The sequence below is a fragment of the Triticum urartu genome, chromosome 7A (assembly GCF_056163025.1).
Source record: "Triticum urartu cultivar PI428250 chromosome 7A, HENAU_Tu73, whole genome shotgun sequence".
NCBI classification, from domain to species: Eukaryota; Viridiplantae; Streptophyta; class Magnoliopsida; order Poales; family Poaceae; genus Triticum; species Triticum urartu.
The window spans coordinates 738,502,836-738,574,924 of record NC_141879.1 but is presented as its reverse complement, the minus strand read 5'-3'; the positions used below and the strand labels follow the sequence as shown (position 1 = coordinate 738,574,924).

General features: G+C 46.1%; 3 protein-coding genes across 3 annotated transcripts; 1 reads left to right on the top strand and 2 right to left on the bottom strand.

Moving 5' to 3' along the window:
• Window positions 1-10,770: 10,770 nt before the first annotated feature.
• On the bottom strand, window positions 10,771-13,424 carry LOC147962518 (protein DETOXIFICATION 16-like). The gene is made up of 8 exons (XM_087538005.1): window positions 13,060-13,424; window positions 12,418-12,962; window positions 12,225-12,311; window positions 12,062-12,118; window positions 11,744-11,982; window positions 11,525-11,643; window positions 11,309-11,395; window positions 10,771-11,212 (listed from the first exon to the last, which is right to left on the bottom strand). The coding sequence occupies exons 1-8, from the start codon at window positions 13,276-13,278 to the stop codon at window positions 11,153-11,155; spliced, it is 1,413 nt and encodes a 470-aa protein (XP_087394131.1). The 5' UTR covers window positions 13,279-13,424; the 3' UTR covers window positions 10,771-11,152.
• An 8,670-nt stretch (window positions 13,425-22,094) lies between these two features.
• LOC147962517 (uncharacterized) lies at window positions 22,095-33,711 on the bottom strand. Its single transcript, XM_087538008.1, has 4 exons — window positions 33,422-33,711; window positions 32,982-33,162; window positions 22,831-23,028; window positions 22,095-22,361 (listed from the first exon to the last, which is right to left on the bottom strand). Exons 1-4 carry the CDS (start codon window positions 33,709-33,711, stop codon window positions 22,095-22,097), a joined length of 936 nt encoding a protein of 311 aa, XP_087394134.1.
• A 17,390-nt stretch (window positions 33,712-51,101) lies between these two features.
• Window positions 51,102-51,608, top strand: LOC147962516 (uncharacterized). The gene is given in 1 exon segment (XM_087538010.1): window positions 51,102-51,608. A coding segment is annotated over 1 exon segment (507 nt).
• The last annotated feature ends 20,481 nt before the right edge of the window (window positions 51,609-72,089 follow it).

The window sequence follows — 72,089 nt, the reverse complement described above, 5'->3', positions numbered from 1 at the left end:
GGAAGAATGCGACCATCGGCGGTTGGAGGAAGCGCCGGAGGAGCCGCCGGTGGCTCGCCACGGAAAGGCTTGAGCAGCCCCACATGGAACACGTCGTGGATGCGGGCGCGGGCTGGAAGCTGAAGACGATAGGCCACCTTCCCAATGCGCTCCACGACAGGGAAGGGCCCGGCGTAGCGAGGGCCAAGCTTGCGCTTCGCGCGCGGGTCCAGTGACTGCGTAGAGCGGTGGAGAAGACGTAGCCACACCCAGTCACCCACTGCGAACTCCGCCTCGCGATGATGATGGTTGTAGTAGTGCTTGGCCGTCTGCTGGGCCCGAAGGAGACGCTGACGAACCTCAGCCAGTATCTCATCACGGGTGCGGATAAGGTCACCCGCAACCGCCGTCCGAGCCGTCTCCGGGTTGACCGGAAGTATAGGCGGGGGTGGTCAAGCATAGACCACCTCAAATGGCGTCGCGCGCAGGGCGGAGTGATAAGAAGTGTTGTAGCAGTACTCCACCCAAGAGAGCCAGTCCACCCAAGCGCGAGGCCGATCACCTGTCACACAACGCAAATACATGGCAATGACCTTGTTAACCACCTCAGACTGACCGTCCGTCTGAGGATGGAACGCCGTACTCAGGCGGAGCTGGACACCCGCCATCCTGAAGAGGTCGCGCCAGACATGGCTCGTGAAGACTGGGTCCCGATCACTGACGATCAAAGTCGGGAACCCGTGTAGACGGACGATGCCGTCGAAGAAGGCCCGGGCCACGGACGCCACCATGTACGGATGGCCGAGCGCGATGAAGTGGGCGTACTTAGAGAAGCGATCGACCACCGTGAGGATGACCGACTTGCCCCCCACCTTGGGAAGGCCCTCGATGAAGTCCAAGGAGATATCCGCCCAAACCTGAGACGGCACCTCCAAGGGCTGAAGGAGCCCCGCCGGCCTCAGGGTCTCTGTCTTGTTGCGCTGGCAAGTCTGACAAGACCGAACCCAGTCGCGGACCAGGGCACGATCGCCAGGGATGTAGAAGTCGGCGCGAAGACGATGGAGGGTTTTCTGCACACCCTCATGGCCCGCCGAGTGGGCGAGCTGCAACACCTGGTGACGGAGATCATCATGCGCCGGAACAAAGATCCGGCGCCCATGGAGGAGCAGTCCGTTAGAGCAGCGCCAGGGCTCCTCCAAGTCGCCGGCCGCGAGCTGCTGCTGAAGAAGTGCGACATCATCTGCCGTCGCAGTGGCGCGTCGAATGTCGGCGAAGAGACCGAACGATGGCCCGGAGCGGATGCACAGGGCCGTCCCAGCGGACGCGTCGGCGGGTGGCGCGAGGTCGGAATCGCGACGGAGCAGCGCGTCGGCCACGGTGTTAAGACGGCCCGGCCAATACTCGACGGAGAAGTCAAAGCCGAAGAGCTTGCTGATCCACTGGTGCTGCGGAACGGTTGACAGCCGTTGATCCAGCAAGAACTTCAGGCTGTAGTGGTCCGTGTGAATGTGGAAGGTCCGCCCCCACAAGTATGGCCGCCAATGACGCACGGCCTGGACGAGGCCAATGAGCTCCCGCTCGTAAGCTGCCAACTTAAGATGGCGCGGAGCGAAAGGCCGGCTAAAGAAAGCGAGGGGCCCATCGCCCTGATGAAGTACGGCGCCGAACCCGGCGCCCGAGGCGTCACAGTCCACCACGAACGGGCGGTCGAAGTCGGGCATCTGGAGGACGGGGCCCGTCGTGAGGGCCCCCTTGAGGGTCTCGAACGCCGTCGTCGCCTCGTCGTCCCAGGCGAAGGCATCGCGGCGAAGCAACCGCGTGAGGGACGCCGCGATGAGTCCGAACTCCCGGATAAATTTCCGGTAGTAGCCGGTGAGTCCGAGGAAACCGCGGAGAGCCCGCGGCGAGTGAGGCGTCGGCCAGGCGAAGACGGCCGCCACCTTATCGGCGTCCATAGCCACCCCGTCGGCCGAGATGACATGGCCGAGGTAGGCGACAGTAGGCGTCCCAAACGAGCACTTCGAGCGCTTAAGGTGGATGTGGTGCGCCCGAAGCTCGTTGAAGACGATGGCGACGTGCTGGAGATGTTCGGCCCAGGTGGCGCTGTAGATAAGAATGTCATCAAAGAAAACAAGCACAAACCGCCATAAGTAGGGTCGAAGGACGTCGTTCATCAGGGCCTGGAACGTCGCCGGGGCGTTGGCGAGGCCGAAAGGCATCACCAAGAACTCGAAGTGGCCATGGTGGGTGCGAAACACCGTCTTGGCGATGTCGCCCGGATGCATGCGCACCTGATGATAGCCCGACCGGAGATCGAGCTTGGTGAAGAAGCGTGCCCCATGGAGCTCATCCAAGAGCTCGTCGACCACCGGTATAGGGAACTTGTCCTTGAGCGTGAGTGCGTTGAGGGCGCGATAGTCGATGCAGAAGCGCCATGTGCCGTCTGACTTACGAACGAGGAGCACGGGCGCCGTGAAGGGCGACGTGGAGATCCGGATGATGCCTGCGGCGAGCATCACGGCACACTGGCGCTCCAACTCATCCTTCTGCAGCTGGGGGTAGCGGTAGGGCCGCACCGCCACCGGAGTGGAGCCAGGTACGAGGTGAATATGATGGTCGTACACCCAGGCAGGCGGAAGACCCCGCGGATCGTCGAAGAGGTCGCTGTGCTGCTGCAGAAGAGGATCCAGCAGGGGGTGCTCGGCCTCCGAGGATGCGGCAGCCAGCTGGAGGCGTGGCACGGCCGGCGCGGCGCCCCCAAGGCCCTCCCACCGGATGCGGCGGCCCTGCCGCCAGAATGTCATCGTGAGCGCGTCGAAATCCCACAGGATGGGGCCGAGGGTCCGGAGAAAGTCCACCCCGAGAATAAAGTCGAAGCAGCCCAGATCGATCCCTGCACAGGTAATGGAAAAGTATTCGCCGCCGATGGAGATGGGAACGTCGCGGGCTAGCCCATGGCACCGGAGGCGATCGCCGTTCTCCACTGTGATCCGCAGGCGCCCCCCGCCCGTTGTCGGGAGGGCTAGCCGATGCATGGTCGACTCGGGCAGAAAGTTGTGTGTGGAGCCCGTATCCAGCAGGGCCACCAGTCGCTCGCCATGGATCGTCACGGGCAGCAGCATGGTCCGCTCGCCCCGGATGCCGGCCAGGGCGTGAAGGGAGACGACGCACGGCGTCGCCGCGGGATCCGCGGCCGCGTCCTCGGTCGCCGCAGGCGGAGGTAACGTGTCGGGCAAGTCGTCCTCCTCGGTGTAGTCGACCGTCTCTAAATAAAAGAGGCGGGGGCAGACATGGGTCGGCGTGTAGGGCTCATCGCAGTTGAAGCAGAGACCCTGACGGCGACGCTCCTGCTGCTCGACCGGTGACAACCGACGGAAGGGCCGTGTGGCGGCCGGGGGTGTGGCCGTCGCGGCTGGGAGAGGCTGACCCGGGGCTGAGGAAGTCGGCGCTGGCCGACTGGGCTGGCGGCCGCTCCGTCCGAGTGGCTGCTGCAGTTCCTGGGCCCACTGCTCGAAGGCCCAGGTGTAGTACATGGCCGTCTGGAGGTCGGGGGGATCCCGGAGCTCGACGTCCACACGGATATGGTCCGGCAGACCGCCCACAAAGAGCTCGGCGCGCTGTGTCGCGGAGACGCCCGGCGCGTGGCACGCCAGGGCCTGGAAGCGGTCGGCGTAGTCCTGCACCGTAGATGTGAACGGTAAACGGCCGAGGGCCGCCAGTCGGCTCCCGCGGATAGGAGGCCCAAAACGGAGGAGACAGAGCTCCCGAAAGCGCTCCCAAGGTGGCATGCCACCCTCATCCTGCTCGAGGGCGTAGTACCAGGTCTGCGCTGCGCCTCGAAGATGATAGGACGCGAGCCAGGTACGATCCGAAGCGAGCGTCCGCTGCCCTCGAAAGAACTGCTCGCACTGGTTGAGCCAGTTGAGGGGGTCCTCCGTGCCCTCGTAGGTGGCGAAGTCCAGTTTGGCGAAGCGAGGGGGTGTCGGCCCGCCATGCCCGGGGGCGGCCGCAGTCGCCGGTGGCGCATATGCTGGTTCGGGAAGCACCGGGTCGTAGTTCGCCGAGCTGGAGGGGTGATCAAACCGCAGGGAGGGCGTCGGATGTTCCGGCACCGTGGAGTAGACCGGGCCCGGAGACGAGCCGGACACCCAAGTGGGGATCGGCGATGGTGACGGTGGAAACTGCACCTGGTGCAGGGGCCGACCCGTAGCCCTAGGTGCGGGTGGTGGTGCTGTCGATGGCGGCGGCGCCTAGTGGAGCTGCTGCACCGGCGCCTGCATCGTGGGGGCCGGCGGTGGCGCCGGAAGAAGCTGCTGGGTCGGGCCCCCCAGCAGCGCGGTGGAGGTCGGCCACGCTGGCCACGGCTGTCCCACAGCCGAGTAGTGCGGCAGCAGCAGCGGCGGCTGGGACGCCCCTCCGTAGGGCGCCTGGAAGGCCGGGGCGGGCCACTGCAGCGGCGGCGGCCCGTAGGCGGTGGTGACGGCGCTCTGTGGCGGGGGCTGGTTCCCGGCGAGGTAGAGGGTAATACCCCTGACCGCCTGGACAAGCTCCCGTAGGGTGGCCGACACCTCCTCGGGCGAGAGGAGCGGAGGCGGGTCCGCCGTGGTGGTGATGGGCGCTGGCGCGGTGGCGGTGGTGGTGCTGGATGCGATCTCCGTCATCAGCGTGGAAGTGGCCGGCGGCAGCGAGAGAGGGGCGGAGGTGGATGGTAGCGGCGGCAGTGATGGAGTTTGTGACATGATCGGCCTGGTGTCTTTGGATACCAAATTGGTAGGACTAGGGTTCCTACCGGCGCTACTGCGTAGGTTGTAGGGGCAAGGAGGGAGTGGACGCGGCGAGGAACGGGCGCGCCGGCGGCAGGGCGCCATCGCGGCTAGGGTTGAGGGCGGCGGCGGCTTGGCTGCGGCGGCTAGGGTTTCCGGCTCCTCTAGGAGCCGGGCAACAAAAGATAATAATAGTCTTTATTGCTTGCTCTCAAAACGATGTCTTACATGAGTATTTATAACTTTAGCCTAAGATAACTTTTCTAAGATAACTTGCCTAAGATAACTTGTGAGCCAAGCCCCTAATACTAATGCCCGGTGGGCCTCTTCCTAGTATAGACCAAGCCGGTCATAACACTTGAACAACTGCAACTATCCTGATCTCACAACGATGTGCCAATTCAGTTGTTGTAGCAGAGTATTTATCTAATACTCATCTGTATATATCTTCTTAAATCTAATAAGTGAATGGATGTTCATGAAGTGATGTTGAACTATCAAGATATGAACTTATTTCTTGGTCTACTACGACAGGTGATTATGTGGAGCTTGTGAAGGAAATAGATAAACCAAGAAGCTTGGCGATTGTCTATCGGTGACAACATGGTATACATCTAACTTTACAAGGAGCATGTGATTATTTATGGTTATATAGTGCTAAGATTTTACTGGTTTCATCTTGCATGTTTGTTCCATCATTACTTTATTATTTTTTGCGGGAAATGGCTAATATGACTTCAGTCAGATCCAGCTAAAACAAATCTAATTTTGAAGCTGAGTAAAATAGAGATGAGTAAGGTGTCACTTACCTATCATTCATCAAGTGGTGCTCAGATGGTAACTTGATAAGTTACACTGCATATAGTGCAAATATTCTGTACTTTCCCTCCAATATGGAGGTATGAACAAGGTTGTGAATATTAACAACACATCTGAATCACCTAAGTGATCAAAGTCATGTCCTTCTATTTTTACCCTTCTCATGCTCATAGAGCACAGAAGAGGGGTTGTTGGCTTTGGTAGCTTGATTTTATTCCGGTGTGCACAAATTTACCATGGGAACTAGGCGCAACAATGTTAAGCAAATTAGAAAAAACAAGTATCCTTCTGTGAACTATATAATAATTTTGAGAGCTTGTATTCATTTTAGTTTTGAGAGTCCAGTTTTTGCTATTGTGGATATTGCCAGTTCCAATTGGCAAAAACTTCTTGTATCATTATTACTATGCAAATTTGGATCCTGTAATTTGCATTCCTAATCTTTTTAATTAGTGTTTTTAGTGATGAACATTTTAAGGGTGTCAGTGTTGATATGTGCCATAAAACACACAAGATTCTTTTAGGCTCTTTCTTTAATGATGTTTGCTCCTCTTTTGTACTTCCGATGGTTATGGCAGGAAGTCTCCGTATTGCACATCTCAAGCCTCTGCCAAATATTCTAATCATTTTTATTTTTTTGGAGTTGTAGATGATTGTATTTTCTTTTAATTTCTGTTGTAGCATACACATCGTGGCAAGCTGACATTGACAAGAAGAAACCAGAAGCCTCAAGTTCCTGAAGTTCAAGGCAAAAAAAGAACCTACTAGACTTAATGAGCGCAGCCAATGGAATTCTTGAGTTTTTTGTGTGCCATTCAAAAAGATGCGGCTTTAGGACATATTCAGTAGCCTTGGAGCTTGTACATTGGCATGAGGTCTCATTAGTTACAGGGGATTCAATGGCGCACAGCCTTGGAGCTTGTACGTTGGCATGAGACCTCATAAGTTACATGGAATCAGTGATGCACATTCAAGATCAGAGTTTTTTTAGGGAATGATCAGAGAGTTAGTGAGTATGAGGAAACATGCTTTTGTTAGAGTTGTTCAGGATGGTGGGGGATTCTTTTTAAAATTAAACTATCTGCTCCTACTAATAGACATTGCTCCTCTCAAGTTTACAAAAATAATATTTTTTGTTTGCAATGGAATATGAATGTATTTTCTTTAGGATGCAATACTTGTTTTCCGTGATGTAATACATGGATATACTTGATTCCATTGTGTGAGCATGCCTAGTCTAGGTCTTGAACCCTGGTTGTTTGTTTCCACCACAAGGAATGTAATCATCTAAGCTATACTTAGTTCGCATGAGGTGCACCGTCTTGATGCAATACTAAAGTTTCAATCGTAAACAAAACTCTGTAAAATAAACTGAGCATACCGTAGTTTAGTAACCTCAAAAACCGCCTAATATTTGGATAATTTACTAAAAGAATCTTTTCATAACAATTAAATTATTCAAAACAGATGTATAGGCATATCATCTGAACCATAGGATTGACACATGTCTTAGAGATTCTTAGAAATCTATCGCGATAGAAGGTAGTTGTCTCGTGACGAGAAATCGTTCACATATACTAACTGTTGAATCACAATGCAAGTAGTTTAAGGACTTGTGCCAATAAAATATTTTTAGGGTTGATAGTTGGTATATGCAACTAATTTTCAAAATTGACAATATCAAATGGTATTTTGAAGTTCCTCAATAATAATATTGCATAGTAGTACATAATTTTTTAATATACACGTTGCGTGTAAAATAAGATTGCCAAACAATTGCTGTAAAGACCAATACTTCTACCAACATTGGACATTAATGTCCTAAACTATTTAGACAGTGAATCTGTCATTTTATTGGAAAGATAAAGAAAGTTGCAAGACCTTGGTGCCATTTGAGAAGCCGTGCCATGCATGAACACATGAGCTTGAGGATGAGATCATCAATGTGTGCATTATGAAAAAAGATGCTCTCTGTGTTAGACACGAACATGAAAGTACGAGGTAGCAAAACAAAAAAGAAACAAAAAAAACTCCTATCAAGGTACACACATACACTGAACAGGACCACCATAGCATCGATACATGTGATTGATGGTGAGGATGACGGGGTGAGGTCCGTGACAAAAATACAAGATCGACTTTGATCCTATCTTATCGTTGCTTTGCGCTAGGAATTACCAAGTCCGCTTGATCCATCCTCGTTAACATCGGCGACTGCTACAACAGTCACAAGCAGGCAAGGTACTAGACAAGCATAATTAAGGGATAAACATCAATCAAGGAGATAGCTGATCGTGCATACTTTTTTTAGTTTGTTGATTGATTGTACATTCTGGTCTGGTACTGGTCAGACCATTTTCCTGCGACACACGGATGCACAACTTGCGCTTGTCCTCTTCCGTTAACTAAATAATTTGCCAATTACATAAGATTCGTGTTCAGTAGCGTGTCTCGAGTGTTGCACCATTTCTTCACTTTCTTGTCCCTTTTGCCTTTTGTCCATGCGTGTGATGGTGATGTTTTCTATTCCCAACGTCTTATACTTTTTTACAGAGGTAGTAGTATTTTACTAAACTAATCAAGATCTGAAACTGAACTATGAGCGAAGAGCCGGTGTAGAAAACCACACTTGAGGTCGAGGAGGGTAGGTGACAGTCAATGTGAACACCGATGGATGGAGCTTGCTAGAAATAAAATACGGTTATTAACTTTTGAAGGAAGAAAACCAGAGTGAGTGACATGCATTGACTCAAAGTCAAACAATAAAAATGTCTGGACATTAAAGAACAAAATTGCGCACAAATAATTCAACAATCAACAAGTGAAACAACACAATAGTTAAAACATGATCATAGACAAATAATTCAACAACTGAAAGATAGCCATAAATCGAATGAATCAAAATTTTTTGTTCCACGTGTTGATGTTGGAAAAAGATGCCAGGTATATAGAAACATCAAGTACGACGTAGCCAAAAAAAGGAGAAAACTCAAATCTAGGTGCACACCCTGGACTGGACCGCCATGGCAGGAATACATGTGATGGACGGTGATGATGAGAATATGTAACAAATATAAGATCAGTATTTGATCATATCCTACCGCTGCTTTGTGTTAGGCCTATTTAACTAGGGAGGAGCCCCAATTGAGCCTACTTAAATTAATTACTCCATTTTATTGAGAATGGGGGCACCCGACAAGAAGTTGCATTGCCAAGTCAGCTCAATCTGACCTTGTTGGATGGTAGTGCTAGGTGCAACCATCACAAGAAAGCAAGTTGGCCTGGAGTATAAATAAGAAAGAAAAGAACATTAAGGTCATCATGGATATACATGACTTGTCAACCACTTTCTTGTGATGAGTAACCACCTAGGATCAAGTCCTCACAGACCTGACCATACGGTGTATGTGGTAAACAACCTCAAAACAAACAATTTCAACAAAAAAAAAGTCCTCACAGACCTAAACTTGGATTCCTATTATTTCAAAATCAAGAAAATGTTGTATAGCACTTTCCTACAACTTTTGTTTCAATAATAATAATGGTAAATTACCAAACTAAAAATTATTTGATATTACTAGATTTTTCATGAAATATTTTATAATATATAGTCTTTTACGTGGAATAAAATTATGTTTAAATATCTAATGATATAACTTTAAAGACCATACAAATGTCCTAAACTATTTAAGTTGTGAATCTATCATTATACAGAAAAAGAACAAGTTCCATGGACTTTTGTGTCATTTGAGAAGACAACATATGCATGATTATAAGATGCATGCTGTAAAAGGTTGTTCTCTCAGTTAGATTTAAACATCAATATATTCCACAGAAGTTCATAAACATGAAATACAAGGTAGAAAAATCACATTGCAAGGTCACAAGGTGCATGTGTTGCACTAGACCATAGTGGTGGTGAGATTTGTAAGACAAGAGTTTGATTTCATTCTATCATTGCTTTGTACTTGGCATATTTAATTGGCGAGGTACTCCCTCTCTAAACTAATATAAGAATGTGTAGATCATGCTAATTAAATTAGTCACTATATATATTTCATCAAGGATGGGATTCACCCAAGAAGTTTCCAATTAACTCCGCTGAATCTACAACGGTGCTAGCCGCAAGAGTAATTATTCCCTTTGTTTCAAATTATGTCACATCTTAGGTTTGGATAAGACAAGCCTTTAACCAAAAATACATTAATATATGGCTTTTGTGATAAGTAATCATAGTTACAAATTTTGGCACTTTTTAATATGAATCTAATGACATTAATTTTACATCACATAAAGGCACATAAATGTAATGACCATTTTGTGATAGTGTACCCAGTCAATTGGAGTGCAATTTTCTACCCCCAAGACTACCATGTAAGTTAATCCGTCTACAGCCATAACTCTAAATTGGATGAAATTTGAATAGTGCTAACATGAATATGTTTAATTTAGGTGATTCTTTTATATTATTCTAGGCAGTTCAAAAGTTTGGCAGAAAGATTGAGATTTTGAATTGATAGAAACTTCAATGGCTAGTTTCACTTGCACGGTAACTGTAATGACCGGAAACTTGAACCATATACTCACATGAATACACTTGTCTTTATGTATTCTTCAGGGGCTTATGTATAGTTTGAAATTTTGGTCCAACTATTAGTTTCAATTGACATAAACTACAGGTTCAAGTTTCTCGCAAACTGTAACTCAGAATGAGATGAAACTTGAAAAGTATAATCACAATAATATGGTTCCATTTATGTATATTTTTCATATTTCACGGGTGTTCAATTTTTTCCAAAATCCTAATTTGAAGATTTTAGCTACAATCTGCCTGGATTTGTAGAAATTTGACAACATTTTATAAACAAACTCTAAAACATAGGACGGTAATATTTGGCAACATTGGAACATGATATTCAGATGCAAATAAAGTTCACGTGAACACTTAGCAAAAGAACAGAGAAACAAAGGGTTTTGGTAAAAATGGTTATTGCAGGTGACATTAGAGAGAGGAGAGAGGAGAGATATGGCAAGGATTAAACGGTAATTGTAGGTGTGAGATTATAGAGAGAAACTTGTAAGAATTAAAATAGGACATTTATTCAAATGGACAAATTTAAATGGGTCATATTACATATGTCAAAGTAAATAAGCAAAGTAACACGGGGCATTTTATAAAATAAACCTAAAAGGTAGGCCCTATTCTCTTGAAAGAGTATCTCTCTCCTTCAAGCTGAACAAAAAAGAAACATCTCACCCATTCATCGCTTTGCTAAACTACAAGTGAACACCTCCCACTATCGGCATTACATCTTTTCCACATTGAGTTGTCTTTGATGCCATGTTGTTTTGGTCGTTGCCACCTTCCTAGCCATTCTATTCTCCTGTGAAGAAACTAGTTTCGTAAATCCCCACACCCATATATACGGTGGATTCCAATAAATAACATTTTTATTATTTCTGTGAAGGAGTGACACATGCTGCAGGTGACATGGGGAGGAAGCACCATTTTTTGCGAAGAATTCTTTGTTGTTTCCTTCTTTCCCTGCCCATCTCACTGTCAGAGAAAAATGTGCATCTTGTGTGTGACATCATGTCGCCAAGTCTAGAGGTAGGGAAGTAATTGAGACCCTACCCCTGGCCTTCAAAGCCTACCAAATTAAGCAACAACAAGGTTAAAAAAAGGAACATGCATGTAGTAAGATGAATGAAAAGCCAGCAAAACAAATAATATTTGGTCATCTTACTTCTTTATCCCAGTTAGTGCGCAGAGTAATGGACATGAACAACACCGTTTGGATGACAAGTGCGCAGGTTATTCCCATCCACAGCCCCTAACACATTTAAGATCGAGGTTTCGTCATGTCAAGTGAGAAATACTACAACTGAAACTACACCCTTTTTTAAGTAGCAGTTTATGATGTGACCATATATAAGGGTAGTAAAATGGTACTAGTGATTACCACTCCACCAAGATGGTACACAAAGGCAAAACATAAAGCCGCTGGGATGCCCACGAGATAGTACGCACTGAGATTGACATAGGAACCAATCTTCTGGAAGCCACAGCCCCTAACAATACCTGCAAAAATATGCTTATAGTAAAGTCGCATATTTCCAGCATAATAATTATAATAATTTGCTTTGTGTGAATTAGCAGCATTTCATTTGTATCTATTTACCTGAAAGAACACACTGCATGTCATCAAACAAGAATGCCACAGCAATAATTGGCATGATTCTGGAAATGTACTCCACCACTTCCTTGTCATTGCTGTATGCATACCCCCATAGATTGCGCACCAAGACGATAGCAAGAGAAACCGATATGCTTGACACAACACCCAGGAGCATGATCACCTGGGTCGCTAAACGGGCTGCATCCGGTCGCCCAGCACCGAGCTCATTTGACACACGGGTGCTACGTCGTAGATAAAGGATTTGATACATATTAGCTTCTAGTTTGTATAATAGTTAAAGGCTTATGAGTTTGAGCTGACCTTATAGCAGCACTAAGCCCATATGGGACCCTGAATACTAACGAGATAGTATTTAAACTGCAAGAAGTTCAACTGCATGTTACTATCAAAAAAGGGAAAATAGCAAACCAAGTAGTATGAAATGAAATAAGCCATGCTTGAATATGTCACCTCATGGCCTTACCTGATTGACAGTACTGATGCCTCAAGTTTAGGATTTGGAAGAAATCCGGAAACAAGTACAAGGAGCTCAAATGACCACCACTCCCAACTGCTCGTGTAAATATATATGTATGTCAGATGGAATTACTTAAATCAATCAACTGGAGATGGAAATTTTGCACTTGCGACGTATAGCATCTAGACATCAAACTCACCAAACCATGAGCGCAGATGGGACGGCAAGCCTCAAGAAACCGAGGATATCGCGAAATGCCTCCGTCGACAACCCCATCCATGTGCTCTTACAAGACGGTGAGATCCTGATGTAGAGAGCCAAGATGGACACATTAGTGAGGTAGGAGATTGTATTGGCCAAGGCAGCACCCTTGTTGCCCAGACCAAGCTTGTATACCAGCAGCCAGCACACCAAGATGTGGTTCAGTGCTGTGACGCCCGAGCTCAGCATCATCGGAAGGACCATGTTCTGCGTCTGCAGGAATCGAACATGGCACTGCAACGGACCATAGACAAACAACGACGGAATCAACCATCGGATGTAGCTCCCTGCTTCCATGGCAATCTCAGGGTCCTGTCCAAACAACAGAAGGATCTGACCGGTGTATCCCCAGATTACGGCAACCACGGCGCTCACCGGAGTGAGCACAACGATTGCCCTCTGCTTGTAGATGCCAAGAAGATGGTGCTGCTTTGCTCCAAAGGCTTGCCCACACAGCGTGTCCAAGCTGCTCGACATGCCGGACTGAAATTCAACGCAACCATTCAAGTTGATGATGATGTCCAGGAGGTCCAACTAAATTGGTGCATCAATCAATGGAAAAGGGAAAAAGTTATCATACCAACAAGCTGAAGCCAGTTACACCGGCGAAGGAGGTTGCGATGGAGGCACTCGAGAGAGCGAGTTCGCCAAGGTGACCCACAAACATGACGGATATCATTTGGACCACATCCTGTAGGAGGCTTCCGACGATGAGAGGCCCGGCAAGGTACAACTGCTTCTTCACCTCAATAACTACCAGGCTCTCCTCTCCTGTCTTGTCAACAAGGGGCTCCTCCATGCTTGAAAGTTGAAACTAAGGTACCTAGGTGCTGATTTACCGGTGAAATGAAGGGATATTTAACATGTACTATGTTTGAGCATGATTGGGATGATTCAGAGAACAGCAGTCAAGTGGACTAAAAGAATCTCTATTTGAGACAAAAGGAGGCAGCCAAGTAAGTGGGCTAAAAGAATCTCTATGAGAGACAAAGGAGGCAGCCAAGTTCAAACGACTGATGGAATAACTTTACTATCCGACAAACTATAGTGAGCTGGACAATTAACAATACATGCTCGAGCAGAACAATAGATCCTCTTCTTGCTAAATTTAAGGGCACGTAGATGGGCATTATTAATCAGCATGATGAAAGTTAGAAGCACATATGCCACGTTAATGAAACCTTTTGCCCACTTGTTGTCACTGTCACACCTTTTGAACACATCAATAATGATAGCTATCTACGAAATTCGTTCTTATTTTATTCTGGTGTGCCTGACCAACTCACGTGCTCTGACCTACTTCATACGTATGAAAAGGGCATTTTCAAAGATCCGAGGCCATTAGCGAATAAATTGATTAGGACCCGCAAAAGTAAAAAAAAAAATCATAGTGGCATCTTGATTCCATTGGAGGTGCTTTGATATATACTACTGCCCTACCTATCAAAAGTAAAAAAAATCATAGTGGCACGAATAATATATACTACTGCCCTGGTACATGCTTTGATGCGGTGTCCAAATTCAAGCTCATATTTTTTGTTTCTAAATAATCATCTTAAGGATATAATGTCTTCAATAATATTAGCAACCGTAGGATCCGAACTGCCTGCCCGTGTTACAATTATGTACTTCATGCCTAACAGCTAACATCATTCGACAATGCAATTGATACATGCTGACTTGCTGAGTATACCCATTTTATTTATGTTTTGTTACGTTGTAAAGCCCTTGAAGAGGAACAACAATACTGCTATCGTTCACCAGCAGGTCCACTGAAATTCTACATACAGAATCAACAAGACAGCTTCATCGTGCAATTCGTATGGAAAAAGAGAAGAAAATAACGACTGTTAGCATTCACCTGCAGGTTGTAAGCTGTGTAAACCTGTTGTAATAGGATCTTGCTAAAACCTGGAATGTGCCCATGTGTTGCTGCACTGTGTGTGAAACAAGTGATGGTTAACTGAATCTGTTGCTGCCATTAATTCACGTAGTGAGTGTACTGACTGTGCACCCAAGTACTGTAGTAGAGTGTGGGCTGTACGCATACATTGGTATGGCCACGTGGTGTCGGTTTCTGTAACTGGACATCAAAAGAGGAGAGCCGGCGTGTGTCGCTGGTTCAGTGAGAAAAAGGAAAGGCATTCGTTGCCTGGAAAACTAACCTGTGTGTGCTGCTCTGCTTATCCTCTGTTTTTCGCTTGTATCCATTTGCTTGAACAGCTTGCTTCACTGGGAACAAGGTGAGAGAAAGAGGCTTTTTCCAACGCAGGTCTAACAATGTATTTCTCAGGCCTGAAAATCAAGACAGCTAGCATTCACCTGCAGTCCTGCAGGTCCACTGAAAAATCTACATGCACAAGCAAAAACACAACATATTTCATAACTCAATTTTTTTACATGAAGAGGGAAAAAAGTAAGCCCTTGAAGGCATAAAGTTTTTTTAAACAAAAGGCTTGAAGTGTTGTACCTTTGATTTCTGCTCGCAAATTTGGGTATATCCTTTTTTCATCAAGCTCTGTTAACTTCCCCAACTCACTAATTTCAAGTCCTACACTCTCTTTCTTGACACAGAACCTTTTTTGCACTTGTAAACACTTCAACTTCCCAACCTCTGGAACACTGGAGTGTACATCATTCCCAACCTCCCCGCCGCCGTCGCTGGCGCCCGCGGCCGACCTGGCCCCGGGGTCACTGGTGGCAGTGGCCCCCTGACTTTCTCCTCCTGGTGGCACTCCGGTGCGGGGTGGAGCTGCAACCGGGGGGGGGGGGGGGGGGTGGGGGGGGGTGCTCCTAGGCGGCGCGCTCTGCCTGGCGGTGGGGTTCCTCATCGCGGCGTGGGCGGGCGGCTGGACCTGGACGGCGGCGCCGTCTTTGGCGGCGGGGTGGCGCAGCGGCGCGGCCTGGCGGCGGCACTCGGCCCAGATCTGGGCCCTTTGGGCCCCATGTGGGCCTGGGCGGGACGGTTCTGCGGCGTGGATCCTGGGAGAGGGGGCGGCGATGAACGGCGGGGGCTGGCGGCGCCGTCGGCAGCTTGCTGCAGCGCGGCCAACGGGGCACAGCGGGCTCGTTTCGGGCCTGGCCGGGCCAGGGGTCGCCTGGTATGCCCTGCTGCCATGTCCGGACGGCTACCGCGACGGTGCCGGAGGCCCGGGCCTCTCGCACGATGGCGGTGGAGGTGGTTCCCTCCCGCTCGGCCTTGGTGCTGCTGCTCCCGTTGCTTGGATCTTCTCTTCGGTCTTCTTGGCCTCGTGGTGGTGCTCGCAGCGAGACGGTATTGGTGGCGGCGCAACCATGATGGCGCATGGTGTTGGGCGGTGGTTTGGCTGGTCGGCTCCGGTTGGCCGGTGGGGTTTGGAGTGCGGGAAAAATCCTTGCCGGTTCGTCCGGCTCCGATGCGGTGACACCGGCGGGTGCCACTATCCCTTCTTGGAGGGTGCCGGTAGTAGCTATCCCCCACCTCCCTCCGCATACTGGGGGAAACCCTAGGACTTGTCCGGGCAGCAGCTTCGTTGGCGTCGCATCCCTTCTTGAAGGTGCCACTTAGTTCGCGGTAGATCGGAGCCTCGGGCTGTGGTGGTTTGTTTGGAGGGCGCAGCGGTCGCGGATCTTTAGCTCTTTGTTGAGCTGCCACTGTTGGCATTTATTTCTTCTTTTTTTTCTTTGGGCTTGATGTGCTGCTCGCCTTAGCATTGCTGTGTACATTGGTGGTTTGCTTTGGAATACAAAGCGGGGGAAACCCTTTTTCGGTAATTACAGGATGACAAATGTCTCTAGGCAAATTATAATTACCAGGCCAACCTTGAAGGATCAATAGTTTTAAGTGATAAAATCCAGATAGTGTGCTAGGCACAGTTACCACTTCTCATCTAGAATAGTGTGATTCTCTTCTTAGGTAAAGGAGGTGGATCAGGCTTGAGAGGTTTTGTGGCAAAGATCTTTGAAAACTCAATTTAGAGACACCTCCAGTAGATCCTTAAAGTATCACTCAAGATCTCATGAATAGTTTCTCCATATCCTATATACTTAAGAAGTTCACCCCCACTACTTGATTTATCTCAACATGTAACATAGACACCTCAGCATCCAATCACATCTAGCCACGGCATATCCTATATCCAGCCTATCCACCTCATCAATGTCCAAGTCAGCAATTCTTTACCCACAAATCAATTAATTCCTGTGATGCAATATTCTGCTCCTTCACGTGTAGCCCTTCCCTGATCACCGAAGCGACAACTCTTTCGCCTTCCGTAACTGAGGAGCGTTTTCTCTCTTCCACTCCCTATTCACGAACCATAAAAATCCACCACTAGGCACCAGCCGCATCTCCGCTCCTATATCTCGGTCCTTCCATCTTCATCTCTTCGATCTACTCTCGCTGGCTGCTGTCTCGCGGCACAACCACCTGCAGTTCTGCACCAATCAATACAAGAGTCGTCGACAACATCTGCAGGGCAGTCGCTTGCTTGGCCGATCGCCACTGCTAGGCTAGACAGTACGCCGATGTTCTTTGGTACGTAAGTTTCAATGGTTCTCCCGCTGCCTACCCACAAGAATCCTAACGAGTTGTTCTTCGTGGTGAGGACACAGGCCGCTGATGGAGGAACAAGGTTGCTCCCGCTGTGGCTTTAGCATGGCGTGGAAGGGCGCTGTATTGTCCAACGACATGTTCTGCCTGGTGCCTACCCTAGCGATATGCATGAGGCATGACCGGACCATGTTTTCCGCTGAGGAATCAGGCAAAATCTGCTACTGAGGATGCACGATATATAGGCCGGCGCGAGGCGAGCGATGTTGTGGACTAAAACACCAGCTACTGGTACTTCAAACGTAGGAGAGGAACGAGTCGTGGGCGCCGTGGAGATCGGTAAGGAAGCCATCGTCATCTTCAACCGAGACCGATTGTGACGACCCACCGTGCTGAGAACCGAGCAGTACGATTTCTTGCGTCGCCCGTCTAGGAGCTCAGTCGGGTCGGCAAGGAGCACATGGAATCATGGAAATGGTGGTTGGGGAAGGAGATGGGGGAGAGAGGGATGTCGGTGAGAGAGCTTCCCCATTGATAGCCCCATCTAAACCTGAGCTTATTTCTGAACTTTATCAGGTTCCCCTCCTACTGCAAGTATACTGGACGTCCGCCACGGCAAGGGATATTAGTTTTGAGTTGCTTGCAAAGTTGGAGATTCTTCGTTGCTGGTTTGCTGCATATATATGACTCTTGCTGCTTGCATTCGTAGTTTGGTTTACAAGGTCCCGTATCTGAACTTTTTTCACTGAGTTATTATATGTACATTCTGTTAGTTTTCATACTTATTTAGAGAGAATTGGATTCTGATGGAATCTATTTTTATAATCAAAATCTGCGACACTATAACCATTTTGGATGCCAAGCTTATTTGCAGATTCAATCAGATCCACCTGCCGCACTTCAAGTGTGTCAAACAATTTTCTGCTGACAACAAGGATTTAGGACGATTTGGTGGTTCTTGCCGGAGTAGTATTGTTGCTTCTCCTGTCAATGGACAAGTATCCTACAAAATTAATGGATGGGTAACCAACAAAATTTTCGGCAGGGTGACTCAACCACGGTTTGCTGGCACCCTATCCTGTAGATGCATACAACTTCATGCCCTGCACTCCTGTTTGATCATCTCGCAAGGTACATTTAGTTTCCTCCTTCGTTCATTTTTAAGGATTAACTGACTGAATCGCAGCATGTCCTTTTTACCATATAAGCATTGATGATTTGAGCGTCAATGGTTTGGACGCATGCTTCCAACTGGCGAGAGACCACTGTGATACTGTTCTTTTGGGTAACGTCAATTCAGGTTGCTACTCATGTCACAATGTCTATAATACATATGTTAAATCACACTGAAAGCCAATGGTTTTATTCTTTTGGGCTGAGTCGACCTACCAAGAGTTTCAGTACTTTCGAATCTTTCACGGAATCATCACATTCTTCACGACAACAAAATCCCGCAGCAACGCGCGGGGTATCATCTAGTTGTCTAAAATCATGAAACCCGCAAATTTACAATGGCTGTTGTACTCCTCAAATGAATCACCCCCCACCCCCACATACGCGCACACAAAATCCATGGTAGTGGACACATATCGAATATACTTTGGGGGCATCAGGTCTAAAACTTACACTAGTATATTAGTTGAGGCATTTTTGTGAAGAAATACTCCGAGATAGTTCATGCAACAAATCACGAGATAAACAAAATTCAGTTCACTTTAGTTAATTTCATTTTGCAGGTTAACTTTCATCTTGGTAAAAGTTAAGAAGGTGCTACTACCTCAATGCCTAAATATAGTAAATAGATGGAGCGTAGTAGTATCTTCTTCGTAAATCTAAGAAAGGTGCCCCCGAATAGGTGGAAGGTCGGCTCACCTGCATCGACGGGATCGGAGAAGACAAAGGCGACCGACCCCCCTGCTTTGACCCTCCATGGACCTCGAGTTAACTTCGCCGTCAGCACCAGTGTGATCATTGGAACTCAAAGGGCCAAGGTCTCCCTCTGCCAACTCCTTTCTGCGAGTCATGGGGCTGACGAGCGTCGTGGCCCACTGGTGGCGGTGCCTACAGAGCAAGGCGGGGGCAGGGGGTGCTGCAGGTGAGCTGCCAATGGAAGGGGCAACGGTTGGTGGTGTGGGGTTACCCTCGGAGACGGAGGGTAACCCTATACTTGTCGCCAGCGGGGAGGAGGTAAACTGCTTTACAGACCCCAAATTTATCTTTTTTGCCAATAGCTACTTAGATGTTCAAATAATCTGAAATTTGGAGTGCACCTCACGCACCAAATTATCTACCATGCAAAAAATGGGAAATTTTTGAATTTTTATATTATTTATTTTGATTTTTTTCTGCATCGCAGGTGCAGATGAACCTGGGCACCAAATCACCGATCTCCTTTTTTTCTGTTTATAACAGCAAAAGGACCGCAAGAGCTGGGATTCGATCCCACGATAAGCGGGTCTAGGGTAAGACACAAAAACAAATTGTACACTGCACTTGTTGTGATTGCTTACATGTTTTTCTGTCTTATCTCTTTTCTTCCTTTTTTTCCCTTTTTCTTTCGATTTTTTTATTTCTTTTATCAAATTCGAGTAAAATAATTCTTCATGAATCTTTTTTGCAAAATTGATTAATATTTTTTCGAAATTTGATGAACTTTTTTAAAAATTTTCTCAAACTTTCTTCAAATTTGATGATTTTTTTTCATTTTTGATGAACTTTTTTCAAATTCTATGAGTTTATTTTCAAAGTGGATGAATTTTTTCAAATTTTTGTGAACTGTGTATCAAAATTGATAAACTTCTCTTTAGAAACGATGAACTGTTTTGAAATTCATAAATTTTCATTCATGTATTTTTCAGTTTGTGAAAGAAAGGACAAACACCAAAAAAAGGAACACCTGCGTTGAATGAAGGGACAAGACGAGGGCGTTGCTTGGGCCCACCAACACGAGGCTGCTGTCGGCGCCCGCTAAGCGAACTGGCGGCTAAAGCGCCGAAGAGAAGGTTTCCACAACAACTATGGCTGCGTTCGGGTTGTAGGATTTTCGCAGAAATATGGAAGGAATACTGTTCAGGGAGGTTTATTTTCTTTTGTGGTGTTCGGAATGCAGGAATCTCCTACAGTAAATTAGAGGAAATCTGTCTTTTCGATGCTGATTCCAGAGGAAATGGAACATCTGCTTGGAGCTCATTTTTCCGCGGAAGACCGAGGCGAGATGCCTTGAGCTTTGGCAGTTAGCATACAGAGCTCATTAAACTATGCTGATGTGTGACGCAATGAGGTGTAACCTTTAAGGCTCATGTGCTTTCCCATCGTTTTTCTGTAGCCGCTCAAGCGTGATCCGAACAGCCTAATTTTTTAGATTCCCATGTTCATAGACCCTGTAGGTTCTCTGGTAACCTTCAGCCCTACTCCTGTGAAGTGTTTTTTTCCAATGTTTTTTCTCCCTGTGTACCGAACACAGCCTATCTGTGGCCCGTACTGATTCCTAAGGAACCGCCTACGGGCGACACACTAGCGGGCTCTCCAATTTAGCGGGGTAGTCGCTGTAGCCCATAGCGACCGTTGTGCGTTCAGTCGGTCCATTTTTTTTCATTTTTCATTTTTTGTTGTAGTTTCGTTGATTTTATTTGTTTTTCACGGTTTTCTTTTTTCTATATTTTTACTTTGGTTTTCTTTGTGTTCTCATTGGTTTTTCTCATTTTTTTTCTTTCGTACTTCATTTTTTACTTTGGCTTTCTATTCTTTTTAGACTATATTTGTTGTTTGTATCTTTCTTTGTTTTCATCGATTTATTTTTTATTTTTTATTTTTTGTTTCCTTGTTCTTTTATTGGTTTTCTTTTTTCTAAACTCATGTCTACATTTTCTCGATATACAATGTATATTTTTAGAGCACACCTGAAACATTTTTCAGATACATTTTGGGCATTTTGAAAAAATATGGTGTACATTTTATTAAATTCTTGTTTTGAACACCTTTTGAATACACAGTAACATTTTCAATTACACATTGTAGACTTTTTAAATGGCATTAATTATTCTCTGAACAACACAACATTTTCTTACATTGTATAAACATTTATATGTTTTTCATGGTCATTTTTTGAAACACAGAATATTTCTCAACAATTAGATAAAGTAAATTATACTATGTGTTCTCAGTTTCAGTTATCCTGTTACTAATTTAAATTTTTATATTGCATATGACCAAATCTCATCGAAAAATAATGCAAATGATGTAGCAACGCGTGGAGATATCATCTAGTTGTTGGAAGACTAAGACCTCGCGCTTGCTGTGTTCACACCGCCACCTTCGTATGGTTCCTTATATCAGCGACCATGTGATCTCACCGTTCAAGTTAAATTAGATCTAGACTAGATGCTAGTGTTAAAAGAAAACTTCCTCTAGACCAAACAAAGTCATTCAGTTTAGAAATGGCACCATCCTCTCGATTCAGGGAAGCAAACAAAATTATATCCTTTCAGACTTGCCTCCAGTAGGTTTGACTGTGTAATTATTGAACAAAAAATGGAAGCCATCTAAGCCGCTCATCGCTGTGAATATATTTATAGGACTGGATATCAAGTCCTCGTGTTTCAATTGTTCCTTGTGAACCACATCCCAAAATCAGAGGATGTCGCATTAGCAGTGGCGAGCCACCGCCTGGTGTAGTTGATGGAGCCGGTCAGAGGTTGGAGTAGAAGAGAGAAAATAATCCACCAGAAGAAATTTACACAAAGCCAGTAAAAACAAGGAAACATCACGAAAGGCCAACTGGAATTAGATTAGGTAAGTGAGTATGGTCAATAGCTTCCTTACACGTTCACCCGCAAAAAAAAAAAAGCTTCCCTACACGTTACAAAACAAAACAAAACGAGAGCTCCTTACACGATACAATCAGGCATGCACAGCTGAAGTTTTAGAGAAGTGATTCCACAAGGGACTTTATTATTTAAAGAACACAATACACCCGCACACGCATATATACATGGATCAATTACCACTGAAAGCAGGATATCTTTAACCATCGTTTTTACTTTTATTTTGGAGCATACACTGAAATGTTCACTGAACCAAACCTCTTAGGCAATATAAACTCCAATTGCGTTCACGTATCTGCCATCAGTACGCCCGAAGAAGCCAACAATTGCTTTGCCATCCGGCGCGACGGCGCTGAAAGGAGTACCAAGTTCTTTATTATTGTCAAGATTTCCGTAAGGTCCGTATGTTTTCTTGTTTGTTACAAACTCGAGTGTCTGCACAACATCGACTTTGGTCTCCATGGGAGTATTATGCTTGATGACTGTTCCAGATACTGCCGTCAGAATTTCCCCGGGTCCCAACACGATCTGCATATCAATAAAGGGAAAAATCACTCAATGAACTCATAATATTTGCAAGTCCTAATTGACCAACCACAAAAGTACAATAATCTACACACTTGTACCTTCATTCCGTTGTATATACTGGTGCATTGATTTCTTTAAAAAGTTAAACTTTCCTATTATCTCTGATTAAATTTAAAGATAAACTATCAAAATCTGCAATACCTAATTAATATAATGTAAAAACATATTGCATGATGGATCTAATGGGACTGATGTGATAACTAATGCACCTTATATACATTAAAGTAAATTGAAGTATTTTCATGATAGAAAAGCTTGACTTTGCAAAAAAAAAACATTCACCTGATAAAATTAACTGACTGAGTATATAGCCAGGCCATGCATATAAACTAAAGTATTTTCTTAATTCACACGTGAATTAAAGTAAATGAAACTCTGGCTAGAACATATATTATGATAATAACTGTACCTCTGTGCGATTGGGATTCTTACTACCCCAAGGACCTGTTGTGCGCCTGTTGCCATAGAAATCGATGTAAGAATATTCGAATGAAGCAATTATTCCCTTATAGAGGATGGTGATACTTTCTATCCTTGAGGGATTTTCTGAGTCAACAACAGAACCACCATTGCCGCCCCATGGGCCACTCTTTCCGAGAGTGGGTATCTGCATGCATGTGTACAAATAAATGGAGGGGAAAAGGGTCTATGAATAAACATACAAATCTCTACTATTAAAGGGGGATCGAACGTCGTGATGGTTCGACCACCTCGTTCGATTCCCCCGCCTCCCCACCTCCCTTTGTACGTCAACCCTCGCGCGAGGGCCACGCCCGCAGCAACCCTTTACTCCCGTTGAAAAAAGAGGACAATGGGGGAGATGGAAACAACCGCCCCTGCGGCACCCACGACACATACCACGCCCAATCTCCCCCAACCCCCTCGCCCCCACTTCCACATCTCAGCCGAGAAAAATCGCCGCCCCAAGCCCCCAACACTCCTGCCGTGATTGGGGTCTCCGGTGTAGGAGGAGCCGCGGCCCGTGGCGACTCTTCTCCCCTGCACCCCGAGCTCCGATGGCCTCACTCTGGGAGCCGAAGTAGTCAAGGCGTGGTGGTCTCAAGCACAGAGACGCCGATCCTGATAGCGCCCTGGCCACGACGCCGACGGCACGCCTTCATGGCGGTCATGCACATGAGCGATAGGAGAGGGTGGCACTAACTATGGTTGCGGCACCGATGAGTTCGCAGGACGAGCCCTGCGCGGCATCGGCAAGACCGGTATAGGTTGCCGCACCGGCGAGCTCTGTGGTACATGCGACCATGCCGGCGCAGTTCCTCAAGATTGGATGTCTGCACTCGTAAGGCTCTCTTCGTGAAAGATCCCCGGTGGCGAGAGAGGTCCCGGAGGATACCCTGAGTTTGACTTCTGGGATTGTGAAAGCAACCCAGGGCGAGGTGACTGAGGCACAGATTGTGAGGAGGCTTCAGGAGTTGGCTCCCGGGGATTTTCGATGGGAATTGGTGCTTATCGAGGACAGGTCTTTTAAGGTTGAGTTCCCATCTGTGGATGATTTGCAGCGATTGTTGAGCTTTGGCTTGTGTCGAGTTCCCGGTACTACGTGTATCCTGGAGTTCCATGAGTGGAAGCAGGTTGAGCCTAAGGGGAATCCTCTTACGCAGGTCTGGTTGCGGTTTACAGGGGCTCCTTCTAAGCCTCTGCAGGACGCTCGAGTGGTGGCTAGTATGGGCATCATGGTGGGGAAGACAGAAAAAGTGGATATGGCTTTCACACGTGCCCATGGGGTGGCCCGGATATTAGTGAGTGTTCTAGATATTGAGTTCGTGCCCGATAAGGTTAACTGGACTTACAGGGGAGTGGTGTTCCCGCTAGACATCGAGTTTGAGGACACGGATTTATTTGATGATTCGGTTAATGGTAACGACGTTGACATGCAAGACAGTGATGGCAATGCCGGGGCCAAGGGGGCACCGTCTGATGAGCCCACGCGCGAGGGGTCTAATGGTTCTTCTCAGTTGCCCGGGGATGGGACCGGGGTTGAGCATGCAGCTTCCCCAGCGGTGCCCATGACTACTCTGCATTTTGGGTCCTTTGAGCCAGCCTCGGCACCTCCCAGACTATGGAGTGACCGGGTAGATTCTGATGATTGTCTTGAGCACACGCTCCCCCCGTTGGAGTTCGAGGGGGATGCTGGTTTGTTTGCTGGACGGCCGGCCAAGTCAATGGTCGGAGCTACGAAGAGGAGTCCGGAGGGAGCTTCTCTTGGCCAGGTCAATGTGGACGCGACTCCGGTGTCGGCATATTCGGGCAAGGTGGGTCGTGGGGGAGGAGCTTCGGGGCAAGTGGCCTCGCCTTCTCCCCACCCCACCTCGCTCTGGGCGGCGTCGGTCACGCCGGCCCCATGTGGGTCGGCAGGCACGAGGAATGGGAGCCCGAGGCAGGCGGCCTCGGCTCCTGTTTCCCCGACGGTGGCGGTAACCACCGCGGCAGCAGCGGCGCTGGGGGGGGGGTGCTGGGGCAGGAGGCCTTGGCTCGCCTTCTCTCTCGACGATCAGGAGGACCGTCTCTCCCTCGCCGATGGCTCATACGTCTGAGCCGGCGGCTGAGGTCAGAGGAGGGCGCGGGCAGGCGGCCCCCGTCATCTCCTCTTTGCTCCTACCCATGACCAGGGTCCCTAGTGTGGGACTCCCGTCTAAGGGGATCGGGAGCCCACAGACGCCTTCTCTGGTAACCTCGGTAGAGCCTGTGAGGGACTCTGTGCCAGGTGTTACTAGGGAGGAGGTTGTCGCGTTTGGCGGGATCCCGGACCCTATCACCGAGGGGAGACGGATGAGTGCTCGCATCCTCGACATACCCGAGGTAGATGATATGCAGTAGCGGTGCGCTATGAGGGCGGCCAAGCTTCAGGAGGTTGCTTTGTCTTCCGGTATGTCCGTCAACCTATCTAATTCCTTATTGCATTTTTTTAATGAGGAGATTATAAATAATGCAAACCAATTAGGAGTTTCACTAGGGGCTACGGATAGTGAGATTTCCAATTCGGTGAATGATTTATTAGATTTGGAGGCGGAACGTGCCTTAGAGACTATTCGTAACCTTGCAACCGTTAATCCAATGAAGGATGATGAGATTGATGCGTTAGGGGTCAGAGTGCTAGGTAATCTATGTGCGGATTTAGCACCACCCAATCATGACTCTGACGAAGATGATGTACCCCTAGAGATTGATGATGGTAATATTTATGAACCCGGTGATGAGGACCGGGCGACAGCACCTAGTAAACCTAAGCGTAAGTGGAATCGGAAAATCTATCCCGCTTCCGCAGTTCGTAGGAGTGCTAGGATTCGTACCACTAAAAAATTCCATGATGAATTATGAGAGGAATTTTTTGGAATAGCAGAGGTCTGAAGGACTTGGCTAAAAGAAGATTCCTTGCTGAGGCAGCTTTAGAGCAGAGGTTAGATTTTGTTGCTCTATCGGAGACGGGTAGAGATAACTTTGCACCCCAGTTTCTCTCTTCTTTGGTGGGTGGTATTGATTTTGATTGGCATTGCCTCCCTCCGCGAGGAAAGTCGGGTGGTATCTTACTGGGTGTGAGATGCGATTCGCTTGAAGTCCGAAGTGTAGTAATGGGTGACTTCGCGGTGAAGTTTCGAGTCAGGTCTAGGATAGATGGTTTTAACTGGGCTTTGGTGGCGGTGTATGGTGCCGCACAGCCCGAGCTTAAAGCGGAGTTTCTGGCGGACCTGGTTCGTATCTGTGGGTCAGAACAGCTTCCAATTTTAGTTGGGGGTGATTTCAATATCATCAGGAGGAGAGAGGAGAAGAACAATGATAATTTTGACGACAGATGGTCGTTCATGTTTAATACCATTATTGAAAGCTTGGATCTGAGAGAGATAGAGCTTTCGGGTAGAAAGTTCACATGGGCTAATGCTCTACCACACCCAACCTATGAAAAACTTGATCGAGTGCTTGCGAGCGTGGAGTGGGAACAAAAGTTCCCTCTGGTGACGGTGCAAGCTCTTTCAAGGGGCATATCTGATCATACCCCATTGTTCCTGGACTCAGGTGAGCCGAACCATGTGGGTAACAAGAACACCTTCTCCTTCGAGATGTCGTGGTTTGAACGTGAGGGGTTCTTGGATTTGATTGCTCGGGAGTGGGATAGAGGTCTTGGAGGCAAGACTGCGTTAGAGCGTTGGCAGAATAAAATTAGGCATTTAAGGATTTTCTTACGGGGCTGGGCTAAGAACCTCAGTGGTGTGTACAAGATGGAAAAGGATAGACTCCTTGCTCTTATACAGGCCCTGGACATACAGGCCGAATCCAATATCCTAACGCCAGCTGAGCTTCAGGCTAAAAATGAAGCGGAGACGAGGTTGAAAGAACTGCTCCGCGAGGAAGAATTGAAGTGGGCTTTGCGTGCTAAAGTCTGCAAAGTAGTCCAAGGGGACGCGAATACTCAGTTCTTCCACTTGATAGCCAATGGCAAGCACAGAAAGAAACGTATCTTTCAGCTTGAGCAAGACGAGGATACCATTTTAGGCCAGGACAACCTCAAAACATATATTACCGACTATTATAAGCAGTTGTTTGGACCTCCGAAGGATAATTGTGTGTCCCTCGATGAGTCCAGGACTGAGGATGTGCCTCAGCTATTGGCTGCCGATAATGATATTCTGGTTGCCCTGTTCTCGGAGAAGGAGGTGTTTGATGCTATTGCACAGATGAAAAACAATAAGGCTCCCGGACCTGATGGATTCCCGGCAGAGTTCTATAAAAAGTGCTGGCACATTATTAAGGGGGATTTACTACCTATGTTCCATGATCTGTTCTCTGGCCAGCTTCAATTATTTCACTTGAATTTTGGGACTATCACACTGCTTCCCAAGAAGACGGATGCGGTGAGAATTGAGCAATTCAGGCCGATCTGTCTCCTCAATGTTAGTTTCAAAATTTTCACCAAGGTCGGGACAAACAGACTCACACAGATTGCGCATTCTGTGGTGCAACAGTCTCAAACGGCTTTCATGCCGGACAGAAATATCCTTGAAGGGGTGGTCGTCCTGCATGAAACACTCCATGAAATCCATTCCAAAAAATTAGATGGAGTAATTTTTAAGGTGGATTTCGAGAAAGCGTACGATAAGGTCAAATGGCCATTCCTCCAACAGTCATTGCGTATGAAAGGTTTTGATGAAGCCTGGCGCCGACAGGTTGAATCATTTACGCAAAAAGGTAGTGTGGGAATTAAAGTTAATGATGACATAGGTCATTAATTCCAGACACATAAAGGCCTAAGACAAGAAGATCCGATGTCCCCTATCTTGTTTAACATAGTGGTGGATATATTAGCAATTTTGATAGGAAGGGCTAAGGAAAATGGTCAAGTAGGTGGATTGGTACCTCATCTAATTGATGGAGGTGTATCCATCCTTCAGTACGCTGATGATACAATCATCTTTATGGAGCATGACTTGGCCAAGGCGAGAAATATGAAGTTGGTGTTATGCCTATTTGAACAATTGACCGGGTTAAAGATTAACTTTCATAAGAGCGAGCTGTTCTGCTTTGGTAGGGCCAAAGATGAACAGGAGGCTTATCGGCAATTGTTTGGGTGTGAGTTGGGTGAGTTACCCTTCTCTTACCTGGGGATTCCAATCCACCATCGTAGGCTGACTAACAGAGAGTGGAAGTGTATTGAGGATCGGTTCGAGAAAAAAATGAGTTGTTGGAAGGGTAAACTCATGTCATACGGAGGCCGATTAATCCTGATTAACTCGGTGCTCACGAGTATGCCAATGTTTCTCCTATCGTTCTTTGAGGTCTCAGTTGGTGTTAGGAAGAGACTGGACTTCTATCGATCGCGTTTCTTTTGGCAGGGTGATGAACTTAAAAGAAAATATCGGCTTGCTAAATGGGATATCATCTGCAGACCGAAAGACCAAGGGGGTCTAGGTATTGAGAATCTAGAGGTTAAGAATAAATGCCTTCTTAGCAAGTGGTTGTGGAAGCTCTCATTGGAGAATGATGCTATGTGGGCTCAAATCCTACGCAGCAAGTACCTCCAGACGAAAACTTTGTCCCAGATTACTGTCAGGCCGACCGATTCGCCTTTCTGGAAAGGCTTGATGAAAGTCAACCAGTCGTTGTTTAATAGGACGAAGTTTGTCATTGGAAACGGCACGAGTACACGTTTCTGGGAGGATACTTGGCTTGGCGAGACACCCGTGGCCATCCAATATCCGTCTTTATACCGTATTGCTCAACGACGTGAGGTGTTCGTTGCATCGGTCCTTCAATCTAGCCCCCTTAATATTCAGTTCCGACGAACGCTAGCGGGCAATCGTTGGGAAGAATGGCTCCATCTAGTTAGGAGACTGATGGAAGTCCAGCTTTCACAACAACCCGATGAATTACGTTGGAAACTGACTAAGTCTGGAGTATTTACGGTTAAATCAATGTATATTGATGTTATTAATTCAAACTCCATTCCTATGTCCAAGCATGTTTGGGATGTCAAAGTTCCTTTGAAAATAAAAGTGTTTATGTGGTTTGTCCATAAACAAGTTATTTGAACTAAGGATAACCTCATAAAGCGTAATTGGACAGGACCTACTAGGTGTAGTTTCTATCATCGGGATGAGACTATCAAACATCTCTTTTTTGATTGCCCGTTAGCCAAGGTACTTTGGCAGACGGTCCACATTGCTTTTAGTATCAATCCACCGAATTCTGTTTATGCGTTATTTGGGACATGGCTTAATGGGATTGAGCATAACTTAGCGAGACATATTCGGGTTGGAGTTTGTGCTTTGCTGTGGACTATCTGGACTTGCAGAAATGATTTGGTTTTTAACAGAATATCATGTATACATTTTTTGCAGGTCATATTCCGTACTACGGCACTGATTCGTTCATGGTCGCTACTCACCCAGACGGAGGCCAGGGAGCATTTGGTTACTGGGTCTTTCCGCTGGGAGATGGTAGCTCGGGATATATTCAACTGGTTTGGATGGCGGTCATGTAATAGGATAGACATTTAGATTTTCTATCTATTTTTTTTAGCCAGCCGGTTCTGGCGTCTTTCCTCGGCTAGTTGGTGTTTCTAGCCCCTATTGGCTCTGTGTGAGCTGTCTGTGCTTTTTATTATTTGTGGAGACCTTTGGAACCATGTTGACACTACTTTATTTGGTTAATAAGATGGCTGTATGCATCTTTCTGATGCAGAGGCCGAGGAAGCACCCCTTTTCCAAAAAAAAGTAAGGCTCTCTTCGTAAATCCCATCTTCTTCTTAACTCTATTCTACCACAATCTGCACATGTACGTCATTGACTGGTGCACCGTACTGTATCTCGGTTGCAGGCTGGTGATAACAGCCATCTTGGACGCCTTCTTCGAGGACCTCGGCTTGCTTAAGGCGGTGATTGATCGTCCGACTTACTCTGGTTGTGGCATAGCATGCACACTAGGTGTTTGTTCATTTGTTTGTGCTGCCTTTGATAGGTTCCCTGCCTGTCGATTTTTTTTCTCTGCCAAGAAGTGCATATTGTTGATTGTTCCTTCCTAAGTCTCTCGTACTGGCATTTGTTTCTCTGTCAAGTTGTTAGCTTTGAGATGCACTGTGCAGATACATATACTTCTCTTTTTTTATTGAAAGGATACATATACCCCTACTTGTCTTTGTAACTGTAGCCCCGTCTATCAGGTGATTCTTTGACTTGTTGAGTTAACACCTGCTGTTTTTTCTGAATGTTATCTGAATCTAGGAACCTACGTGATTGCATAATTGTGGCTAAATATATATTGTTCAATTCATGTGTTGTGCTCCTACCTCTCTGCTCTTCTCTTGTGTGCTTACACCTTTTATACTACTCAACTGTCTTCTAGATTCCTGTGCATATTCATGAATGATTTCTTATTTTCAGTTTAATCCCAACAGAATACGAGGAGCATGCCCATGGACAATTTCATGTATGTGTATTGCCATCTATGTTTAGTTTGTATCTTGCGTACTAAGGCAACCTGTTCTAACAAAATTCACATCTCGGAGTATTGTACTGCTAAGGATCTGGCTTATTTTTTCTTTTCTCCATGATGCTACAGATGGTCAAAGCATGATTGCATGAGTATAACCTACATCAGCCATGAGGGTCTTCAGGTCTGCTCTAAAATTATAACTTGTAGTTATTCTAAATTGATAATGCTGGCATGTATGTGGAATCAAAAATCATAGCTTGAATTGCTTCTGAACAATAATATTGTCTTCCAATTCTATAATATTTATTTCCTATGCCGATACTATTAACCTGTTCCTTGGTTTATATCTTCTCTAACTGGGTCATTCTGTATGTTGTGGTTGTATCAGAGTATATGTCAACTAATCAAAGATGTATACTCCTAATGCTTTTTCTTACAATTGTATGGGTGATTGTGATGCACAAACTTCTAGCAGCAGTAGTGCTACCTGCTACTGCCAGTCGGTAGGCAGGCTGGTGCAACCGCCTGTCTTGAAGGTGATGTCATTTTGGGAAGCTTGTATTAGATATATATTCTTTGGAGTGAATAAAACCTTGAATAAAAAAAGAATGAGAATAGAGGGGAGACTTCCCCCTGTCTTATTCTTATAGGAGATGAGAGACTTGAACGTGGGCTGGCAACATCAACCTTTGTGCTGTCCAACACTCCACCAAGAAGAGCCCCTCAATAAAACCATGAGTAAAGATTCCAACGTTTGAGATTCTAGCATGGAAAAAAAGGATATGGCGACTGAACTTAACCAGTCTGATGCTACATTTATACTTGAATAAATTTGGTTTATTCATGGTTCAAATGAACAGATGGTGTTTATTTATCATGTAAAGACAAATGCAATATGGGATATGCACAAGTGTTCATATCTGATTTTTGTTTGGGATTTGAGAACACCACGCGGAAGATGATACAGTACCTTTTTCTTTAGAAAGGAATGGATCAATTTTGTATTTAAGGTTGTGGGTGTCCCAAAAACAACTGAAGGTTTTGGTTGCCGAAGTGACATAGAATGCACTTTGCCCAAATCGTGGTTACCAAAGTGACATTGAACGCACTTTGCCCAAATCTCGAAATACAACAATACATTGCGCAATGGAGTTTACTTGTCTGTCATGATTAGCTTTCACAGCTTTTGCAAACACAAGACTTTGATTTAACTGCATGAAGAGCATAATAATACATAAATACCGGGCCTCTTAACTAGACAACTGTCCTACATACCCAAGCTCTTCATGCGTACACTATTGTTTTGGCCATTGGACTTAGGGAGAGATCACTCATACTCTAATGTTTTGGCCATAATATTTAGCGAGAGATCACTCATGCGTGAACCAGGGCGAATAGGACAGGAAATACATTACTAGGAGTAAAAAAGGATAGAAAAGGCTAGGGAGGAAATGATTACATAAAAACCTAGGGGTAATAATTAGAGGTTGGAGCTAAAACAAGATCTTTTATGAGATGAAGCATGTCCCCCGTGATTATGCAGAGCCGTTTAATGCATCATGTTTTGTTTCCTCCGAGTCTGTAAATATTGGGTCAACAAATTGGAAAAACAATGACACATCGACACCTACACCTGGTCATTAAAAAAATACCAAAACTGGGCGGAAACAAAGCAAAAGAGAAAGCATGTAATGGTGTTATGTTTGGTGGAGCCAAGGGTATTCCTGCAGGGAAAATGCGAGGTCCTCCCGTAGCTCATATGCTCCCATTCTAAGGGGCACCAACCATGGCAGAGAAAGCTTGTGAAACATTGCAGAAAAAACCCTCAAGTAGTCATATTATTGCGTCCAATTCCACATGCTTGGAAGCTAACCGTTGGAGCACACATCCATCGATCCATCTGTGCCCTAGCATGGGATCATGTGGGCTACGAGAGCACCCGATACTTTCCCAATTCTTGTAGGCACAAGGATGGAGAAGACAACATGCGACAAAGAGGAAACATTAACTCAATGATTGGGTCACAAGGGAGAAGATATAAAGAAGTTGCTGATTGTTAAGTTGCGGCGGCAAATTTCATGCATGTTGGACGCTAATCACTACTAATCTATTTCATAATCGGTCTCCTTTAAACGCCGATGACAAGTGTGACATGATGGCGCGACTAAAAAACACGCATGATGATCACCTTGGAAAACATAGCCGTGGGCGAGAAAGCACGATGGAGCGAGGCCACAATGATTCACGGTGGGCCGAGGGTTCCGGGGCATCTAGAAATATAGCTCCGCGGTGGACACTGCTAGACAAGACCGGGCAGGAGGGCACAAGAGATAGGGCTAAAGAGGGGAAATAAATGGGAGCTCACCATGTGCACAAGGTCAGCAACGACATGAGAGCATTGAGACAAGACCATCTTTAGCAGTGAAGACATGCTCCAAAACGATATCTATCTCAACAGTCATAAGCCGCATATGACATACATACCCATTGTAAATTTCAATAATATTTGATATCAATGTCCCTATATGTCTATGTTCGTTCTTCCGTGGCAACGCATGGATACTCAGCTAGTAAATAACTACAACATTGTAAATCTCAATATCCTGCTCTTCTCACCTGCACGCGGCAGAATCCATGTATGGTAAGCTCGATTATGTCCCCCTCATTTGTTCTATGATGCAGTTTTTTGTTTATAACGCCACGTGCCATTGCAAGGTCACCTGTCCCGCCGACAATAGACCACTGACCTTCTTGCTCAACAGATGTTCCCATTATTTGCAGCGTGCTTTGCTTAAACCTATGTAAAAGCATACACTCACATGTGCTTACAAATCTGACAACCTGAGAAACTAGCTGTCCCTCGGCTAAATGCACTGGACGTTTGGACTTGATGTTATGGTTGAGATGTCAACTCTTTTAGTTAGATGCTTATACTTACTTATATATAGTAAACTCGATCTAGTATGTGTTCCACATAAAACTATTATTAGCAAGTTACATATATAAAATGAGAATATGGCAGGAGAAGTACCATTTTTCTGTATATGTACGCTTACCTTTCAATCTCGAACACAATGGTTAACATATTGTGCCAATTACCAGCATAGATATGCAGCCCTTGTGCCCGGGCTACTAGCTTGGCATCGGTGCCAACCCCATCATATATTGGCCAATTGTTAACTTCTGTGGAGCCCCACCCAGTGGTAGAATTTGCACTTATGATGCTTGATTGGGTTGGGCTTGGTCCATAGACAAAGTGGTGCAAGTACAAGCTACTGAACTCAAACTCGGTGTTCTCTAGAACCCCGGCGAATGCCGTAACATGGAAATTGGGGTGATTGGGCATGGTCGACTTGTGGGATCGAGAATGATGCTAGTAGATCGATCAAACGGCTTTTATCTAGGCTGAATTGTGTGTTGCGGAAAATGGAAGCTTATGGGACTGGTATTTATAGGCCAGCTCACGGGTATCAAGTAGGTAGGTGTATGCACACCATCTTGTTTATCCTTGCGTACTGGAGCACGCAGCCTAAATAATGTATACGACTTGTGCACCACCAGCGTTTTCTAGCATAAGATGCTTGCCAAAAAAAAAAAACAAGAACATAAAATGGTAGCCAGCTGAGATGCGTACTGGTTAGTCCTTTAATTATTATATATATATATATATATATATATATATATATATATATATATATATATATATATACATATATGTATTAGTTCATCAAAGGGTGGCTAGTTAGTTAGTGCGTGTGATTGCTCACTGGTATGGATATGAATAGTAACCCTGTCAGGGAACATTTGACTTACTTAATTATCTCTATTGACAAACGGTGCTCCATTATTATGTAAACTAGATGATACCTCACGCATTGTAGCGGGAATCAGTTACATTATTAAGGAGAACCAATAGTAAAAGTACATATGCCCTATGTGTAGTTATAAAATATTTATTGAATGCACGTAGAATAATAGAAAGAAAAATAGAAGCATGGTTGCATGTGGTGGTGGGTCTTTTTCAAGACATGGTTACATACTAGCCTGCCGCCGCGCTCGATGATCACTCGCAAATGTGCAATCTATTGATTCAAGAGTGGATCAGTGCATGCTCATTTAATCTCAGAACAATGTATAGAGACATTAAAGAAACCGAGCATAAGAAGCTATTAAAAAATTCAAATGTAGGGATACAAAGATACAAATTAAAAGTGGCACACTTCTAAGGCAAACAAACTATTTACACTACATACAGTTCACTGTAGGCAGAGAACTGTATATAGAAACACAAACACACTACATAAATGAGCTAGAAGTAGTTGCTGGTGGATTAGATCATCCTAGTATACCCTCCTGCAGGATTGGTGCCTGTGATAAAGTGATAAATTGATTTTGCAGATTCCTGCACACGTCCGACGGGAGGGTGCGCGCCTATGTATGTGATAATGGGATCATCGCTGTCTAGGCACTGGGGATACATGTGAAGTGGTAATATATCGAAGAAGCTGTTGCATATCTTTGCCAGAATCACTGTTTGTCTTGTAGTTTCGTTTTGCTGTGCAGTTACTTGCTGGCAGGCCATGTTGAACCACCATTGCTTTGTTTGAGCCTTCTCTCTTGCTGTAAACAACCTTTCCTTTGTGACTTCAAGGGCATAGGAGTAGTAATTATGGACTTGATAGAAATATTATAGTCTGCACAGATGCATTGTAAGGCCACCTGAGCTGCCTTTTCCATTGCTTCATCTTCTGTATTAGCTGCCTCTCCTTCATATGTAATGGAGGATTCTCTGAAACCATATCTCTGTCGTGGCAGAGCAATTAATACGGACGCTTGTATCATACCTTCATGAACATACCAACAGGTGTTGCCTTGTACTTTTAGGCCAACTGTTCACTCACTGTTTCAAGTATTGGTCGTCTTGGAATGTATACTATAAGATTCTCCTCCTGCATGGGAGTATTTGTAATATAATAAGTTGCTTACTTGCAAGGGATAAACGAAGACAAAAAGTTAGGTGAAGCCAAGAGCTTACCGAGCTGCTTCCGCTCCCATGATCAAAATTTAGGGATGGATGTTTGCCCTTCTTCTTAATTTGTTTTGCTACGGAGGATGCTATTTGGGGCGGTAAGCTTCGTCCATTGTGGTATACTGAGCTGATCTTGCGCGTGAGTGTACAACCGGTCATATATAGAGCATGTACAGGTAAGTGAGTCACCGCTGCGCTTAGGGCCAGTTCTTTTGCTATCTTCTAGAATAAGCTGAAATAAGCTACCCCTACACAGTTTATTCTAAAAGCCCAACCAAAATTATTTTTTTAGAACCCTAATAGTTAAGACTTGACTAATAGGCTTTCAAAAGAAAAAAAATGGTTTGGCTTCTAGAATAAGCTGGGTAGGGGGTAGCTTATTTTGGAAGCCCAAAAAAGCCAGGAAAGATGGCCCTTAGTTGAGGCCGCCAAATGGCATTCATTTTCTGCACGCTACTTTCACCTGGTTCTACATGGAGATAAAAGGAAAGATGGACCGAGTAGGCATCACTCAAATACCAACCATGTATACAATATAGAATCAGATACAGAAGGAAATTATCAGTAGCAGCAGCTGCACAGGCACAGTAAAAAAGTTGAACTTACCAAGAGGAGTAGGCCGACCAAAGGCACCAGCCACACGGAAAGGCACCACTCTTGGACGGTTAACCACAGACGGAGCACCAACTAAATAACGGTCAAAATGGACACCGGCAGGAAGAGCAGAAGGGCGACCAATTGACCTGTCAACCATCTGCACGACCGATGAAGCTGCAAGAAAGTATTGGACACACCACATTAGAAACCGACCGAAGCTCATATGCCTGAACAGCTAAATCGAAAAACAAATGAGCACATCAGATGGACCAGACACAAATACCCACCCAAACAGCTCACAAGGAAAGAAAAATGAAAACCAATCAAGGATATGTGTGGCCAATTTTTTTAAAATCGCCAACCATAATCTGCCAACTGGGTCAACTCCGTAATAACCCTGTAAAGGGCTAGCATTACTGGAGTGCACGCCTCCGCGTGTTTTCATTGGATTGCATGCATGCACTACGGCGTATTTTTATTGGATTGCATGCGCACATGCGTCAGGCATATTTTCATTGAACTGCATGCCTCGGTGTACTTCTGTTGGAGTGCATGCGTGCACTGCATGCCTCCGTGTACTTCCGTTCGAGTCCATGTATGCACTGCATGCCTCGGTGTATTTTCGTTGAAGTGCAGGCGAGCACTGCATGCCGCGGTGTGCTTCCATTCGAGTAGATGTCGATGCGCTGCATGCTTCCTTTCGAGTAATTGTTGATGCGCTGCATCATTTGACCGTGCATGCGGGCGTGTCATGCGGTGGGGTCTGCACGCTGGTGTCTTCTGAACATCGACTGGGCCAGCAATGACATGTACAACCAGTAGAAGAGGCCGCAGAAGCGCTGGCCAAGAGAGACAACACAATGGACAGAAAATAAGCAGAGAAAAGAAGCAAGAACTCACCAGTTCGCGTAATGGCGGGCCGAGCAGCAGACACAAGGCCATCAAACGTGGAAGAACCAGCAGTAATGATCGAACCTACAAAAAGAAAGAAGTTAGCCACAATATTCAAAACAGCAGGAAGAAACGCACAGAAACAACCGGAGACACTCCCATATGTAGCAAGAACCCAACGCACTTACCAACAGTGCAATCAACATGCCGCTTCCCTAACGAAATCTCTCGACAGCGGCTATCAAGATCTCCACTTAGAAACTGATCCGAGTCGAAACGCTGGCCACCTACGAAATCAAATAACCAAATAAGATGACCACACTCTACTGCAAGTACACAAGGATAAGTAAACCCACCAGGTCGGCAAGAACGGAGCGGCCGGCGAGCCGCAGAGCAAACACGCCGCCCTGAATGAACCCCAGGCAACTGACCACGCACAGTCATGCCCTAAAGTAGCTTAACAGAGCTGTGTCTGTCAGCTTAATACAAAAAACAATATAAAGAGCCACAAAAAATGCAGAGAAAAAGAGCACCAACCTATCCGTAATATATGTCCGCGTAGTTCAATCAAAGATCTCATGCTCATCAGATGAGGATAGATAGCCTAAATCATCTTCCAAAAAATATATGCAGAAACATTCTTTGCATTTCTATTTTCATTCCTTCAGACAAAAAATACTAAAATAATAATACGATTGTGTGGTTGTGCCTGCGGTCACCACATCTTCAAAATAGTGAAAATCCATGAAACCACAAAAGCTCAATCTGCAAAAACCTTAAACACTAAATGTAGTATGATGTCCACACTTGGTTTATAGATTGAGCTCCGCATGTTATGAACTAATACTCCATCCGTTCATAAATATAAGCCTTTTTAGAGATTCTATAGTATGAACTACATACGATGCATTATCAAACTTGCTTGTAGATTCCTGCACCTCAAGTACATCAAAAGATGCATAAATAATTAGTGCAAATTGGAAGGCTCACTATACATAGAAATTTGATTTCTCTCATACTTCAAACAGAAGAGAACTCAAACAGAGTAGCACGTCAGCTGAGCTGCATGCATGAAACACGTACCAAAGAAATACATCAAAAAGCAAAAGGGGAGAGAGAGAGAGAGAGAGAGAGAGAGAGAGAGAACCGAATTTATTTTGATTGCTGTACGCCGTCTCGATCTCTATTGATCTCTCACACCTGGTGGAAGCAGCTAGCAAACAGCACACGGCCCGCAAACGACAGTCTGTCCTTCAGATCAGTGCAGCCCGTGAGTACATGACTCGTTTTTGCCGGATAATCATGCAGCTAATCTTGAAGGACAAAGAGAGCAGCGGCATAGTGTACGTGCTGTGGTCCGTGCTCTTGTTGACGGAGAGCACGTACGCTCGGTGATGGCGCCATGCGGCGAACTGCAACCGGGCCTTGAAAGTGGGCTGCCCGCACGCGGAGGCGTTACCGGTCTCGTCGCGACTGGCTGGTACCACAGCGCGGCGCCGTCCGAGATGGGTCGGAAGGGGTGAAAGCATGGATGAATGCACCGCGGCGTACCTCGTCCCCGGTAGAGGGTGGAGGATGGACGACCTCCAGCGCAGCAGGGATAGGCTGCATGTCGTCATCACCATGGGATCATCGTTGGCGGCACGGTGCCAACCGGGAGTGTGGTGGAGGGTAGCGCGAAGCACGCCGATGGCAGCACTGCAGCAGTGAACAGGATGCGGGCGGCGCACACGGGGGACCCAGGCAGCGGCAGCTCGGCCCGGCCTTCAACGTGGAGCTCCGAGAGGAGGTTTGCCACAGCGTCGTGGAGATGGCCGCGACGGCAGAAGCGGGACGGCGCCGCAGCGGTGCTCCTCCGCAGTCTCGTTGCCTCCGCATGGCTTCCGCGAAGAGGAGATGGCCAGATGGGGATGGGAAGAAGATGAGGCTAGAGCCCGCCGGGGGTCCTTTTATATGCGCAATGGGCGGCGAAGCGGTGGCGGAGTTTGGACTCGATACTTCTCGACAGAAATATCTGGAGAGATTGAGCAAGGCAACACGGGCGAAACGAAGAAACTGCTAGAGAGACCGACAAAAGCGGCAACCGACTAAACGCCACAGGCCCACGGCAGGAAAGCACGACCCAAGCTGCAACCGTCATGAGAACAGCGCACATGCCCTAGGAGAAATCCAAAACCGAAACAGCATGCAACGTGGCATTCCCGCATGGCAGGAACAGAACCCGCGAGACAAAATAATCCCGGACGCGTACAAACGGAAAGAAACAAAACACATTGAAGAAAGAGAAAGCAAAGCGGCAACCAAAGAAGAAGAATGCACAGCCATCCAGAAAGCGCCAAAAGCGACGTAGTCAAATCAGCTACTGGATGCAGATCATGCATGCGTGCCAATGAGAACTACCGCACATGCAAGCCAATAGCAAACAGAATCAAGAATTCTGCCCAGAATTGCTACACGACCACCACGAACATCTACCCCGCTGGATCCCCCAATAATTAACGTGGCGCTTTCTGATTGGTCTCATTTTCACTAATAAGAAAAAGTAAAAAAAACATGGTAAACTAAACCTGGCCAGGTTTAGTATATGTATAATTGTGGTGGGCCTTATCGTATCAAGATTGTACGACGAGGTGGCATGCGTTCATGTTGAGATAAATAAATTAATGAGGATCACTTTCTTAGGTATACTATATCACGTAATTAATTAAGAAGGGAGGGGCAGGAAGAAGAGTCAAGAGGTGCTAACTAAGAAGACCTAAGAAAGTACATAGTCTCGTTGTATTTAGTCAGAAGCTTAATCTATAATTCAACTAAGGGCGGATGTCAACTAATAACCATGTCAGGGGAGCATTAGGATATACATAAAGCATTTTTATCTACCAACAAATGGTGATCCATCACGATGTAGATGGGGATTAGTCAGAGCTGAGGATGATATGGACCTCTCTGCTACCTAATTGTTCACCGTTATATATGTGTTGAAGCAGATAACAACGATATGAAGTTAGTGATTATTCCACGGGTGCGGCCTTGTGTGGTCATTGTGGCAACCCTTATCTTCGTGGAAGACCTCAACAGCCACATTTCTCTGGTGTTGTTTCCTTCGTCAGTGCAACCCAGGAATGATTGGTTGAAAGGTCCAGCAGTGATCTTGTGGGCAAGATGCTAGTGGGTTGATTGCTTTGAGATATGTAAGTCCATGTGTCATCCGATGAAGAGGGTCATTTCATCCAGAGCGAACAACCCGCTCGTATAAGATTTTCTCCTAGTATCATACACTAGTATTATATGCATGCCTAGTATCATGATACTTCTCACTACGAGCAGCCTCATAGTGTAGTCTCATGCAGTCACATGTAATGCCAAATAGGCCTACTGATGACACAACATAACATAAATGAGTAAACAGAAGGTGGTACTAGTATCATATGGTGATACTGCATCATAACCAATGAGATGTTAGTATGACTCATAGAAAGTAATAAATGTGGTCCTTTAAAATACCAACCTAGTATGGTACTATGCACTATAAAGTTAATATCATACACTAGTTTGGTATGCAAGATACTAGATACTACCCACCATGAGAAAGTCTCAATACGCACAAGCATGGAGATAAAGGGAAGAATGTTTGGTCGCAACCGCATGAGAGGCACAATTGGGTCGTCGAAGCTTACTAACCTTGTCAGCTGGGTGCCTCCAGTTTTGCTACGGGAGAAGTGACTATAAAATATCCGCCCCTAGTAGCTTTGAAACGGAGATCCGATGGCCAAAAACATGTAGAGCTAGTGCATGATCAAAATGCTGACAAGGTTGAGGGCATCAGATGCCTGCTAGTGGCCACACCTTATGCAGTGATCTTTGTCCAATCGCTCGTCTTGTCTACTGACTGCAGCAAGCAGAAAGTCGTCGGTAGCCCCATTGCCTTTGTATCAATTTCTAAATTTGTTTTTTATAATGACCAAGATTTATTGTAAATTTTATTCATCATTTTCTAATGTCTTTGGTATGTTAACATATGGAAGAAGTTATACGCGACACATTTTTATTTAGTGTACTTTTCTTTAAAAAATTATGCCATGTAAAAGTGGCGACTTCCCAGCTACACCCTTGATCTATGCAACTGATATTTGAAGCTCATTTCATTCTGACTTATAAACCCAGATGAAGACTATATGCTAGTGTTAAAAAAAAACTTCGTCCAGACCAACGAAGTCATACAATTTGAGGCCACACCACCCCTTGGCTATGTGAAGCAAATAAAGTTGTATCTTTTCAGACGTGCCTCCAGTCTTGTCTGCATAATTTTTTAACAGATCATAGAAGCCATCTAAGCCACCGATCGTCCTGCGTATATTTGTTTGACTGGATCAAGTCCTTGTACGGTATTTTAATAGTTCCTTGCTAACCACAGTCAGAGGATGGTGCGACAGCTAGCAGTGGGGAGGCACCAACCAGGGCAGTCAGATGCAGATGAATGTCAATATGGTCCATATTAGTTTCATAGTCGTTTCATTCCAGTGTACCCATTTCAAAAGAAGAAGAACAAAATGAACGAAACAGGTGGCACAGAAATTAAATTTATTATTCTAAGAAACATAACTGGTGATGACAAAGCTAGCACCCTCAAGCGAACATAAATTGATCAGTAATCACTGAAAACAGGCTGTAGAGCCCCTAACCATCTTAGCGGTATTTTTTGTGAGGGAAGAACACGTACTGGATTTAAACCACATATATCTATATCTATCTATATCTATACCTCTATACCTACTAATAAAGGAAATTAATATTCTTGGTCCCTCGTGCGTTTTTGCAGAAAAATCCTTGATATTTTGAAAACTCAATCCACAGTTATCGTATCGGGTTGCTACCCGTCGCCCTCTTGGGCCTGCACACCCCCACCGTTTAATCCACCCATGTGGTAGCAGTCGGCCCGACTAGTGGCAGCCCAGGCCCATGTCATGCAGGAGAGGCGTTAAAAAATAATTGCCGGTGCGAGGGATCAAACTCGCAACCTAACATCAGTCAGGAAGGCTACGATCTAATTCAGCCAGCACATGTTTGTGTGTAGAATTAATGGTTGGCAGATCTTATTAGTCTCACCTCAGTACCATGCACACTTTCGCACCAATATATACACATCCACGACCTGAAATCACTGAGCCTCCTAAAGATTTAATAATGAGAGGGTAAAGAGTGAGTTCCATTTGAGCACAAATATTGAGAGGCAGGAAATTAACTTTGTGGGGCAGAAGAGGAAAATGGAACTAGAAGCACGTTCGTGTACACATATCAATACAAAGACTCCTTGCTAAAGCATGAGGCCGAGGGGAACAAGGGTATCACGCACCGTGACACCAGCTGCATGCGGATCAATGGACGGTGTTGGCTCGTGAGATGTACTCTCAACTAAACATGATTGTGTGTGTGCTCGTGAGATATGTATGTGGCTGGGTAGCTAGGGCAGTTACCATGGAAATGAGCAGCACGCGCGTGCCTAATGTCATGTGGCACTGCAGGAGGACGCAGGTGAGGCCCGAATTGCCAGCGTGTGATGGCTGGCACGTGCTTGAGCGCTGGCAACACATTCAAGTACGAACCTGCACATGCTAAGCAGGCTAGCTGCTGGATGGATCCCGCGAAAGGTACATGGCTCAATTGATTACTCGAGAGATAGAACTCGGATGTAGGTCAACAAATTGGTTCAGAACCCCTAATTGGAATGTGTCAAGTTATTTTTTGATGGTAACTAGACTTTATTTCTCATAGAATGGTCATTATCATTTACAAGGAAATGAGTAATAAAATCACAGCTAACAGCATCCCAAGAACGAGGAGATCTAGTAGTAAAGGAGTGTCTTGCTAACTCGCCAGCCACCTGATTCGCTTCTCTGAAACAATGTTTGAGAGAAATTTTACAGTACATTATGCTACTGCTTTTAGTGTGTATTATTAATCTAATCCAACGGTGGATGTAAAGGGCATTTTAGTCAACTGAATTTCCTTTCAATCAGCGTTTTCCTTCCCTGCAGCCCTTGCCGTTCGCCGCCGCCGTCACTCGTCCCAGTACAGCCACAGACGTACCAGTGTCCATGCCCCTCGCCTCCCGCTGTGCTGCTCCTCATCACAGCCATGAGCTAGGTTAGGTAACTAGCACCTACTTGCAGCTTGCCCGGCCATGCTCATGAGCTGGTTCATGCTTTCATGGCCAGCTGCGCTTCAATTTTAGAAACACGAAATCCGAACAAATCATACCCCAGCTAGCTGAGTACCCCAGTCACCCACATGAGCTAGCCCATGCCTCCCTGGTCGGCTGTGCTTCAATTTTTGGGACAGTGAGGCCGAGCCAATCCAGCCATCTTTTCTTCTGCGTGGGAGCAGGGCGACGCAACTTGCAGGCCGGGCAGTTAGCTGGGAGGGTTGGTGATCCATGTACCAGAGCGCTCATACTTGTGCAGGGCTGCAGGCTCAACCTCGTCAGCAATTTTTTTGCAGCGGCCCGCGGCATGGCGGGCCAACGCGAGAGGCGTACAAACCTCGAAAATTCCTCTGTCTTGTCGATCTGCTGCCCTCTTGCCGGCCAACTCTGCTGGTTCCCATCTCGATGAAATTAGACTCTTCCGGTTGTGCCCTTTTTGAAACAAATGCTACACGTCAAGTCTAGTAGTATAGATTAATATTAACCTTTAACGAAAAAGGGTTTCCCCCCGCTTTATAAATAAAGCAACGAACCAAGCATCCAACATCACAGTACATAGAGTAATCATTAATATTAACCTTTAGATCAGCAAAATTGGATGGTCAATATCTATCTGATGTACCGTAAAAGGTCTCATGTTTGAAGGATAACATTGAGAAATCAAGAGATAGCTGCATCAGGTCCCAAATATTCATCCAACAAATTAACTGAATCAACTGCAAAGGAGCTATCCGGTTCCACTGTGCTGAATTGCATCCCATACTTGCCAGAAGGAACATACATGTGATTGCTGCAACATCAACATCACGAACATGCGAGAAGAACCAGGATGCCGCAGCCATGAAATCACCAGAGTCATCACGTAAAACTGCACCACTAGCTCCCGACAGTGTGTCTGCATGAAAAGATGCATCGACGTACGTTTACCTTCACTGCACCATGAGTTTTTTTTTTCCACATATGATTACCACTCCTCGCTGGCAACCTGGGCATCAAAGATCAGATATAGTTTGTTGCAAGGACTTTAATTGACATCGCCGTTTATCTAGGCCTTGGTTGTCCACTCCTTTCACAAGCCGGCCTCGCTGCCACCATAGAAACCATGTTACAACTGTTGCCAGTTCTGCCACCAGGAGACCATCGACTGTCTCTGTAAGTTTGAGCAGTATCTCCAATGTGATGGCGCCAAATCTATCTTATGTCGTAGAATTCTTCACAGTGTCCAAGAGGCCTAAGCATTTCCAAACTTTCTTTATCTTACGGGAGCCAAAGAGTGTGTGTTGCACATCTTCTGCATTAATTGAGCACCGGGGATACTGTGGTGATATGGGGATATGTCGACCAGCAAGAACACCATAACATGGAAGAACTCCATGAAGCAATTTCCATACGAAGTGTTTTACCCCCTGCCCCAGACTCTTTGGAAGAACCGAGCGAGTTCGTGCGAAGGTGAGGCTGGCCGGATTATTGGTGAGAGCGTCGAAGCAATGATCGAACTCATCGTTCAACCCATTGATAAAGAAGAGGAGCATCTCTTGGTTGCTGTAGCGTGTCGGCAATGCGGTCGAGCTGGCTGGAACACCATGACAGAGAGGTAGGGGCTGCACTAGGGGTATTCCTTGGTATCGAGAATTTGAGATGAATACCAAAGATTTGCTGATGTGTGTGTATACTGTAGCTATAGTTTGTTGTATATTGCTGGTATTCATGACAAAAATAATAAGTATAAGGAGGTGATTCCTGCTGCCACTACTGCAGAGAGACCACACTGCTGACGGTTGTAGAATCCGGACATGGCTGAGATTTGGAGCTGGAGACAGTTGTTGAGGAAGAGGTTGTTGATCGGCGTCCATGATTACTCGGTGGAGTCTGCAGGTCCTTGGAGACTGATGGGTGGAGCTAGACACTTGATCGATCTGCGTTCACTCAACGTCACCTAAAATCATCTCGGCGCCAACGAGGCCATTGATGTGATCAGTGAGGCCAAGCTTGCGGAAGGTGATGTTGAAGTGCCTCTGCCAGATGAGAAAATTGGCTTAGCACAATTGGAACGTGAGATCAGATAGTTAGGGTCCAGAAGGTTATGTTTAGAGAAGTCAAGCACGCCCTGAGAGGGAGGTGCCGCTGGAGATCGACATGGTGGGGGGAGAATGAGTAGCGTAAGGTTGTTTAGGATTATTGGATCGAGTCAAAACTCAAAACTGATACTCTGGGAATTGCTCAGCGCATTGTACTCCATTGCATGAGTGGTGTATATACCCAAGTACATCTGAACTAATCTCTAGATCTGATCACGGTTTAAACAAGCTAGCTACAGAATCTATACAAAGTTCTAATCGTGAAGAGATAGGATTGCTAGGGAGAAACGCATGCGATATGGAATCCATCGTTATCTTCTTTGACACGATGATGTGTACATATATATACGCACAGAGGTAACTACCTCCATCGGCCGATCACTCGCAGTACCCCGGGGAGATCCCATACATACTCACAGCTAAAGAAGATGGAGACCATGGTGGAGTGTTGTGTGTAATAAGCCGCGGCGACGAGCTCGGCATGGCTGGTGCGTGTATGGGTGCACACTGGACACGTCGGACGCGTCAGGACCGCGGTATAGGTGTGTGTGTGTGTGTGTGTGCGCGCGCGCATGCGTGTGGTGCACGGGGTGACCGTGCGCGGCTACACCATACGTGTGTGTGTGCGCTGTTAGTTGGCTTGTTAGAATTTATGTTTATCTCTACTTGTAATCTCAACCAACATATATTCTCTCTCCCGTAGCTATCCAGGAGATCTTCTTCTAACAATCTGATCGCATGTGATCAGTTTCCTCTTGCTTGTAAGCAAAGGCATGGCTGTTCGCCTCGTATCAATATAAATCAAACACGGCTCCTCATCGAGGAGTAGGAACGCTTCCCAATCTAACATGGTCATCAGAGCCGCCTCTTCCCTACACATCTAGCCACAACAAAACCACAAACCACAATCGCCACCGCCGTCGCCATGTCTTCCTCGTCGTCCGTCGCCCTCAACCTCGGGTCACCGCCGACTGAAAAGCTTGCAAGAGGAAACTTCATCCTCTGAAAGGCACAAGTCCTACCATCCCTGCAAGGCGCGCAGGTGACTGGTTTGCTGGACAACAGCGACGCAGCTCCGCCCAAAATGGTGGAGACCACGCAGGCGGACAAGACCACGGCCATGGCGCCGAACCCGCTATATGCGGCCTGGATTGCCAAAGATCAACATGTGCTCTCATATTTACTGAACTCCATGACTCCAGAGATACTTGCACAGGTCATCGGGAAGGATTCCACCTTCGAGTTGTGGACAATGATGATAGCCATCTTCGCCTCCCAATCGCAGTCTCGGATTACAAATCTGAGAATTGCGATCACCAACACTAAAAAGGGCAACATGTCGAGCTCTGCCTTTATGGCCAAGATGAAGAGTCTCGGCGATGAGCTAGCAGCCGCTGGCCGTCCGGTTTGTGACCCGGAGATGGTGGACTACATCTTGACAGGGCTGGACCGTGACTACGATCCCGTGGTCGCAGCGATCGGCGCCATCAATAACACGATCACCGCCGACGATCTCTTTGCCCAAATCTCTGCTTTCGACCAGAGAATGGAGATGTTGGGCGATGCGTCTTCTGGTGGCTTCCACACGTCTGCAAATGCAGCCTACAGAGGTTGCGGCCAAGGTCGCGGGAAACCCTACCGCGGGCGTGGCACAAGGGGGCGCGACAGTGGAGATCGACAGCCCTCTCCTGCTCGCAGCGGAAACGGCTACAGAGGGCGCCAGCGACAAAACCAACCGCAATAGGTGTGTGATCAGCAGTAGCGCGACAACCCTGAGTGCTAGATATGCCTCAAATATCATCCAGGGGGGCGCGGCTCTGCTGGTGGCGCTATGAAGATGGAGAACCAGAAGAGAAGGCGACGCATGCAGCCACCTACGGCGCAGATACCAATTGGTATGCCGACACATGAGCCACCAATCACATCACAGGAGAACTTGATCAGCTGACAATGTGGGAGAAGTACAACGGAGGCGATCAAATCCACACGGCAAGCGGTTCTGGTATGGCAATAACACATATTGGTAGTTCAATTGTTAAAAACCCATAAAAAATTTGCATCTGAAAAATATTCTACATGTTTTTGAAACAACAAAAAGTCTTATTTCTGTTCATTGATTCACTCGTGATAATCATGTTCTCATAGAGTTTCATCCCTATTTTTTCTTGGTTAAGGATCTGGTCACACAGAGAATCATTCTTAGAGGATGGTGTGTGGGAGGTCTCTACCCACTCATATCATCATCATCATCAGCCTCAAATAAACAAGCGTATCTCGTCACCAAGCCATCCTCAGCAAAGTGGCACAGTCGCTTGGGTCATCCGTCCTCAGTAATTGTTAGATACGTCCTTAGCAAGAATAAGCTCTCTTATGAGCCTAGTGTTGAGTCAGTTTGTGATCCGTGTCAACAAGCAAAAAGTCATCAATTACCTTACCCTATCTCTACCGGTGTGTCCACTGCACCATTGCAACTCATATTCTCATATGTATGGGGGCCAGCCCCCATTTCCGTTGGAAGATTTTCCTATTATGTAAGCTTCATTGATGACTATAGTAAATGTACTTGGATTTACTTGTTAAAGAAAAGATCTGATGTATTCCAAGTTTTCATCAACTTACAAAATCTTGTTGAACGCAAACTAAACTCTAAAATTATTGCCATGCAAACAGACTGGGGAGGTGAGTATGAGAAACTCAACTCATTCTTTCAAAAACTTGGCATTTCTCATCATGTTTCTTGCCCTCATGCTCACCAACAAAACGGGTCTGCTGAAAGAAAGCACCGTCACATTGTTGATGTAGGGCTTGCATTACTAGCTAATGCATCCATGCCACTTAAGTTCTGGGATGAAGCTTTTTTAACTGCTACATACCTTATCAACCTGCTTCCTAGTAAGGTCATCAAACTTGAAACACCCATCACACGAATCGTTGGTATAACACCAGATTACACATCTCTTCGCATCTTTGGTTGTGCATGTTGGCCGAATCTTCGGCCCTACAATACACATAAACTTGCTTTTAGTTGAAAGAGATGTGTGTTCTTAGGATATAGTCCCATGCACAAAGGAGTCAAGTGCTTGGATGTCCCTACAGGAAGAATCTATATATCCAGAGATGTTGTATTCGATGAGTCCATCTTTCTGTTTGCATCTCTACATCCCAACGCCGGTGCCGTCCTTCGAAAAGAAATTCTTCTCCTTCCTGAAAATCTCCGGAGTTTTGATCAAGGGGGAGACAATTGCACTGACCAAAATGATGATAATATTGATAGCACCAGTTCTGCTCTTGTCCCTATGCAGGTTGGCAACGAAAACGGCGCTCAAAATGGTGTTCAGAATAATCAAAACGAAGGGATATTTCATGTGCTGCAAGAAGACGAAAACGACGCTGAAAACAGAGCTGATCCGGCGGCACCAGCAACTCCTGTGCGGCCGTTGGCCTTGGATCTTGGGACGCAATCGTCCTTGGATCATGGGTTCAGCAGGCGCGGGCACACTCCCTCGATCAGCCAGCCCCGCGCCTCCACGTCACCAGCAGGCGGGGCTGCATCCTCCTCGTGCTTCATGCCACGGTCCCCTGCCTCGTCCAGCCAGCCCCGCGCCTCCACATCATCAGCAGGCGGGGCCGCATCCCCCTCGTGCTCCACGTCGCTGTCCCCCTGCATGCATGCACCAGGCGTGGCGGGATCTCCTGCATCCGCAGACCCTGGATGTACAAAATGCGTTTTTGCATGGTGTTCTGGAAGAGGAAGTTTACATAAGGGGGTGGAGTTTGAGTCAGCTGGATGTACAGAATGCGTTTTTGCATGGTGTTCTGGAAGAGGAAGTTTACATGAGACAACCACCTGGGTATGTGAGTAAGAAAACACCACATTATGTATGCAAACTTGACAAGTCACTTTATGGGTTAAAACAGGCACCTAGAGCATGGTACTCTAGGTTGAGCACTCAATTAAGATGTCTTGGTTTCTTTGCATCAAGGGCTGATACATCATTGTTCATTTACAACAAGGCAAAAGTAGTCATTTTTGTGCTTATCTACGTTGATGATATTATTATTGCAAGTTCATCACAAGATGCTACTGATGCTCTTCTACATGACTTGAGCTCAGAGTTTGCCTTGAAGGATCTAGGAGATCTACACTTCTTTCTAGGTATTGAGGTTAAGAAAACTCAGGATGGCATAGTATTGAATTAAGAGAAATATGCCAATGAGCTTCTGATTCGCATGGGAATGAAAAACTGTAAACCTGCACTTACTCCACTGTCCTCTTCAGAAAGACTCTCAGCTTATGAAGGGGAACCCCTTCAAGAGGTAGAAAGTACGAGGTATAGAAGCATTGTTGGAGCATTACAGTACTTGACACTTACACGTCCAGATATCTCATTTGCTGTTAACAAAGTCTGTCAGTATCTGCATGCTCCTACCACTGCACACTGGTCAGCTGCCAAGAGGATTGTGAGATATATAAAACACACTGTGAGTTTGGACCTTAATTTCGGACGTTCCAATTCTACACTTGTGAATGCATTTTCTGATGCTGATTGGGCAAGTTGTAGTGATGACAGAAAATCAACTGGAGGCTTTGCAGTCTTTTTTGGGTCCAATCTCATCTCTTGGTGTGCAGGAAAGCAGACAACAGTATCAATGTCAAGTACAGAGGCTAAGTATAAATCTTTGGCAAATGCCACTGCCGAAATCATTTGGTTAGAGTCACTACTTGAGGAACTGGGAGTTAAGTTAAATCGTATCTCATGTCTTTGGTGTGACAACTTGGGTGCAACATACTTATCTGCAAATCCTGTATTTCATGCCAGAACAAAACATATTGAAATTGACTTTCACTTCGTACGTGAAAGAGTTGCAGACAAGAAACTTGAGATACGGTTCATCCCTTTCAAAGATCAAGTAGATGATGGATTTACCAAGGCACTGCCAGCAAAACCATTTGAAGAATTCAAGAGGAATTTGAACCTAGGATAGTTGAGATTAAGGGAGGGTGTTAGAATTTATGTTTATCTCTACTTGTAATCTCAACCAACATATCCTCTCTCTCTCTCCCGTAGCTATCCAGGTGTCTTGTAACGACCTGATCGCATGTGATCGGTCTCCTCTTGCTTGTAAGCCAAGGCATGGCTGTTTGCCTCATATCAATATAAATCAAACGCGGCTCCTCATCGAGGAGTAGGAACGCTTCCTAATCTAACAGGGCTCACCACGACCCGGGCATGTGCGTGCATGCCGCGGGCGCGGGCGGAGCGAGGCCAGACCAGGCGCTCGGCGTGGACTGGGCCGTGGGTGCGTGCCCAGATGTGGCCCAGGGTATAAGAACTCCCCCTTAGACATTGTAACAGCCACGCGTTGAGTTCGTGCTCAGGGAAAACAAGATCGCCGTTGTTGAGGCGGGACGTTCGTGCGCCGGCAATCCACCGTGTCCCTCTTCTTCTTCTTTCTCCTTCGTTGGTTCGCGCCACGGCTTCAGAGATAGAGAGCTCAGTGCTAGAGAGAGGAGAGCTAGGGTTAGGGTTTTGCGCCAACAATTAGCATCAGAGCCACGGGAATATCGGAGCTCGCCGGCGATGTCCATTGTCCCGTACGCCGGCGGAGCGGGCAGCTCACTGCCGCAGCCGGTGCCGCTGCTCACCGGAGAGAACTACAAGGCCTGGGCGATCAAGGTCGAGGAAAACCTTGATGCGCCAGGGCTGTGGGAGGCAGTGGTGGTGCCGGAGGATGCCGCGGCGACCGTGATCGCGAAGAAGGAGAAGCCGACGCGGGCGTATCTGCTGGGCGCGCTCGGTGAGGACCTGTTGCTACAGGTGGCGTCGAAGAAGACGGCGGCGGAAGTGTGGGCGAGCCTGAAGGCGCAGTTCGTCGGCGCGGATCGCGTGCGGGCGGCGCGGCTGGGTACTCTCCGAGGGGAGTTCGAGCTCCTGCGCATGGCGGAGGGCGACACACTGGATGGCTTCACCGGCAAGCTCGGAGCGATGACAGCGCGGTTCGCGGGGCTGGGCTCGACGCTGGAGGATGCCGCGCTAGTGAAGAAACTGCTTGACTTTGTGCCGGATCGCATGTACGCGGCGGTGGCCGGGATCGAGCAGTTCTGCGACGTCACGACAATGCCGGTCGAGCAAGCGCTCGGGCGTCTATAGGCGTTCAACGAGCGGCTGCGGTAGCGTGGGCAGGCGGGCGGCGAGCGAGCAGACGGCCCGCTCATGTACACGGCGGCGCAATGGCGAGCTCAGGATCGGCAGCAGGGCGGTGCGCGGGACGACGACAACGTGCGGAGCGTGGCGTCGGGCTTCGGCGGCAACCGGCGCAGACGCTGCTACAAATGCGGCGAGCACGGCCATTTCAAACGCGATTGCCCTCAGTTGCGGAACGAGCCGGCGAGGGAACGTGCACTGCTGATCGACGACGACGTCAAGGACGGCAGCCTACTCTGAGCCGCGGCTTAGGACGCGAGTGTTGTGTGTAATAAGCCGCGGCGACGAGCTCGGCACGGCTGGTGCGTCCGTGCGTGTATGGGCGCGCACTAGACACGTCGGGCGCGTCGGGACCGCGGTGTAGGTGTGTGTGTGTGCGCGCGCGTGTGGTGCACGGGGGTGACCGTGCGTGGCTACACCGTACGTGCGTGTGTGTGCTGTTAGTTGGCAAGAAAGGGGGCGCGTGGAGTTGGTCCTGGCGGGCTCACCACGACCCGGGCGTGTGCATGCATGCCGCGGGCGCGGGCGGAGCGGGCCGAACCAGGCGCTCGGTATGGACTGGGGCGTGGGTGCGTGCCCAGACGTGGCCCAAGGTATAAGAACTCCCCCTTAGACATTGTAATAGCCATGGGCTGAGTTCGTGCTCAGAGAAAACAAGATCGCCGTTGTTGCGGCGGGGCGTTCGTGCGCCGGCAATCCACCGTGTTCCTCTTCTTCTTCTTCTTCTTTCTCCGTCATTGGTTCGCGCCACGGCTTCAGAGAGAGAGAGAGAGCTCAGTGATAGAGAGAGAGGAGAACTAGGGCTATGGTTTTGCGCCAACAACGATGTGCCATTGCTCCCGGACGACCTGCTCCTCGAGGTCCTGGCACGCGTGGCCATGGCAGATGTCGCCGTGCCGTTCCGGTGAACCACAGCATGCAAGCGGTGGTGCGGCCTTGTCGCCGACCACTCCTTCCTCCGCCACCCCTGGCCAGAGGGCGCGAGCCACTCGTCTGCCCTCATCGGCTTCTTCACCATGCAACGGTGCGCTGTAGGAAATCAGGACTCCAGGTACAAGGACTTTTCCGACCCGTGTGTGCCGCCGGTGTTCGTCCCTGTACCGCAGTCCGTGCTCGGCCCCAGCCGCTGGTTCCTCACCTCCTCGGTCCGTGGTGCCGCGGCCGGCCTTTTGGACGGCGCAAAGCCGCTCGCAGCCCGCGGGTGCTTCCTCCTGTTGCGCCTGGGCCAGGTCACCTACGGCCGTGTCGAGAGCATCCGCCTGGCCGTGTGCAATCCTTTCTCTGGCACCTGCCACGCTCTCGCCCCACTGGAGAACATGTCGTCGGTCAACATGAACTACGCCGTGGTGACCGGTGAGGACTGCGGCTCCTCGAGCGGCCTCTTCAAGGTGCTAGCCATGAGCATCAACGTCTACGGCCGGAACAAGCTGCATTGCGACCTGCGCATGCTTACATCCCACGAACCGAGCCGAACGACGCACAGCGAGTGCTTCACCGAAGGCTTTGGGATCGGCTGGAAGCACTGTCCAGACGCGGTGGCGGTGGTGTGCGGCGGCGTGGCACGCTGGCTCTTCACGTACATAGATTACAATGCCAGGTCCCAGCTTTCCACCATTGATGTGAGCGCCGAGAGCGAGCGCCTCGTCTTAACAAAAATCTCATTCCCGCCGACGAGGATTCTACCTTCGCCCACATATCTAGCCACAGTCGACGGGAAGGTCTTGTTGTTCTGCTTCCACGTTACAGGAGGTCATATAGAAGGCATCTACGACTACGTAGAAACCTGGGCTCAAGGAGATGACGGTACACACGTCCGCACTAGGGCAATGAAGCTAAAACCACCCCAACAGTACAGTATCTATCCAGTGCGCAGCTTGTGGTCCGGAGAGAAGAGCGGGACACTCATTGTCAACTCGAGGCTGCAATTGAACTACGAGAAAGGAACGGACCAGTCTCTTACTTTTGTGGAAGCGGCAGACCAGCAGTTCTCGGGCATGGTTACGGAAGGCGTGCCCATGGAGATAGACTGGCCAGCACTATTCATGTCTCGCCTAGCTCGCTACGCATAAGTCATACATGGTACCAGTTGTTTTGTTCGGACGTGTAGCTGATTGTAGAGGATCATCAAAATAAAAAAAATGACAAACTTATACAGGTGTTTTATTGATATAAATATATTGTCTATTGACAAACATCGACAATTGATTGCGAGTGACTGTTAAGTGCCCACGATTTCCAACCATGGGTAGTTTTTTTTGACCGTGAAACCGTAGAACAATCGTTCTACGGTGATATATTAAGCCAAAAAAGAGTACAAGTACAAGCCTCCATGAGGCCAAAGTAAATCAACCTACAACTGTTCTAGGGATAGAACCAAACATATTACGATTATTCCCGACCCAAAGGTTGAAGCTATGAATGTGCTTTTCCTTAATCTTGAATTGAAGTAGGTTAATGTCTTGCTTTAGGAAAAATCTCCAACATTGAAGTGTCTGTTGCAGGCCTCTAAAAACTTTGCCATTTCTTTGAGTCCATATGTTCCAGCAACCAAGAATTACGAGCTCTGTAGAAAATTTCTTGGGAAAATGTTCTGAGGCAAGGACCAGATCTTCATATAGTGAAGTCCCTCTTTTCTTACTAGGTATTCAGGAATGCCAACAATCTTGGGCAAAAGGACAGTCCCAGAGAAGATGCATCACTGTCTCTTCAGCACTTTGACTACAGTTTGGGCAGTGAGGGTCATCAAGATGCATCCCTTTTCTTTGAAGAAAGGCTCTGGTGCTGATTCTTTCATGGGCAGCTAACCAGAAGAAAATTTTGTGCCTTAACCTGTTTTTACTCTTCCAAATCATCTTGAAGATTGGATGCTCTGCTGAGTGTGGGATTAAGTTGTTGTAAATTCTGGCAGATGAGAAATTGGTTTTCCCATCATGACTCCACTGATCATTAGCAGACTGTATCAATTGTGGTAAGAGATTATCTAGCTGCAGTAGTTGATTGAAAGCCAGATTGGACAATGGAAGTTGAAAATTGTGAGTTCTGTCATCTGCTTCTTGGAACTATTTGACAGAGATGGAATGATTTGAGGAGAAAGAATGAAGATGTGGAAATTGTATATAAAGTGGTTCACCCATCCACTTGTCCTTCCACAAAAGAACAGTCTCACCAGAGACAACCTTACATTCCATAATATTCTTGAAATCCTCTAAAAGAGAGATGTGAGCTTTCCACCAGAAGGATCCAACCCTAGGCTCAGTTGGGGGCCCATGTTGATAATGTTTTTCCCAGATCAAATTAACCCAAGGGATATCTGCCCTGTTTAAGAACTTGCATAAATTCTTCATGAGAAGTGCCTTGTTGTGGGTTGCAATGTCCAGAATGCCAAGTCCTCCCTGCAATTTGGGCTTACAAACCTTCTGCCAGGAGATAAGTGCTGTGCCTCCCTCCTCCATACCATATTTTCTCCAAAAGAATCTTCTAAGGAATTTATTTAGTTGTTCAATAACTCCTACTGGCAGTGCCAGTGAACTCATGAAGAAAATGGGCAGTGAAGCAAACGCTGACTTAAGTAGAAGCAGCCTACCATCATAGGACAAAAGAGTCGAGCAGCCAGTTAGACTTCTATCAATCCTTTGTAAAATTGGGTTGAAATCTTCAATTCTTGGCTTTGATGTACTCATAGGCAGACCTAGATATGTGAAAGGAAAACTTCCACGCTTGCAACCAGCATTGACAGCAGAGCAGGTATTTCTTCTTCAGGTACATTGATTGGGACCAGAATTGATATCTCATAATTCACCTTGAGGCCAGTGAAAGCAGTGAAGTGCAGAAGAAGGTTTTTGACATGAGCAAGTTGAACAGGCTGGGCTGGTAAAACAAGGATTGTGTCATCTGCATATTGGATTACTGGGAAATCAGGACAGGACTGACTTGGGATTGGTGGACTGATGAGGTTGTGTCCCATAGCTTCATTCAGAATGGGTTGGAGAATATCTGCTACCAGAACAAAAAACAGAGGAGAAAGAGGATCTCCTTGTCTTACACCTTTCTTGCAAAAGAAAACTTTCCCTAGCACACCATTGAGAAGAACAGAGGAGCTGCCAGAGGAGAAGATCATGTTCATCCATTTGATCCACATATCCCCACAACCTCTTGCTTTTAGAATAGCAATTATTGTTTCATGCTCAATTAAGTCAAAAGCCTTTTCAAAGTCCAATTTGAGGACAATATTGGGTTTCTTTGACTGATGACATTGATGAAGGTATTCAAAGGCCCATCCCAGGCAGTCCTGAATAGTTCTCTGCTTAATGAAACCATACTGATTTTTGTGCACCAATTTCGATATCACTATTTGTAACCTATTTGCAAGAAGTTTTGTAATGATCTTGATGGTGCAGTTGAGCAGAGAAATGGGCTTGTAATCATTAGTGCTCAAAGGAGAGTCTTTCTTTGGGACAAGGGTTATGAAGGAAGCATTGATGCTCTGCAAGGAGATTTTTCCTTCATGAAAATCGTGAATTAACTGATAAAAATCCTTCGCCAAAATATCCCAACAGGCTCTGATGAAGTCCCCATTAAATCCATCTGGCCCAGGAGCCTAGTCTGAAGGTAAATTCTGAACTACCTCATCAATTTCCTCTTTGGAGAAAGGCCTTTCTAGTTCTTCTAAACCATCAACCCTTTGAATGAGGTTAACCAGATTTAAGGGATCTATAGTGTCTGTAGTTTCACCTAGCCTTTTCCTAAAAGAATTCCAGATAACAGCTGCCTTCGCATGGTGCTCAGCATGTTCCAGTCCTTGTTCATCCTGCAGAGTGTGAATGTAGTTGTTTCTGTATTTGATGGAGGCTTTGGCTTGGAATTTTTTTGAATTTTCATCACCAAATTTAACTATTATGATTGTGGCCCTCTGCCTCCAATAAATTCTCTGGTATGATAGCAACTTGAGAAGGTGCCCTTTCAAAATTTCTCTGGCAGTACTTTCATCTGCAGACAATGGTCTGAATTCGTAAAAAAAATCCCACATAAAAATGGTATTATTTGTGGCTTTAATGAGAGCAGCAAGATTGGACAGATTTTTACTCCAAAGCTTAAGTCCTTTCCTTAGCCTCTTAAATTTTGCTGTGATCAACTTTGCACTATTTTCCTCATATAAAGGCTGGTTCCAATTGGCAGCCATAGTGTCTTTGAAGTTGTGATGTTGGAGCCAGAAATTTTCAAATCTGAACACTGTGGATTTTGGGATGCAAGTGCCAATGTTAATAACAAAAGGGATGTGATCTGAGATGGGCTTTGCTAGAGGAAGAACTAAAGTGTTTGGGTACTTGAGTGTCCAACATTCAGAAGTGAATACCCAATCAATTTTCTCAAGCAGTGGAGCTTGTTGCATGTTACTCCAAGTAAATTTTCTTTCTTTCAAAGGAATTTCAACCATACCAGAGTGCTAATAGTGTCATTAAATTGTAACATGTGATTAAAGTCTCCCTGCCCATCATTCCTATTAGAGGAGTGTCTGATATAGTTGAAATCCCCAGCCAAAATCCAATCAGTGCTGTGAGGCATTTGTATGTTGGCAAGCCAGTGCAAAAAAAATTGCCTGCCCTCAGAATCACATGGGCCATAGATGTTAGTTAATATCCAACAGTCTCCTGTTTGTTTAGAATGGAATCTAACTGAGATCGAGTAGGAGTTTTTGAAAAAGCACTCCCCCCTAAAGAGATTTTCATTCCAAGCAATTAGTAAACCCCATGAGGCTCCTACAGAGGGAGAAAGTTCAAACTTGTTGAATCTTCTCGGGCAGAATTTTCTGATATAAGCAGCATCAAAACTTTCTCGTTTTGTCTCTTGCAGACTAATAACAGCACAACCTGATTCCTCTATCTTATTGGAAATTGCCAGCCATTTATCACTCGAATTAATGCCTCTAACATTCCAGTTTAATATTTTCCAGGATGAGTGCATGAGAGAAAAGATAGCAAATATCTCGAGACCAGAACCGAGAACACCAAAACAAACCAGCAAAAGCACAGTACCCAAGCAGAGCCACCCATCCACACATTAAAGTTATGGCAAATAATGGTCATACAGATCCTCAGGTGTCAGCATTTCAAAAGATGCCTCATCATAACTATTACAATAAAAGTTCTTTGATGACCTACTAGAGAACAAAAGTGATTCCAAGGACAAAGGAGCTGAGACAGAGCTTCTAATCCCTCCAGAGTGGTTGCTTCCCTCCCTTCTTGGGCTTCTTCTTCTGCATGATTGCATCAGCCTTGGGATCAACCTTGCAATAAGAAGTGTTTAGATTTCTAATCACTTTAGAAGAGAAGACTGGAGGCTTAGCTTGGCAGGCCATGCAATTTACATTTTGACAGGTTTTGTGCTTATATCCTTTATTCAACTGTTGTAATCTAGTACTTCTTCTTACCTCAGATTCAACAACTGGGCCTCTGTCCTTCCTCTTGACTGAGAGATGCTTATCCACAATGGGTTCCTACTGTGGTGTACTGAGGCTATGATCATCTTCAGAGTCATAGACCTGAAGACATTGAGGAATTCCAGAAGCCGGACGGTTGTCAGGAATGAAGAAATTATAAGCAGTCTCATGATCTACTCCCTCATGCATAATTTGCCACATAGGTGAAAGCAAGAACATTTTTGCCCACCCAAATTTCTCAGGATTCATAAGAGTAGCACAAATAAAGTTAACCTAGTTAGGAGGTACCTTAACTGCCTCCTGCTCTTCAGAACCCATAGCAAAATAACTCTTCCAAGCAAGCAAGCTCTCCGGGCCTATTTCTGAGAAACATTGAGAATCACCAGAAATATCATTAGGACACAAATATTTTCCTTTCACATCATAGCCAGGGGGAGGACCTAAAGAATCTGATGAGGAGGAAAGAGGGGAAACCATGGGTAGTGGCCGGGCCAGGAATCAAAGATGAGGAAAACCAACTGAGTCAAACTTCTGATAGCAGGGGGTTAAATCACACTAAATACATGTGTTTTCCTTAAGTCTGACAGATTGAAAGCATAAAACAAGCATATATATACACAAAAGTATGAGATTAAGTGGGGAGGCATGCCTCCCTGTCTTCGCCATTGGCTATCGGGTTTTTCTACGTAAAAAATGTTTTCATTATTCTTCATATTCTTTCTTATTTGCAACTTTCCTAACTTGGTGCATTTTAGTTCCACTGGTGAATTATAGGATTGCCACTTGACATCACAACTCGTGGGCGGGGCATTCTTCCTTGCACTCGTCCCATAGCGCTCAACATGGGTTATTCGGCGGGTCTGGCAGCAGAAGCAAACAACATGAGGCTGCTTCTCACACATGAATGGGGTGCGGGATTTCATGGAAATCTTGCTTGAGCCCGTCATGGTAGCACTGTTATTGGTATCTTCATGACATTCTGGGTTGCTCCTTCTTTCCTCAGAATGAACTATAAGAAAATAGAAAAGGTAAGATATACTAGAATGAAATTAATGAGAATAAAATAGAAACAGAAAGGAAAAACCTAAAAGCAAAAAGAAAGAAAGGAAAGGAACCAAAAATATGGCGTACTAAACTGATCATTATCATTAGATGTGCCGTGGCTCAAATATTTATATTGTATAACTTTAGCATTATAGATGTTGATATATTTTCATATAAACATGATCAAACTTTACGAAGTTTGACTTCAGACAATTCTTATATGCAGAGTAAAAAGGACCGGAGGGAGTATTAGAGAAGATGCACGGGTTCCCATTAGTGATTTTCTTAACTCAAGCAGTGAGATGAAGAGAAACTAGCTCCGTTGGTAGTCAAGTTTTCTTAATTTTGATAGCATACTCATGCTTAGAGAAACTAACTTGCGCTTATAGCCAGTTGTTCCATATCATTGGACCAAGAGAAGCTAGCTCAATTTTCTAGTCAACGGTTTTCTTTACTCTGGTGGTGGAACGTGGGACTGTGTGTTGCATCGCCTTGCATGTATCTTCCGAAGTGTTCCTATAAGCGCGAGGTCGCTGCTGAATTTCTGGGCCGGGCAATATGAGCGCCCTAGGATCATCTCCATTCGGTTAGATTACAAGATGTGCGCCGAAATGAGGAATAAGAGGGAAGCCTGGCTCGATGGGGCATGATCTGAATCATATGCTATGCAACAAATGTTGCAATGGAAGTTTTGTGGCAGGTTCAGGTCCCACCGAAGAGAACACTTCCTGTGGAAGTTAGCACAAGGTCGCTGCCTAAGACGAACATCAGCCATCACTGCAATATGTCACCGGGTGAGTGTGCTCTTTCTGTGGAGCCCAAGACTTATGGTGCCATTAACTCCCTGGTTGAATGCAATCTAGCGACATAACATGCGTATGGGCACTATCTGATGATATTCTGGTTGAACATATATCAAATGCATCCTATCATAATGCCAAGGACTTCATATCATCCACGATCGAAACATTGCAACACAATGATCGGGTCATGAGTTTAGTTATTACTCTAGAGGTCTGCTTCCGTACACCCCCCTCGCTTAACGTATAAGGGCATTTTTGGCATACGGTGCTTAACGTATCCTGCGCCGTATGCGGCGTGCCCATACAGGTAGAGCCGAGCGCACGGCTCGAGCCGATACGGTCGGCTCGCATCTACCCTCTCCCCGTCGTGCGAAACAAAAAAACCACGACCTGCGTTGATCGCGCGGCCTGTTCCAACGTCGCCCCGCCCCGCGGATCGCCGCCCTTACCCGCCAATCGCCGCCTTTCCCCGCCGATCTAGCCGTGATCACGCTGCCAATTCCAACGTCTTCCTGTCCGGCCGATCGCCGCCTTTCCCCGCCGATCGCCGACCATTTTCCCCGTCTTCACCCGGGATCTGGCCAGCGCGGACGTTGTTGGAGTCGCCCGCCGTACGTGATGTCGCCTCCGTGCAGGTCATCGCGGTGACGTGGCCTACGTGGACGCCGTCGCCGCCCGCAACTACGTGGTCAACCTCTCCGGGAACGTCCTCGCTGTCCGCAGCCACGCCAGGCCGGCCAAAGTGAACGTGCACGCCATGTAAGCCGTCTAGTTTGTCAAAAAAATTGTATCTGTAAATAATTATGTGCAATCACTTGTTAGATAAGAAGTTGTCATCTGTATGATCGTAGTACATTTAATTTGATTTAAAATTGATAGATCAATTTTTATTATAATATTGCAGTGTTGGTTGTGAGATCATTCAATGGATAAAGAAATTGCATTTACGGATCTGTTTTTGGACACGAGTGAGTGGGATGTTAGCGATAGTGTTGATCGTACGAATGGTAATGATAGTAAATATGATGATGATGGCAGCGACAATGAATCCTGGTCGTCGTACGATAATTTACCTGAGGAGGATTTTGAAAAGAAGGAGGAGGGTGCTTGTAGTGAAAACGTAAGTGTCGTGTACAATCTTTTCGTCGGATGAAGAACCAGATGGTACTTACATGTGCATATGATTTTTTTATGTGCAGGAGGATATTGACGTCCAGAACGAGGAAAATCATGGTGTTGAATCTTTCGCGGATAACATAAGCCAGGTTCGGTCCAAAATTTAAGATGTCATTGAATAATAAAAACTTGTTAATGACAACTTACACTTGCTTATGTGGAATATTGTAGGCTAACTTTGATGGTTGGAGTGGTGATGATGAATATGAGCATGAGGATGGAGCTAATATGGACATTGAGGAAGATGAAATCCAGCAACGTGCGCTGGAGACACATTTGAAGGTTATGGGTATGACATTTGCATCACAATGGGAGGCCTACATGTTCTATAATAACTAAGCCAAAGACCGTGGATTCAGTATCAGAAAAGATAAGGTGAAACGAGGAAAAGGACTTTCAACCGCTGTTCGGTATAGGCGATACGTTTGCTCGAGGGCAGGAAAACATCTCAGTAAATTTTTAAACCCGGAGGGCCGTATCCGCAGGCTAAGGCCTGAGACTCGTTGCGAGTGTGGCGCACATTTAGTCGTGAAGTTGGATAAAGGACGTGGAGTTTGGTTCGTGGCAGCTTTTATGGATGATCACAACCATTTGTTAGCTAGACCAGATGAGGTGGTATTTCTGCGGTCACATCGAGTGATGGGAGATCACCAGATAGCTGAGATCTTGGCGATGGAAGGAGCTGGGATCAGAAAGCATATCATCGTCGACAACTTTATTAGCAGGTATGGCTCGTATGATAAGTGTGGGTTTCTGAGACGAGACGTGTACAACCTATGTTGCCGAGAAAAAATGATGTTGATTGCGAAGGGTGTTGCTAACACGGCAATCGGGATTATGAGGAGCGGAAAGGAGAAGGATCCAGACTTTTTCTTTTAGTACGTGCTCGATAAGGAGGGCCGTTTGAAGAGCATGTTCTGGTGCGATGCACAATCGCGGCGGGACTATCAGTTGTATGGAGATGTGACTGTGTTCGACAGCACATATAAGATGAACAGATATGGTATGTCGTTCATCCCCTTTGTTGGTGTAAATAATCACCGTTGCACCACAATTTTTGGTTGTGTCATTGTGTCTGACGAGACCGAAGCGACGTACGTGTGGCTGCTCCAGACATTCCTGAAGGCCAATTGTCAGAAAAAGTCAAGGTCAATCATCACAAATGGAGACGCTGCAATGATACGAGCTATTCGGTTTGTTTTGGTTGATGTGTTGCACCGTCTCTGCTCATGGCACGCGGAAAAAACATGCAGAAGCACCTTAATTACAAATCGCTAAATGAGTTCAGGGCACTCTTGTACTACTCCACCTCTCCAGCCAACTTTGAGGCGAGATGGCACGCTTTCGTCCGTAAATGGAAGACTGATAAAACAGAAGAGTGGCTGAGTAGGATGTACGGGAAGAGGAGTCTGTGGGCAGCATCATATCTGTCAGATGGTTTTTTTTCTGGGTATACGCAGTAATCAGAGGAGTGAAAGCCTTAACTCTTGTCTTCAGCTTCACCTAGACAGCGGTATGACTATTGTTGACCTAGTTGTGCATTATGAGAATTGCATAGTTCGACTACGTGAGAACGATGCGCATGATGACTGTGTTTCAAATCAGTCATTGCCACCATCAGTCACAGAATATAAGGATATTGAGAAGCATGCTGCCGAAGTATTCACTCATTCCAATTTTTATATTCTGCAACAAGATCTGAAGAAGATGGAAGAGCTTGAGATTTTTGAGACGCTAGTGGGAGTTGACTGCCACACCTTCATCGTGACATGGAGAAATAACCGCAAATTTTAGTTCGGCGTGAATTATCGAGCTAAAAACTCTGAGAATACGATAGACTGCAGTTGTGGATGAATGCTTCGGAAAGGATTGCCTTGCAAACACATTCTGCATGTGTTGGTTCATCTAAAAATATCTGAAATACCTAAGTGTTGCATCCTTAAGAGGATGTCGAAAGTTGCGAGAGGTGGGCTGCCTGCACAGTGAAAGAGTAACATGTTTGGCTGGGGTTGGACAGGGGCAGAGCAGCGTGCTCGCTATAGTCAACTCAATATAACAGGAGCTGAAGCTTTTCATGTTGCTTCAAATGATCCATTCGTCTTTGATGAGTTGATGCAGTGTCTGCAGAATATAATAGCGAATAAAAAGGTCCCTGATAATGATCCTGTTGGTAGTAGAAGAAATGTGCATGAGGAGCCACGTCAGCCGGAACAACATGTTGATGCCATAGGTGATCCCGCGAAAGTTTCCACGAAGGGCGCCCCTAAACAGAGCACGACAGGGCGGCAAAGAAAGATCCAAATGTTACAAAAAATGGAAGACGAAAATCATTTTCTGAGAAAAAACCCGATCCTCTTTGTGGCATTTGTAAGAAAGAGGGCCATAGACGGCAAACATGCGCTGAGAATGAAAAGTAAGTTTCACATTATTTTAATTATTTTTTGGTTCTCTCTTTACAATTGTTTGATGAGTTGTTTACAATTTGTTATGTAGAAACTGGGCATAAAGATGAAGTATTCTTAATCAATTGAACGCACTCGCAATTTCAGTTTATTTGTTTAAGGATAAGAGACATGACACTTTGAGTTTATTCTTTAAGCCACCTTGTTCAATGGAAGGCACTGACACTTTCAGTTTATTTATTTAAGGACTGGAGAAATGGCACTTTGAGTTAATCTTTATGCCACCTTGTTCGATGTTATGAGACACGCGATTTCTATTATTATGTGCGAAACATGATATATTTGTATGAGTGTGTTACTGCTGTCATGACTTTGTCAACTGATTAACATTTTTTAAATTGAATGTATGTGAAAAAAATATTTGAAAAAAAAGCCCACCCGTGGCCGGGCGCACGCACGGACAGTATACTACAACGCCTTGTGGGAGGCCTTTCGGCCGGCGAGCGGGGAGGCCACGGCGTACAACAGGGCATTCATTAGTGTTCTGTAGCGAGCTTGTGAGAATGCGAAGACGCGGGTATATAAACCGGTCGGCGCGTCTCTCCGCGGGCGAGGTGGGACTAAACTTAGTCAGCACAATGCGCCAGCGTCCCCATCCGCACAACAAGAGGATCGGCCCACGCGCCCGACGCGCGTCGTTTATGGGCCGACAGATCGCCATATTCCCCCTCGGGATCGTTGCATGTGCCCGTTGGGTGGGGCGGGACGAGACCTCTGCCACCGGGCGCGCCGCTGTCGGTCGGTCGGCTGCTGGGCCAGCAGACCCGCGCGTGGTGCACGGCGAATCGCGCCAGCCCGCACAAGCTGGACTGCGCAGGCCCGCCACTGCCTCGTCGGATCCAGCGCCGCTGCTGCCAGCACAATCGACGTGGGAAATTGTGCAGGTTTTGTCCATATCGCGACAACTCAAGACGTCGGGGATATTTTCTAATAAATAAATGACCGCCGCGAGTAGAAACAACAACAGTACATATAACATCGCAGCCGCAAACCGATACATTTTAGGACAGCAAAAATATTACTTGCCCACACGCATTTAAATGTTTAGTCTCACACGAAAGCGATAAATAAAACGTGAAAAATTGTCGAAATCTATCCCAATGCCATGTCGCATTACAATCGTTCAAAATATCCAACAACGGTAGGGAAACCTTCTATGGGACTAAAACCCTACCGATGCTAATACTTATTCTTTCTTCATGATTTTAACAATTTTCATCTTGACCTTCTCTAATTTGTTCACCTCTGAAAAAATAATTTCTGCGACAATACGTGGCCTTGACTCATTAATCTCTTCCTGGTCAAATTCATGTGTCTAGCGATCTGCGTCCCAGTATTTTATGCACCACATCACAAAAAGTCCACAAGACACTCTGCAATAAACATGTGTGATCAGCTTAGGATATAGCATGCACTTCCTTGTACTCATTTAACTTACCCATCGTTTTGTCTCGGTATTTTATACTCATTAATTGGCCACGATGAGACATCTGGAAATTTTTTTGATTCAAGAGTTGAGTTGGCCTCCATAATATCCTTAGAAAAAATTTCAGCTCTCTAAAACAAATTAACAAACCAGAATTTAATGTATGACTCAATATTTTTCTGAATGCGAGTGTGAAAATTATAGCGTACCAGGGTGGCAATCATATTGCGAATTCTTTGGCTAATTGCGCCTTTAGAATTTGAGTCAAGAACTTGAAACTCCTCCTTGACGGTGTGCGTCACTATGGTTATCCAATGATTATCATTAACGTGCATAGGAAAATACGCCTACATAGTAACCAAATGATGTTAGTGCAATTAAATAGTAATGTCTAATAAAAACAAATAAATATGAAAGCAATACATTGTCCCGTCTGAAATACTCATCCATTACTCTTGCGATGACTTTTGTTTTCTTTGTAACATGTTCTGAGTCGAAATCATTTACTGACTTGGTCTTTTCCCTTGCCCTGCTCAACATAAATTTAGGGAACCACGTTGTTGATATGTAATGATCAGAAAAATCACGATGTTGTAGGTGTTTACAATATGCATTGATGATCTGCATACATAAACAAAAAATTTCTATCAACTTGTGAAGTACAAATGAGAGATTTGTTAAAACCAAACTCATACTTACAGCGCCATGCAACCATTTAAATGTCAGGACATCATGAAGCATAGCTGGCGTGCATATGTCCCCATCTGGTGGCGGCATATCGACCACGGTTCGGTGTGCATGCTTCTTTGTCGATGCTAGTCTCAACAAAAACTCTGGCCGCCTCTATGTGATCCGGAGTCATATTAAGAGAACTTGATAGAATTGAATGTGGTGACGATGCAAACAGATCTAAAACAATGCAGCTACAGTCATTAAAATAATAAAAAATTTACATAACGCGTGAATGAATTATAAAGTAGTACTTGACTTACTTTTTTAACACATTTCTTGCGGGTAATGAGAATGTCGTAGGGGGCTTGGCAATATTTCGACTTTTTTCTTTTGCGCTTACCATCATTTTCCTGACTGCCTTCACCATTACCTATGTTGCTCTCTACCGGGAAACTCTCCAATGTGTCTTCGGACTTTGTTGGTGACAAAGCATCCATAGACTCACCAGAAATATCAGCATTCTGCGGGGTTCGGGACATAGACAGAAAGTCTTTTGTACGTATAGTTGATGCCGAAGATGGAGAGTTTCCATTATCGTCTATAATGAAAGGATCAGTAGCTTCACCTTTACCCGGTGTCGTCGCCGGAGCACCCGTGTCATCAACGGGCACGGAGGTATCATTGATACCCGTGAAAGATGTTCGTACCTTTACGTCGGTAGGTGAATCAATATCTGGCCAATATTTTGATGACTTGTACTGGCCATTCTCCATCCCAACTCCTTCACCTACATTATCAAATTCGTCATTGTTGTCCCTCTTATTGGGTTTGTACAGCACACCTTCCATGTTCAACCTTTCCATTACCATCTACAAACACAAATGAAACACGATAAGTAGTTGAACAATTAAACCATGTTCAATACAACTTCTAAATTACCTGTGCACATATTTCGGGTATATTGAGAACCTCTTGTGAAGCAGCTTTATGTATGTCATCACACGGTCCATACTACAAGTCGTGTTCGATGAAACCGTGGACGTGCTTGGCTTTCTACTCCTGCCACCACCTTTCCGTTTAGATTTCTTCGTTTCTTCCTCTGGGGCAGTCCCTTCACGTGCTACCTTAGCACGTCTGTACTCTTCGCTAACGCAGTTTTCAATCTGTACAACAAACAAAAAATTAAATTAAATAACAAATATAACTAATTACTATGTGCAACCAAGAAGGACTTTACTTATTGACTTACATTGCCGGTGTCACGCCCGTGCATGTTGTCATAGTCGTCTCGCTTTTTCCCTTCCGTTTCTGGCCAGTTAAGCATTAGTGGGTATTCATGGTCAAAGGATCAAATGTATCCACACCAATTGGCTCAACTTTTTCCCAGTATATATACTGCATGATAGTAAACACAACTAGTCAGACACATAGATCACATAAAAATCATATGTACATACAACTATTACGAAATGACTTGTACCTGAAGAAGAGCCAAGTTCCCGATAGGCCACTTGAATTTTTCAAGATCTTTGACTGATTTTTTAATAGCATCCATGCACACCCCAACGTGAAATCGTTCCAATTGTATGACTTGATAGCGTTAACGTCCTCCACCATTTTGTAATAACGATAAGGAACAAACTTGGTGGATTGTGGTGCTAAGACTGTACCCATAAGAACCAGTACGACCCTTCTCACAAAATCATCATCATATGACTGAGTATCAACAATATTTTTTGTCAACTCATCGATGAGGATTAGGCCTATTCTTTTGTCTAGAAACCGATTCGGAATAATTTTTTTGGCATCTAGTTGTACTGTTGCTATCATCACTAGTAGAAAACAGGGCTTTGGTCCAAGCCGGGTCAGCCCATTAGTCCCGGTTCAGTCTAGAACCGGGACCAATGTGGGCATTGGTCCCGGTTCATGAGCCCAGGGGGCCGGCCGGGCCACGTGGGCCATTGGTCCCGGTTCATCTGGACCTTTTGGTCCCGGTTGGTGGGACGAACCGGGACCAATGGGCCTCACTCCTGTCCCACCACCATTGGTCCCGGTTGGTGGCTTGAACCGGGACCAAAGGCTCCCCTTTAGTCCCGGCTCATGTCACCAACCGGGACCAATGAGGTGCCTATATATACCCCCTCGCGCAAGAGCAGAGCACAGTGCTCTGTTTTTTCTGGCCGAGGGGGAGAGGGCTTTGTGGTGCTCTAGCTCACCTCCTATGCACATGAGGTGTTCGATGGAATGCCCGAGCCACACTACTTAAGCTTTCTGCTCTCGAAGCTCGACCTCCAAGCTCCATTTTCCTCGAGATTTGTCTAGATTTAGCGGTCCGTCACACCCCGTCCCCGTCTTCACCGCCGTCGATCACCCACGCCGATCTCATCACCGACACCACCGTGGTGAGCCTCTTGTTCTTATCTTCTTTCTGAAAGGAAAAATATTCTTACTTGTCTGTTTAGATAGATACTTGTATCATTTTCTTACATTTATTATTGCATCTTATATAGTGCGATGGTTTTGGTATCCGCCCCCGTCGACCCTCGTCATGTCTATGATTCGGATGTGGTATGTATATTATCTTTATAACTATTGGTTCATTTATTGTTTATGAAAATTATGACGACCAACGTGACATAGATTTTATTTATCTAGGATGTATGTGAATCGGAAATGCCAACCGACCCTATTGTCGAGAGGTTAAATTTAGTTGAAGAAGAAAACAATTTGTTGAAGGAAAAAATAAAAAAAAATTGAGGAGAAGAAGATGATATTGGAGTTGCATGTTGCGGATGTCGTCGATGATCACAAGATCAAGATGGATGCAATGCGCTTGAAGATTAGAAAGATTAGAAAATATGCCATTCATACCGAGGCTTGGTATCATTATGCCGTTGGATCAATTGTTACCTTGGTTGCGATTATGATCGCATTTGTTTTTGCATTGAAATGTTTTACATAGTTTCAATGTATGGTTTAATTAATTAGATGCTCTGGAGAGCTATATGTTGTTAGATGAGAACTATGTATGCACTTTGGTTTTAATGTGATGATGAACTTCTATTAATTTGGACACTTAATTATATATAATGCACGCAGATGAACCGGCAATGGATGTACGGTGACAGACACACCCGCGAGTACATTAAGGGCGTGCATGAGTTTCTCGATGCAGCTGAGGAAAACAAGCAGAATGGTTTTATGCGTTGTCCATGCACTGAATGTGGGAATACGAGGTCTTAGTCTAACCAGAAAATCCTTCAATCCCACCTGCTTTACAAGGGTTTCATGCCACACTATAATGTTTGGACGAGGCACGGAGAAATAGGGGTTATGATGGAAGACAGCAAAGAAGAAGAGTACGATGACAACTATGTGCCCCTGAATACGGTGATGCTGCAACGGGGGGAGCTGGTGAAGATCAAGAGGATCCAGACGATGTGCCCAATGATGCTGCCACGGGTGAAGCTGCTGAAGATCAAGAGGAACCAGACGATGTGCCCGATGATGATGATCTCCGCCGGGTCATTGTTGATGCAAGGACGCAATGCATTAGTCAAAAGGAGAAGCCGAAGTTCGATCGCATGTTAGAGGATCACAAAAAAGGGTTATACCCCAATTGCGAACATGGCAACACAAAGCTCGGTACCGTACTGGAATTGCTGCAGTGGAAGGCAGAGAATGTTGTGGCTGACAAAGGATTTGAGAAGTTACTGAAAATATTGAAGAAGAAGCTTCCAAAGGATAACGAATTGCCCGACAGTACATACGCAGCAAAGAAGGTCGTATGCCCTCTAGGATTGGAGGTGGAGAAGATACATGCATGCCCTAATGACTGCATCCTCTACCGCGGTGCATACAAGGATCTGAACGCATGCCCGGTATGCGGTGCATTGCAGTATAAGATCAGACGAGATGACCGTGGTGATGTTGATGGCGAGCCCCCCAGGAAGAGGGTTCCTGCGAAGGTGATGTGGTATGCTCCTATAATACCACGGTTGAAACGTCTGTTCAAAAACGAAGAGCATGCCAAGTTGATGCGATGGCACAGTGAGAACCAAAAGAAAGATGGGAAGTTGAGAGCACCCGCTGACGGGTCGCAGTGGAGAAAAATCGAGAGAAAGTACTGGGATGAGTTTGCAAAGGACCCAAGGAATGTATGGTTTGCTTTAAGCGCAGATGGCATTAATCCTTTCGGGGAGCAGAGCAGCAATCACAGCACCTGGCCCGTGACCCTATGTATGTATAACCTTCCTCCTTGGATGTGCATGAAGCGGAAGTTCATTATGATGTCAGTTCTCATCCAAGGCCCTAAGCAACCCGGCAACGACATTGATGTGTATCTAAGGCCATTAGTTGAAGAACTTTTACAGCTTTGGAATGGAAACGGTGTACGTACGTGGGATGAGCACAGACAGGAGGAATTTAACCTTGAGGCGTTGCTGTTCATGACCATCAACGATTGGCCCGCTCTCAGTAACCTTTCAGGACAGACAAACAAAGGATACCACGCATGCACGCACTGTTTAGATGACACTAAAAGTATATACCTGGACAAATGTAGGAAGAATGTGTACCTGGGCCATCGTCGATTTCTTCCGACCAACCATCAATGTCGAAAGAAAGGCAAGCATTTCAAAGGCGAGGCAGATCACCGGAAGAAGCCCGCCATGCGCACCAGTGATAACGTGCTTGCTATGGTCAATGATTTACACTACGTAATCTTTGGAAAGGGTCCCGGTAGACTAGCTGTTCCGAATGACGCTGAGGGACACGCACCCATGTGGAAGAAGAAATCTATATTTTGGGACCTACCCTACTGGAAAGACCTAGAGGTCCGCTCCTCAATCGACGTGATGCACGTGACGAAGAACCTTTGCGTGAACCTGCTAGGCTTCTTGGGCGTGTATGGGAAGACAAAAGATACACCTGAGGCAAGGGAGGACCTGCAACGTTTGCACAAAAAAGATGGCATGCCTCCGAAGCAGTATAAAGGTCCTACCAGCTACGCTCTTACGAAAGAAGAGAAACAAATCTTCTTTGAATGCATGCTCAGTATGAAGGTCACGACTGGCTTCTCGTCGAATATAAAGGGAATAATAAATATGCCAGAGAAAAAGTTTCAGAACCTAAAGTCTCATGACTGCCACGTGATTATGACGCAACTGCTTCCGGTTGCATTGAGGGGGCTTCTACCGGAAAACGTCCGATTAGCCATTATGAAGTTATGTGCATTCCTCAATGCAATCTCTCAGAAGGTGATCGATCCAGCAATTGTACCAAGGCTAAGGAGTGATGTGGCGCAATGTCTTGTCAGTTTCGAGCTGGTGTTCCCACCATCCTTCTTCAATATCATGACGCACGTCCTAGTTCATCTAGTCGACGAGATTGTCATCCTGGGGCCCGTATTTCTACACAATATGTTCCCCTTTGAGAGGTTCATGGGAGTCCTAAAGAAATATGTCTGTAATTGCGCTAGGCCAGAAGGAAGCATCTCCATGGGCCATCAAACAGAGGATGTTATCGGGTTTTGTGTTGACTTCATTCCTGGCCTTAACAAGATAGGTCTCCCTAAATCGCGGTATGAGGGGAGACTGACTGGAAAAGGCACTCTTGGAAGAGACTCAATAATATGCAGGGACGGATATTCTTGGTCTCAAGCACACTACACAGTTCTACAGAACTCTACCTTGGTGACCCCGTATGTCGATGAACACAAGAACAGTCTGCGCTCCAAACACCCGGAGCAGTGCGACGACTGGATTACATGTGAACACATCAGGACTTTCAGCAGTTGGTTGGAAACACGTCTCAGAGGTGACAACACTGTTTGTGATGAGTTGTACTTGTCGTCCTGGGGACCATCTTTGACTGTATTAACTTACAAAGGATACGAGATAAATGGGAATACATTTTACACGATCGCCCAAGATCAAAAGAGCACCAACCAAAACAGCGGTGTCCGCTTTGATGCCGCAACCGTGAGCGGAAAGGATACATATTATGGTTACATAGTGGACATATGGGAACTTGACTGCGGACCTAATTTTAAGGTCCCTTTGTTTAAGTGCAAATGGGTCAATCTGTTAGGCAGCGGGGTACAGGTAGACCCACAGTACGGAATGACAACAGTGGATCTGAAAAATCTTGGGTACACTGACGAACCGTTCGTCCTAGCCAATGATGTGGCAAAGGTTATCTATGTGAAGGACATGTCTACCAAACCGAGAAAAAGAAAAGATAAGGAAGCGAATACATCATACGATGAGCCAAAGCGCCAGATAGTTCTTTCAGGAAAAAGGGACATCCTGGGAGTGGACGGCAAGACAGACATGTCTGAAGATTATTAAAAGTTTCATGAAATTCCTCCCTTCAATGTCAAGGCTGACCCAAGCATCCTGATAAACAATGAAGATTATCCATGGTTACGGCGCAATAAGCAAATGACACAAGCGAAGAAAAAGTGAAGACTTTCTCCCGCAACTTTGTAACACACGAACATGCTACCATTGTCCGTTTTGTACATGCACATGCTATGTGGGTGAAATTATGATACCATCCCAACTTTCAACTTTTTCAGAGTTCATTTGAAATACTTTCATGTCTAGTCCCTGGCCCATGCCAACTTTCAACTTTCAACTTTCTAAAACTAATGGCACTAACAGAAACTTTCAACTTTCATCTATTCTCATTTTTTAGGAA

Bases quoted from the DNA above. Each gene is read 5' to 3' on its own strand.
- LOC147962518 (XM_087538005.1), bottom strand. From the start codon at position 13,278: ATGGAGGAGCCCCTTGTTGACAAGACAGGAGAGGAGAGCCTGGTAGTT. The intron at 12,963-13,059 runs GTATGATAACTT...GTTGAATTTCAG, and splicing joins TAACTGGCTTCAGCTTGTTG to TCCGGCATGTCGAGCAGCTT. The intron at 12,119-12,224 runs GTAAGGCCATGA...AACTTCTTGCAG, and splicing joins GCATCAGTACTGTCAATCAG to TTTAAATACTATCTCGTTAG.
- LOC147962517 (XM_087538008.1), bottom strand. From the start codon at position 33,711: ATGCCCAATCACCCCAATTTCCATGTTACGGCATTCGCCGGGGTTCTA. The intron at 33,163-33,421 runs GTAAGCGTACAT...GCTTTTACATAG, and splicing joins ATTGTGTTCGAGATTGAAAG to GTTTAAGCAAAGCACGCTGC. The intron at 23,029-32,981 runs GTGAGAAGAGCA...ACATGCATGCAG, and splicing joins ATGGATTCTGCCGCGTGCAG to ATACCCACTCTCGGAAAGAG.